Source organism: Miscanthus floridulus, chromosome 11 (assembly GCF_019320115.1).
Source record: "Miscanthus floridulus cultivar M001 chromosome 11, ASM1932011v1, whole genome shotgun sequence".
NCBI lineage: Eukaryota > Viridiplantae > Streptophyta > Magnoliopsida > Poales > Poaceae > Miscanthus > Miscanthus floridulus.
In genome coordinates, this window is record NC_089590.1 from 77,988,229 (window position 1) to 78,060,317 (window position 72,089).

The 72,089-nt window shown below is 42.8% G+C and overlaps 1 protein-coding gene and 1 pseudogene across 5 annotated transcripts; one reads left to right on the forward strand and one right to left on the reverse strand.

Annotated features, from left to right (window-relative positions):
* Positions 1 to 10,717: 10,717 nt before the first annotated feature.
* Positions 10,718 to 11,695, forward strand: LOC136491328 (heat stress transcription factor B-2a-like; annotated as a pseudogene).
* Positions 11,696 to 31,735: 20,040 nt separating this feature from the next.
* Positions 31,736 to 51,506, reverse strand: LOC136491291 (protein unc-13 homolog). 5 transcript variants are annotated; one of them, XM_066487555.1, is made up of 29 exons: positions 51,077 to 51,504; positions 50,903 to 50,967; positions 49,714 to 49,993; positions 49,444 to 49,507; positions 49,177 to 49,324; positions 48,565 to 48,732; positions 48,385 to 48,483; positions 48,055 to 48,261; positions 47,804 to 47,905; positions 45,586 to 45,813; positions 44,467 to 44,553; positions 43,615 to 43,701; positions 43,330 to 43,515; positions 43,096 to 43,248; positions 42,066 to 42,158; positions 40,669 to 40,740; positions 39,965 to 40,082; positions 38,614 to 38,786; positions 37,488 to 37,554; positions 34,544 to 34,702; positions 33,909 to 34,015; positions 33,733 to 33,810; positions 33,541 to 33,636; positions 33,294 to 33,389; positions 33,025 to 33,208; positions 32,559 to 32,772; positions 32,291 to 32,439; positions 32,042 to 32,190; positions 31,736 to 31,949 (listed from the first exon to the last, which is right to left on the reverse strand). In XM_066487555.1, the coding sequence occupies exons 1-26, from the start codon at positions 51,234 to 51,236 to the stop codon at positions 32,621 to 32,623; spliced, it is 3,429 nt and encodes a 1,142-aa protein (XP_066343652.1). In that variant the 5' UTR covers positions 51,237 to 51,504; the 3' UTR covers positions 31,736 to 31,949; positions 32,042 to 32,190; positions 32,291 to 32,439; positions 32,559 to 32,620. The 5 variants fall into 5 exon arrangements, with proteins under 5 accessions (XP_066343652.1, XP_066343651.1, XP_066343650.1 ...); XM_066487554.1 differs by having other exon boundaries at positions 32,291 to 32,453; XM_066487553.1 differs by having other exon boundaries at positions 32,291 to 32,772.
* Between the last annotated feature and the right edge of the window lie 20,583 nt (positions 51,507 to 72,089).

Genomic DNA, 72,089 nt, shown 5'->3' on the forward strand with positions numbered 1-72,089 from the left:
GTGCTGGCCCCTCTACTCCTTTTCCTCCCCGCGGGTGGGCCGGCCAGCAAGCCAACCTAGCCTACTCTAGCTTGTGGCCCACGCATGAGCCCCTGCCATGGGCCACCAGCAGGGAGAAGCAGCCCAACTGAAGCCTGCCCCTTTCCATCATTTTTCTGATTTTCAGAAATTCTTAGCCACATTTGGAAATTCGCCAAAAATTCATCTTAGCTCCTAAAATTATGAAACCAGCTCCATAATTTTTCTAAAATCAAGCCCTATGTCATGGACCCATCCTTGAGTATTTCTGACCCCTCCAAATGGTAAGCCATCACAATGCTTCGCTCACTCACGTTCGCGCAGCTCACAGACTAACTTTGGATTGCCACCGCGGGACCCTAGCACCTGACGGCCATGACATATGCCTAAGCCAAAGACTCGACGCTCGTAGCCAACCCTTGGCCACCTGTAGCCATGACCGACCAACCACGGCCCATCATAGCCCCACGAGACTGGCTAACTAAAGCCGTATCGAGCCATAGCGGGCCATTGTTGGCCAGATGCAAGCTGTGACTCCGTCTACTGCGAGCCGTTACCTCTGGATCTTTGAGTTATCGAACCTTAGTCGATGCCTTACCATGACGATGGAAAGCCCCGTCTATTATCTTCTTGTATATGCACATCTACCTTGTCGGACCCCAATCTCACGGCCAATCTGTTTATGCCTGTCTTACAGGACCCTTCATCTCCTAGCTATGGAATGTGCTACTCCACAGTCGTGTCGAGTCGTGTTGCCTTTTTGGTCGTGTTTGGATCTTATCGTGGTTGTTTGAGTTGTTGCCTGTGTGCCGTGCTTCGAGCCGGCTGAGGGATCGTACCTCATTCGGACATTACGATCGTGGGATTCGTCTCGCCATGGCCATGACACCGAGTGTAACTCGACCCCTCACTTTTTAGTTGACTTCATTGCACTATGAGTGTTAACTCCTACCTTCAGCCCTAGGACATGGTCATGATGGATTCAATATCAATGGCAATATCGATGCGGATGTTACCCGCACATTTTGAGCCCTTCGTGACCGAGTTCTGTGGGAGATAACCTAGGAGTAAACAATCGTGGAACGATGGATGCCAACTCATTGGCATAGCTTGTGGCCGCGAGTTCACCTCGCCATAACCATGGAGCTATGCCTCTCTTTCACTTTTAGTTGCTTCTTCGTGCTCAAGCCCTTGTATGCTTGTACCCCGTTTGACCATCACGTTTCTCTGATTCTCGCGGTGACAACCGCACTGCTTTGAATCCGAGAGATATCTCAGTGCTAGTGCACCCAGGTCGAGTACCCTACGAGTGGCTTACGCACTTGGTGTTCTTGAGTGTCACTCCTTCCGATGCCCCGTCTTTGTCGTAGCGTGTGCGTTAGAAGAAGTGGACCTTGCTCTTGGTTGTTCTTGCTCTTATTGCCCTGATAGCCTGCTCTATTCGATCCTGTCTTACCCGTGATGATTGGATCAAAGACCAGACTATTCCCTTTTGTTAGCGAAGCTATGGTCTATGTCGTACCTTGGACCCATGCGTGTTGACCCGATCGACCGTCTAAAACCATCTCCCCCGAAGATGTGTCTGGGAACATAACATGGACGTGCCTAGCTAACCTCGATGCTTTTGCCGTGTTGAACGACTGTCTCCTTGGCTCCCGACATTGATGTGTCGTGTGGATCGAGAGGACCCATCGTTGTCCAACCTCTTTGCGCTACCGCTTCCTACCATAGCGGGTGAGCCAAAGTACATTGGAGCCAAGTCACAATAGTGTTATTCATTGACTTGCAGGATAAGGCTATAAGAGCTGAACCCCGTCGTTCTTCCTCCATTGGGCCTGTCTTCCAATTCTCGTCATCTCCATGACGCCCAGAAGGAAAGACAACGAGCCGTGATGTTTGCTATGAATGAGCTCTGGCTTACACCGTTTATCGTAAAGCCATACTGGCTTGGCCATGGCATAAGCTTGTGCATAAGCAAACCATCACTTGTGTTTCTTGGCCCAAGGAAATTGGACAACCACCAAGAGGGCTAAGCTGTGAATCTTTTAGTGTGTCATTGGTGTTATTGGATCTTTTTGCGTCTTGTCGTCTTTTTGAGTGTTGTGTGTTCTCTAGCTTTACGTGTCACTTCGCGGAGTAGCTAGCGATCGGATCAAGAGAACGGGAATGACAACAAGGACTGTGGACTAGAGTCGACTCAGGAGGAGACAACCCCATTGATTAAACACCAATAGATGAAGAATTGTACCACTACTACCTCTACATTGCAGGTGTCATGGCAGCACCCTCTTTTTAGAGAATCCTGTTAGACATTGCATAATGTTAGAATTGCTAGCGCTTTATAATTATTCCTTTGCTAGTACTTTGATGCATGCTACTACTTGAGCCTTTATTACCTGATGCAACCCACTCTACCACGTCACCCTGCTTTGCGCATTTGCTCACTTATATATGCTTACTTGCCTGCTTACTTGCATATTACACCACTATACTTATTATTAACTCCACTTCGCATTATATCGGGGATATGATGCTGGTGGTGAACCCCTAGGAATGGTTTGGCTATGGGTGCCGGACTTGGTGGTGTGTGAGCGTGCTGCATGTGTCTTGGGTGCGTGGAGAGTGAGGGTTGTGTCGACTGAGCTGGAATCACGACGAGCCTAGGGCGAGTCTTGCCGTGTGGTGCTACCTGGGCACTTGGATATGGAATACCTATGGCAGGTAAATGGTATTTGGAGGTGGCCTTGGGTGTGAACCTGTGATGGGAGGAGCCTAGGGTGGAGGTGCTGTGGTGGCACATAAAACGGCAACCCTGATGAAGTCATTCTGGCTTAGTCACCCCTAAGGACTTACTAGTACTCAGATTCACTGGGAATCCTTTACATCCCACTCACCCTATATGGTGCAGGACGGTTGGACTACTTGGCAGAGCGATGCCACTATTGCTAGGTGAACGTGTGCAAGAAGGTACGGGGCGTGGAGTTCCCCACACCCTTCCAAGACTTCAAGAAGCCTTGTGGACCCGGCTCTTGACACCCAGAGGGCCCCGGCTCTGTCTACGACTCATAGTATCAGCCATCCCAGATTAGACTTGGGGTGTTCTAGGGCTGAGAGGTAGGGTGGCATCATTCTAGGCTAGCAAGCGACCAGAATTCTGCCTAGGAGAGCAAGACTCCGAGGATGGCTAATCTTGTGGGTATGTGAAACCTCTGCAGAGTGTTTGGTTGATCGATCGACATATATGCCGACTTGTCGGCTATGGACCTTTCCTGGGTTTCGTGCCTCTAGATAGCGAGATGAGTCCTTCTTTCCTCCCTCTAGGTTTGGGTATTTTTTGGCCATGAGCCAGGGGCTGTGGGCCATTGAGACAAGTGCCAAGAGGGAGTTGGCCTGTTGACCTGAGTGTGTGAGATGAGATGTGGTGATGGTGGTGTGGTTATGGTTGGGATGGGTTGGTGGATGGATATGGATGGATGTGGATGTGTGTGGCTGGAAATGTGTTAAAAACTAGATATTATTATTACATTACTACTGTTACTTATTTCTCATGCGCTAAGGATGCAAACCATAGCCAAATGTTAGGATCGCCAGATCCTCTTGTTTTATCTTTTCCACTAAAGCTCATCGGTGCTGACCATGGCATGCACACATCTGGTGGTGTGCAAATTTTCCTGCTTCTCAGAGATGCTGACTTTAGAAGGATTAGGAGGTCTCATGCCTATGCTCAAGTTTGGTTTGGAAATGGAATCTACGCTGCATTACGCCAACTCTGATGATGCCCATGAAGGAGGAGCCTTCACGCGATAGTCTTCCACTAGATTAATTCTGTAATAGGTGTGTTCCCCAGTGATGTAATATCTTGGATTCCTATAATCTTATGATGTATGACTATGATATCTACTGATATATGGTAATATGATGGAATCAATTCTTGGTTTTATCATATTATTATTCATTCTGTGGATTTTCCCTTCGAGGAAAATTGAGGATGTTTCAGTTATGAGCTACGCCTGTATTTTATAAAACTGATTCAGGATAAATCTTTCTCGGGAGAAGGCAACGAAGACCCATACTCACACCTACAAGAGTTTGAACAGACCTATGGATGCTTACATATTGCTGGCATGTCTGATAATACCTTAAGGTGGAAGTTATTTCTATTCTCTTTGATGGGAAGAGCTAAACAACGGTATAGTCTAACCGTAGGAAGTATGCAAGGAAATTGGGAAACACTATGCTCTAAATTTTGTTTATGTTTCTTTCCCATCTCTAAAGTGGTTAGCCTTTGAAAAGAGGTTCTAAATTTTAGACAACTAGAAGAAGAATCTCTTGGCATATCGTGGGATTGTTTTAATGACCTCATCATCACTGGTCCGGACCATGCCATTCAAGACCCTGTACTTCTTCAATATTTTTACATGGGTCTTAGCAAGGATTCTAGGGTATCCCTTGATGCAGCCTCTAGAGGAGCTTTCCTTCATTTGTCTACTAGTGAAGTAAGGGCTATGCTTGATAGAATTAGTGGAAAGACTCCCTGCACTAGCATTCCTAATAAACTCCCTAAGGAAGAGAAGGAATCCTCTCCAAAACAAGAAGAGGAAGTTTTGATAGCCAAATCACAACCACTCCAATCCCAAGTGTAGCTATTAATCTCGAACCACATATACCCCAAAATCCTAGAAAAGAAGGAATTCCACCTTTAGAAATCCCTATTGAGATTAAGGATGACCTCTTTGGTGATGATTTTAGGAGAGCATTAAATTCTCATAAGAGACCTTCAAGCGAATATAATTCAAATCCTCTCAAGAAGTGATCTCTTAGAAAGCGTCCTTATTCCCATGTGGGACATTGGGAAGAATTCAAGGATGGCATGTCTAGTGATGCCATAGAAGGAGAGATTAGCCATTTAGAAGCCACTCCTATCCTCTCCTCTTCTATGCCCATATTAGATGTCTTATTTGAACCCATCTCTCAACCCATCCTTGACCCTGATGATCCCTCTTATGCTCTTTCTCCTAAGTCTCATGATGACCCTAGAAATCCATTAAGACAACTGAAGTATAGGAATCATGAAGACCACAAGGATGACCAAGAAGAGCAACGACAATGGCTGGAATGTATTAAGAATTGGCTAGAATGTATTAAGAATTTAAATGCTAATGCTAAAGATTGGATGGACAAGGATGAAGCCTTATGGGTAGAATCCAAACTTGGTCTAGATTCAAACAGTGAGCTTAAATCAACCTCTTTTACAAACATGACACATCCAAGTTTAGAGGAGGCCTTAGATGAATCAACCCGAGAGCCATCAATCCATGGGAAATCTTGGACAATAAAATATCCAATGAATGTCATAGGTATGGAATGATGGAGACAATGTTTTTGCCTATGGACATCCATGAAGAATCACCCTTGGAGCTTGAAAAGCAAGATGATATCGATGAGCATGGAAGTTATTTAATAAACACCTCATCAAATCCATGCTCACATGAGAAATCTCCTAAATTAATTAGACTCTCTACTATCCCACACGAGATCTTCAACCCCCTCATACTTCCTGTTCATAAAATTTTTGAAAAGGTGATTGTAGATGCACATGTTTATCACAAATATTGCAAATCTCGTTGGCATGAATCTTGAGACAAGTACATAAAGATTGGTGTTGGAGGGGAAACCACTTCACCAATGAGAAGCGCAATTAGAAGGTTTCCCGAGGATGAGCTTTTGTCCTAAAGCAATCACTTTCGGAAGATAATATGAGTTTTCACCTTCTGCTGTGATACCCTTGTGAAATGAGCATATAATATAATTGTGAAAATATTCCTTCGGGTATTTTTGTCACAAACCATTCTAGGTTTGAAGCAAAAAGAATGAAGGATGACAACATAAGGTATGTTCAACCAATTATCATGCAACATTGAATCACATTCACACATGAGAGTTATATCCATCCAAACTTGATTCTACCATGCAAAATTCAAGTGTGGGAGATGAACTTCTCTAAAAAATCTTATACCATACTGCTAATTTTGGTTGTCTCTACCTTTAAGCCATGCTCAATTTGCTAAACAATAATCATGCTTGTTCATCTCTATTTGAATAAATCTCTACAATACTTTCATGCTACTTTTGTTTACTATAGTATGCATAGGTTTTGAAGTATTTTCATACACCTTTTAAATTAGGCATGTTGCTGAGTTTAAACTGTTTTCTTGAATTAAATTAGACACGATGTCTAGTTTGATTCTTGAACCAAAAGGTGTGTTGATTTTACTTCCAAAGGCTTTTAAATTAAGCGTGGTGCTTAGGTTAAAATGCCTTTCTAAATCAAATTGGACGTGGCATCTAGGTTGATTTTTGAGCCGATAAGTATGCTGTAGTAGACACTTGATATTTTGTTAGACTAACCCCTATAGGAAACTCTCAAATCCATTTGGGTAAGTCATGAGATGAATTTAAATCAAAGATGAAGCAAGGCACATGATGAACTCCAATAACGTTGCGCAAAGAAGACACAACTCATTAATGGTCATTTGCTTTGTCTTTAGCTACAAGTTATCTTTGCCTTGAGCCATGCTTGTACAAAACAGGATAAACAAAAACTATGCTAAAATAATTCTAACGCCATCTTTTCATTAGCATAGATGAAAACTACAAAATTCTAGACAAACGACCTATGTTTTAAAATTATATATATTTCTTTGGATATGTGTTGTCCACTAATCCTTTGCACACATAAAACAATGAGAGAGGAAAAAGATCTAAAAAGGTGTTAAAAAATCAAAGAGCAGAAAGATGGCATGACAAAAGGATAAGAAAGAAATGGTGCAATCTAGGAGACAAGAAGCCCATGAACAGCCCCAAGCTGCAAGGCTAGCCAAACAAGGAAAACTTCAAGCAAAATGGGAAGGACCATCACGAGTCATCTATCCTTCATGATATGGTGGCATCACACTCCAATGATAAATGTAATATCCAAAGGTAAATGGTCATTATTTAAAAAGTTTTCCCTTGATTCTGGTAGGCACATAAATAATAAACAAACATGTTTGAGTCACAACTTACTCGATCCAATTTGAGTAACTCAACATGTTTAGTTCTTCGAGCTTGTTCCTAGCACCATTTTCTTGATCTCGTAGCCTTAACCAAATGAGCTAAAAAATGCACATCCTATCTCTGGAAGCTGATAGTAATAATCATGTAAAGATTGATACATTATGCATAGATAGATAATCCTTCCATGGGTTAAGCAACTCAATCTTTTCTGCCAAATGAACTTAAATGCTACATTCATGCTCAACCTTATGATCTTACCACCTACGTTATAATTGAACAAATCACATAACATCAACTTCATCTTGTTCAATGTGCTTAAGGTTAGAGAAGAATAAGTCAAGTTTTGGTTTTGTTGGTGTTTTCCCATCAACAGAGCCTATGCACTTGATCTCTACCTTGTTTTATAGCAGGACACACTTCAAGCAAAGTGTGGGGAAATCGATTCCCCAATTTCTATAAGTGAAGGTCCTAGACCCGTCAAACCAAAATCAAAACTCAAAACCAAGACAAGTTTGGCGGAAGAAGGTGACATCACCATTAGAGGCATCATCACAAGAATCTTCATCTTCAGAACAAACCGAGGTATTAATGAACTTCACAAGGAGAAGTCTAGTTCGAAGGACTTACAACACCAAACCCTCACCGAAAGAGTTAGCTTGGGGGAGAAGCACCTCCGTGTATCTAGGTAAGTATTCTTATCCATATAAGTATTCTTTCCCTTTTTAGTTTTAGTTTCCTTTTAATAGTTAAGAAAATGATGAATGAAACAAAATAAAAAGTTATCTTTATAATAAATATATGTAGCTATAGTAAGAACGTGTGATCTAGTAAAATTAAAAACAAAATAAAAGGTGTGTCTAGTTTGCTTTAATTTATTTTTAAGAGTTGAATAAATAAAGAGGACTCAGAATAATCTCTTGAATGAAAATGTTGAATAGTTGCACTATTGTAATTCCTTTAAAGTACCTAGTTTTTAGCCTTGAATTCTCCTGAGTTTTGGATAATTTTTTTTGATATAAGGATTTGCTCTGAACTTGAAACTCGTGGGTAGCATATGCTTGATCTAAGTCTAGGTAATTGACGGATATGATATGAGAAGGTCTGAGCTGATGTTTATCTTATTCCAAGTGAGACTAAAGTTCTAGAAATTTATCTTTTGGAAAACACAAAAATGCTACATGATGAGTTCCTGTATGACAAAGCTTGAATTTGCACCAGAGCCATACATGTTATTTAGGCTAGAAAACTTCCACATATATTCTACTTGCTTTTGTATTGAGTTTTGTCAAGCTTTGTTGACCCTTATGAGAGGTTTGTCATGCTTTTAAAATCAAGATCACGTACACACCACCCACATATACACTACTCCTACACTAGGGGAAGGCGTAAAAATATGCCTTCCATCTAGATCCGCCAAAAAATGTTCTACTCCTACACTGGGGGTGAACACAAAAACATGTTTATTAGGTTTTCCATCCACTCAAAATAAATGCTCCAAATTCTTGTTGCTATCTCTCAAAAGTTTTGTTGTAGAAAAGAGACATGGGCTATGCCAAAGTTATTCATAAAAAAAGGAAAAAAGAAAAAAAAAGAGTTAAGAAAAAATGGACAAGTGTCCGAGATATTTAAAACAATGGGTACTTAGATGCCCGCCTGAAAAAGGGAGAGATGAATAAGATAGCCCCTGCTCTCTAGCAAGTGCTTCCAAGTTTCAAAAGAGAGATAAGTTTTCAAGGAGCAAAGTAGAATTAGGATTAGCCACTATATATATCCACCATATATTCCACACACATGCACATCTTGATTTTATTGTATGACTCAACTCTCTTTGGATCTATTGTTTGACTTTACAATATATGCATTGCAAGTATGCTCTAGCTTTCTCCCTACCTATGAACTTCACATAAGCCTTAGTGGTAGGAAGAGAAAAAGGCATAACATCTTTATTGCCTTGGTGAGGATCCACAAATACCATATATATTGAGAGACTTGAGAGTGTTATACAATGGAATCTCTAAGTTTTATTTTGAAAATTTATAAAAACTCCAAAACAATGGTTGAACAAAGAATTTGAGACATAGTGCTTGACTTGATTGTTCGGTCTTTCAATTGCTCAAGACCCAAGTGAAGGCTAAGAAGCCCCATGTTTGAAGGTAATATAGGTAATTTTGAAAGTCAGATCGGTTTATTCTAATCCGAAGAAGAATTCTTGTTTGAACGCATGTGTACTTTTGAGGCATGAAAACATTGTAGCAACTCCTGATCCATTGCTAAGTTTGGTTTTGCTCAGGGACTAGCAAAGGTTAAGTGTGGGGGAGCTTGTTGACGATCATTAACATCAATCATAAACCATCAACATAACTTATATAAATGTATAAAAAGGATTGCCAACATAGGTTTAGGGGTTTAAACTAACAAATTCTACAAGTTTTAGTGAATCTATGTTTTCAGTAGGGTTTATCCAGAAAACCGGCAAGGAGGACCTATTCGTCAAAGCAAATCATGTTTATCCGCAGTGAAACCGGCGTGGGAAGACTCTAGAAGACTCTAGAAGGCAAACCACCAAAGCGAAGGGCAGGTGGCTACCATATGGGACCGGCCGACCCCACCTACATGCCGCTCGGCCCCCTAGGCCCACCTGTCAGCTCCTCCTTAAAATGTCAGTTCTCCACCACCTCCTAGATTGCATCTACGTCGTTCTTTCAAGTCGGTTTGATCCGAGGGTCTAGAATTAAGGCTTTGGCCTATATATACTAGCCCCTACCCCTCCTTGAAGCTATCCTGAAACCCTAATTCATATTCTCCTCATTAGGATCAGAGCCAGCTATCAAGAGAAGATTAGTCCTTCATAGGATCTAGTCTTATAAATAGAAATAGTGAGATAGAGAGTGAGGAAAGAGTTTGGAGGAGGTGTCAGCCTATCGATACTCTCTCTATGGCTTGTACCTTGGTAGATCCAAGTTCTATCTAAGCTTGCCTCTAAGATTTCTCTAGTAATCAACTTCTAATTCTAGTCCGCACCTTAAGGAGAAGATGAGCAGGGGAGGGAGTGGCCTGGGAGCTAGGACATCGGCCGCCAGCCTACGGAGTGAGATGCGAAGGACAACAGGAGGAGTAGCAACTAGAAGTTTTTGCGACCGGGACTTAGACTACTCGAGTGAAAGAAATGGTGGCGAGAATGGAAAGAATGAGAGAGAATAGGAGGGACTTGCTTTTATACCTAGGTCAAATTTAATCCAATGGTTAAAACTGCTGCCAATCAATCCAACGATCGAGAATAATCAGGCCACCATCGTGCCAGCCCATTAACCATGTCATGCCCGTGCCAACACTGCAGGCTAGACATGCAGCCTAGACACGGCCCTAGATCGTGCCCATGTCAGCCCTGACACTATAGACACCGTGCTCGGGCTGTGCTAGTGTCGTGCTTTTTTTGGGTCGGGCCGCCCATTGTGCCTGGCCGATTTGGCCATATATAGTGTCAAGTAGCTCAGGAAAGACGGGAACCTTCTAGAACCCGCTGGATGCTTCTCTCGCCTAGGTCCAACCTAATCTCATCCCCAAATCCATCTTTCTAGATGCGTCTTCCTCTCTCTGTTCTCTCCGCACACTTTTCTCTCCTCTCCACACCGCACTCTCTTGCCTGATGGCGTTGCTGGCGGCGGGGACTCCGCCATTCCTGACGAAGACGTACGCCATGGTGGAGGACCCGACCACAGACGAGACAATCTCCTGGAACGACACCGGCACAGCGTTCGTGGTGTGGCGGCCTGCTGAGTTCGCACGTGACCTTCTCCCCAAGCACTTCAAGCACAACAACTTCTTCTCATTCGTCTGCTAGCTCAACACCTACATGAGTACCCAAGTCGTCCTCGTCCATTCCGCTCCTCTTCTGCCTAACCGTCCATTCTGTTCTGTTTGCACAGGGATTGAAGAAGGTAGTGGCGGACAGATCAGAGTTTGCCAATGACGGCTTTCGGAGAGGCGAGAAGCACCTTCTCAGTGGAATACAGAGGCGGAAGGGGATCAGTGCCATGGTGGCGGTACCGGTGATGGGCATACCGATGGGGATACCGATACCGATTTTGTCCCCATCTACGAGCTCTAGCGGGGAGCCGGTGGTCTCCTTGTCGCCGCCGTGTGGATCGACGTCTGGAGTTAGCGGTGCGGTGGCCAAGCTAGAGGAGGAGAATGCGTGGCTGCGGTGTGAGAATGTGAGGCTGGCATGGGAGCTAGCCCTCGCGCGGCGCCTCTATGACGGCGTGTGCCACCTCATGGCGCGGTATGACCAAGGCAGAGGTGGAGATGAGGATCTGCCTGACGGCGACGAGGGGCATGGTGGCGGCAGGGAAGGCCCCAGTGGGCGGAAGCCAATGCTGTTTGGCATCGTAATCAGGGCCAAGCGGATACGCGGCGTGGATGGGGACGATGCGGAGGACGGTGAAGACGGGAACGCCGAGGAAAATGGCGAGGAGCACAACGATGAAGAACACAACAAAGATGACAAGAGGCACGTGGTGCGGGAGCAGGGGAGACGTCGGATCTAGATGTGCTGACGCTGTCCATGCGGGCGGCCGTGGCGACAAGGACGAGTGGAGGGTCACGTGACCGCAAGAGCTAACCACCCACACCGGCGTCGCTAGGACTGAAATCACTAACACTCATGTATAGTACGGTAGTCTTGATTGTATCGAGTGATGGTGCAGGCTTAAATTGAAATATCTTTGTACTGCTACTAGCCAGAAATCAAAGTTCAGCGATGGTCCTTGTTTTATCATAGCCGTAGAGATACCAACACTTCCTATCAGATTATAGATTATCTATTCTATTTTTAGTAGTCAGCAGACTATTTACAAGTCCATCCGAACTTGTTCCCCCACAAATTCTCTCTCGCTATCCATTCCTGTTAGGTTAATAGATGGCTACTCAAATTTTCTTCGATGGTTTCTCATTGTGCTCGTTCGCACACCAACGCCCGCGCTCACCTATCCACTGCGACCGCCATCTCGAGCGACACCTCGCCGGCCCCGTTCCACCACGACTGTCATCATGAGCAGCACCTCGTTGGCCCTATTCCACCGTGACTGCCATCGTCCACAGGTCCGACGCGGTCGGATTAGGCCGCCACTGCCTCTCCACAGAGGTTAGAAAAGGCGCTAGGCGGTCTATAGGCGGTGACTTACTGCCTAGAGCCTAAACGTGCCTAAATGTTTTATACTATACATATACATATATTATCCTAAATAAAAGAAAAAACAAGAAACTGTAGACCTAAAGTTAGACAAAAGGCCCATAAAACAATCCAACCCACCTTATCTACCCCATCTTAACCATCCGCCTCCTCCCAATTGTACGTAGCCACACATGGACACAGCTGAGTCTAACTCTCGGACTCTACTTTCTCCTCGGCTCGTCCCTTCCGCCTCCGCCATCTCTCGCCTCTTCCCTTCCATCTCTGCCACCACTAGCTTCTACGCGTTCGCATCGACCATCTTCGTCATCGTGCGTCCACCTCACTGACCCATCCACTGCAACCACCATCACGAGCAGCACCTCGTTGGCCCTGTTCCACCATGATCGCCATCGTCCATAGGTCCGGCGAGGTCGGATTAGGCCGCCACTGCCTCTCTCCACAAAGGTTAGAAAAGGCACTAGGCGGTCTGTAGGCGGAGACTTACTGCCTAGAGCCCAAACGTGCCTAAGCGTTTTCTAGATGTTTTATACATATACATATATTATCCTAAGTAAAAGGAAAAACAAGAAACTATAGACCTAAAGTTAGACAAAAGGCCCATAAAACAATCCAACCCACCTTATCTACCCTATCCTAACCATCCTCCTCCTCCCAACTTTACGTAGCCATGCACGGACGCACCTGAGTCTAACTCTTAGACTCTACTTTCTCCTTGGCTCGTCCCTTCCGCCTCTACCATCGCTTGCCTCCTCCCTTCCATCTCTACCGCCACTAGCTTCTACGCATCTGCATCGACCATCTTTGTCGTCATGCGTCCACACCTGTTGTCTCTACCGCCGCAATGGTCGCACCTGCTGTCTCCGTCACCATGTGACCACTCCTACCGTCTCATTGGCGTCTGCAACACCAAACTTCGTTGCTCGACATCGAGCCCACCGTTTATGACTCCTCCACCGCCACCACACCATGCCACTCAGCATCCCTACCTTCATAGATCTACACATATGAACATGGGGTCAGCATGTTCGACCACCATGACCAATGGGTGTGGCCTAGTTCCTGCCTACCCTCTAGGCTTCACGGTACCCCATCAAGGGAAACTCCTCGCCTAGCAGAAAGAAAACAAAACATGAGCTTTGACTACATCCCTAATACCACCATCACTTTTGGTTCGAGGGGCTTAACAAATGCGTCAACTTCACCTTCACCAACAACTCAGCGAGGGGCTCTGCCATCAACCTCGGTGACATCAACGTCACCTTCGCCAACACATTGGCAAGGGACCCCTCCATCGCCTCGGCAACATCGATGTCACTTCACCAACACTTCGGCAAGGGGCTCCACCATCGACCTTGGCAACATTGGCTTCACCTTTGCCCATAACTCAGTGAGGGACTCTGCCTTCAACCTCGGTGAAAGGTCCTAGAGGCTAGAGGGGGTGAATAGCCTATAAAAAAATTCTACAACAACACTAAGCAATGTGGTTAGACAAATATGAGGCAAAGTAATTCTTACGCTTGGCTACTAAAAATGCAAGCCACCTATCACAATTCTAGTTGCTATAGTCTCTAAGTACACAATGCTAGGTCAATACCACTAAGTTAGTGAGCTCTCAAAGACTAACTAAAGAGCCTCACTAACCACTAGATAAGACATAAGCTAGCTCTCAAAACTAATTACACTAAAGAGCTTAGCTACACTAGGAATGTAAATACAAGAGAGGGGAAGATGTTTATACTACCATGGCAAGTGACAATCAATTAATCACAATGAATACCAATGAAATCCCGATGACAAGATGACACAATAATTTTTCACTGAGGTTCACTTGCTTGCTGGCAAGCTAGTCCCTGTTGTGGCGATTCACTCACTTATAGGTTCACGCGCTAATAGGCATCATAAGCCTAACCCGCAATCGGGTGCCGCACGACCAACACAAGATGAGGATCACACAAGCCATGAGCAATCCACTAGAGTACCTTTTGGCTCTCCGTCGGGGAAAGGTCAAGAACACCTCACAATCACTATGATCAAAGCCAGAGACAAGCACCTTCCTCCGCTCGATGATCCTCACTGCACCAAGCCGTCTAGGTGACGGCAACCACCAAGAGAAATAAGCGAATACCGCAGCGAAACACAATCACCAAGTGCCTCTACATGCAATCACTCAAGCAATGCACTTGGATTCACTCCTAATCTCACAATGATGATGAATCTATGATAGAGATGAGTGAGAGGGCTTTGACTAAGCTCACAAGGTTGCTATGTCAATGTAAATGGCCAAGAGGGTGAGCTAGATGGGGCTTAAATAGGAGCTCCCACGAAATAGAGTCGTTGGCTCTCTGTTAGCACTAAAATCGAGGTGATCGGACGTGCCGATCAGTTTGACCAAACGCAGCACCCTAGCGTTCGGTCCCGCATCCGCTGCCATGTGTCCCCTGTGTTCAACCACAGCCATGCAATCTCAATGGTCGGTAGCCCTTCTCCACGCGTTAAGTGATGATTGGACGCACGGCCAAGGAGACCGGACTCGCTGATCAGCGTTAGATCCCATGCCATGACTGAACACGTCGGTCCACGTAGCTTCCCAGTGTTAGGTCACTTCTAGTAAGCATCCAGAGATGAATTTTCTTGATCGGACGTGTAAGATCAATAGTGACCAAACGCACGACAGCGTCCGATCCTTTCTTCTCCTCTGCGCCAAGTTTTGCTCCGACGTCAGCATACGCCACCTGTGACCAGACATAGGACCTACATGTCCGATCACAAACATTGTGCAGTGTCCGGTCGTTAGCCTGATAGAGCCCGAGCATGCCAACTTCACTATAATTGACCGGACGTAGCTCCACCGAGTCCGATCACTATGTGACCAGCGTCCGGTCAGTGCAAAACAACACTTCCTCTTCACCAACTTTGCCACCCTTGATCAAATGTGCTGACCACCAAGTGTATCACCTTGTGCATGTGTGTTAGCATATTTTCACAAACATTTTCAAGGGTGTTAGCACTCACTATAATCTAAATGCATATGCAATGAGTTAGAACATCAAGTTGCACTTTGATAACCGCATTTCACGACGAGTTTCACCCCTCTTAATAGTATGGCTATCTATCCTAAATGTGATCACCCACTTGGTGTCTTGATCACCAAAACACAAAAGCTCCTATCAAGTTTTACCTTTACCTTGAGCTTTTTGTTTTTCGCTTTCATCTTTTCTAAGTCCGAGCTCTTGATCATCACCATGGTCACACCATCATCATGATCTTTACCATTTGCCCCACCACTTGGAAAGTACTTAACCTATCTCATATTCACTTAGAGCACATATATTAGTACCTAGGATTTCATCAATTCACAAAAACCAAACTAGAGCTTTCAATCTCCCCCTTTTTGGTAATTGATGACAACCCTTTCACAAAGATATGAATTAAAATTCAATTTAAATCCATGTTGCTTGCCCAAGCTTTTTATGTAAAGGATATGGACAAGTTTCATGAACCCCAATCGGTAGCATTAGCTCCCCCCTACATATGTTCTAAGAGTTTGGATTGAAGCTTGCACATATGCATGGATTTGAGTTGTGGGAGAGTAATGTCTATCAAATGATGCTAAGGTATAAGAGATGGATCTTTGAAGCGTGATACCAATCGGAGTGCACCAAATATACCATTCTTAGCACCATTGCAAGTTAGATGCCACTTGGAATTACTTGCAAAACACAAACACTAGATACCTCGTGAGATCAACATTATATGCAAGGTTTTAGTACCACTTGAAAAATAAAAACAAGGCATATCTAACTTACCCTATGCATGCTAGTTTCTCATTTCATCATTCAAGCCTACAACTAGCATACACCACATAAGCATGGATATTGAATTTAAAACTTATGCCATACAAGCAAACATGTGAAATGCACATTCAAATGCAACACACAAGTTTATGAGCTTGCTCCCCCTACTTGTGTGCTCAAATTTTTAATTTGATCCCCTTACTTTCATATTTCTCCTCTATGTCAAAGTTCTCCCCTTTTGTAATCTCTTTACTATCTTTGTGCATTAGTTCTCCCCCTTTGTCATCAATGACCACAAAGGTTCATTTTTAGATAGGTTAAGATTATCAATGCAATCAATAGGATGAGGATCATTTTCCTAAATTAGGTTCAATCTAGAACACTTGTCAAAGATATTTAACTCAGTTTGATCTAAGGACAAGCTTCTTCACACCTCCAAATAAGGGTTATCTTGTACCATGTTGAGTTAAACACTTATAGCATATTTTCTAGATCAAACACTTAGGTTCACAAGCCCACAAACATGTCATATGTTACTACTAGATCAAGTCAAGCATAGAAGCAATAGTGGTACCATACAAGCATCAAATTCATTTGATTTTCATGAATGAGTCGATAGAACATGAGGAATGACTATATGCACTAAACATGTCCTTAGCAAAGGATGTATGCATGACAATCAACTTTTATCTTAGAGTGCTTGAAGGAGAGGCATGCCATATAAGTGGGGGGTGCATCAACACATATTTGAGAAATCCAATATGTTCAACTCATTCCTTAGCTTGCAAAACCTTTTCTCATCTAGTGGCTTGGTGAATATGTCGGCAAGTTGATCTTCGGTGCCCACACTCTCAATGCAAATGTCCCCTTTTTGTTGATGATCTCTTATGAAATGGTGGCGGACATCAATGTGCTTTGTTCTTGCATGTTGAACCAGATTATTGGTTAGCTTTATTGCACTCTCATTGTCACAAAGCAATGGCACTTTCTTGAACTTGATTCCAAAGTCATTCAAGATGGCCTTTATCTAAAGTATTTGTGCACAACAACTACCAGTGGATATGTATTTGGCTTCGGTGGTTGATAATGTAACACTATTTTGCTTCTTTGATGACCATGAAACAAGTGATCTTTCCAAAAATTGATAAGTGTCCGAGGTGCTCTTTCTTTCAACCTTGCATCCCGCATAGTCGGAGTCCAAATATCCAACAAGTTCAAACTTTGCTCCTTTAGGATACCACAAACTAACATTTTGTGTATGCTTTAAGTACCTCAATATTCTCTTTGTTACCTTCAAATTACTTTCTCTTGGTGAGGCTTAAAATCCTTTACACATACACACACTAAACATGACATCCGGTCTTGATGCGGTCACATAGAGTAGGTTTCCAATCATAAAGCGATATATTTTTTGATCCACCATGTTGCCACTTGCATCACTATCCAAATTGTCATTTATTCCCATTGATGTACTAATTGGCTTTGCTTCATTCATACCAAACTTCTTGATCATGTCTTTGATGTATTTGCCTTGACTCACAAATGTACCATTCTTCAATTGCTTGATTTGAAGACCAAGGAAGTAATTCAACTCTCTAATGATGGACATCTCAAATTCATTAGTCATCATCTTTCCAAACTCTTCACAAAAATCTTGATTGGTTCATACAAATATGATGTCATTAACATAGATTTGCAACACAAACAAGTCCTTGCCAATCTTCTTAGTGAAAAGAGTGGTGTCAACCTTGCCCATAATGAGCCCTTTAGAGAGTAGGAAATCTCTCAACCTCTCATACCATGCTCTAGGTGCTTGCTTCAAGCCATACAATGTCTTCTTCAACTTGTACACATGGTTGGGCTTATTGTCATCTTCAAAACCGGGAGGTTGCTCAACATATACTTCTTCATTGATGTAGCCATTGAGAAATGCACTCTTGACATCCATTTGATAGAGCTTGATATTGTGGGCACAAGCATAGGCTAGCAAGATTCTAATTTCTTCCAACCTAGCAACCGGGGCATATGTTTCTCCAAAGTCAAGACCTTCAACTTGAGTATAACCTTGTGCTACCAATCGTGCTTTGTTCCTCACTACTATCCCATCTTGATCTTGCTTGTTCTAAAATACCCATTTGGTTCCAATCACATTATGTCCCTTTGGCCTCTCGACTAATTCTCATACTTGATTTCTAGTGAAGTTGTTCAATTATTCATGCATTGTATTCACCCAATCAACATCCAACAAAGCTTCATTTATCTTCTTTGGTTCAATGGATGACACAAATGAGAAATTCTCATAAAATGAAGCCAATCTTGATCTTGTTTGTACACCTCTAGAAATATCTCCAATTATAGTGTCTAATGGATGATCTCTTGCAATATGAGTTGGTTGGAGTATTAGAACTTGATTGCTTGCACTTGCTTGATCATTGGGTTGAGATGATGTACTAGCCACTTGATCTTGCACATTGTCATGAGAGCCACTTGAACTTGCTTGATTTGTATCAACTTGCACATTTGAGTTAGAGAGCACTTGCACATGATCATCTTCTTTATCAATCACTTGCCTAGGCCTTAATTCACCAACATCCATGTTCTTCATGGCATTTGAAAGTTGAATGCCTCTAACATCTTCTAAGTTCTCATTCTCATCTTGAGAACCCTTGGTTTCATCAAATTCCACATCATGAACTTCCTCAAGAGTTCTACTTTCTAAATTCTAAACTCTATAAGCTTTGCTTGTAGTGGAGTAACCTAGTAAGAATCCTTCATCACACTTCTTTTCAAACTTGCCCAATCTAGTGCCTTTCTTCAAGATATAGTATTTGCAACCAAAACCCAAAAATATGCAATGTTGGGCTTTCTACCATTCAAGCGCTCATAAGGTGTCTTCTCTTTCAATGGGTGACAATACAAGTGGTTGCTACAATAGCAAGCCGTGTTGATAGCTTTGTCCCAAAAGTTTCGACTCACATTGTACTCACTCAACATTGATCTTGCCATGTCAATCAAGGTTCTATTCTTCCTCTCAACATGGTCATTTGATTGTGGAGTGTACTTGGCCGAGAATTGATGTCTAATTCTAAATTTATCACATAACTCATTAATTCTAGTGTTCTTGAACTCACTACCATTGTTACTTCTAACTCTCTTGATGGTTGTTTCAAACTCATTGTGAATGCCCTTGGCAAATAATTTAAAAGTTGCAAACACATCACTCTTATCCACTACAAAGAATGCCCATGTGTATCTAGTGTAGTCATCCACTATCATAAACCATATTTGTTTCCACCGATGCTAGTGTATTGTGTTGTCCCAAACAAATTCATGTGCAATAACTCAAATGCTTTACTAGTGCTCATCATGCTTTTTTACGATGGGTGTTTCCAACTTGTTTGCCGGCTTGATAAGAGCTACAAAGTTTATCCTTCTCAAACACAACATCTTTCAAGCCTCTAACTAAGTCATGCTTAACCAATCTATTCAATTATTTCATTCCAACATGAACAAGCCTTCTATGCCACAACCAACCCATACTAGACTTAGTGAATAAGCATGTTGACAATTGAGCTTCACTAGCATTGAAATCAACTAAGTATAGATTCTCATATCTAAAGCCTTTGAAGATCAAGTTAGAGCCATCTACACTTATAATCTCTACATGATCTACTCTAAATATGCATTTGAATCCAAGATCACACAATTGAGCCACGGATAGCAAATTAAAGTTCAAGCTCTCTACTAGCAACACATTGGATATGCTCATGTCATTGGATATTGCAATCTTACCAAGCCCTTTGACCTTGCCTTTGCCATTGTCACTAAATATGATACTATCATAACCATCCTCCAGCTTTGTAATTGACCTACAAAAGAAGATCAAATCTTTTTAGGTACCCAAACTTGCTTGGGTTCTTGAAGGTTAGTGACCAAGCTCTTTGGCACCCAAATAGCTTTCTTCTTTGAGCCCATCTATGGTTTACCAATGAACCTAGCCTTTACACCATTTGCACCCTTGGTAAGCATATAGAAAGAATCAAGCTTAATAGAGGATACATTAGCATTTTTGCTCTTGTTCTTGCACTCATGCTCTTTATGACCAACTTGCTTGCACCTAGTGTAAAACCAACCATTGTTCTTCACAAAACTAGTCTTGTGAGGAGCAAAGGCCGCCTTGCCTTTCTTGGGGGTATAGCCCAATTCCTCTTTGTAAAGAGAAGCTCTTTGGCTACCCAAGCATAAAAGCAAGATATCCTCACCACCATAGGCTTTGCCTAAGGCACGAGTGAGCTCATTTACCTTCTTCTTGAGGGTCTCATTCTCAACCATAAGTGAGGCATCACAAGTGAAACCATCACTCATAGGTAAAGTAGAGGTGGATGTGCTAGATGAGCTACAAGAAGGGTTAGTGGGAGCAGCAATGATAGGCTTATAGAATGATTCATCAATTATATCACAAGTTAAGCCTACATCACATGTTACAACATGCTCTTTCAAATTTTGCTCATCAAGTAGAGAGGAATGAGCTTTTTCAAACTTCTTGTGAGCCTTGCCAAGCTTCTCATGGGCTTCCTCTAGCCTCTCATGAGATGCATTGAGCTTATCAAAGGCTTGCTTAAGGGCTTTTAGTTCCTTACGCAAGTCTTTGCATTACCTTCTCTTAATGTCAAAATGTTCCTTAGAATCATCTAATATGTCAAGTAGTGCATCCTTAGTTGGTTCATCATCATCACTTTCACTTTCATTGTCATTATCATGTTCCTCATCACATCCATCATCACAAGTTTGTACCTTAGTGGCCTTAGCCATGAAACATGATGGAGTGTCGAAGAGAGAAGGCTTCTCATTGAAGGAAATGCTTGCAAGAGCCTTCTTATTAGTGGTCTTGTCATCATCACTATCATCATCATCACTTGAGAAAGCATCACTATCCCAAGTGACTATATATGAACCACCTTTCCTCTTCTTCTTGTAGGTCATCTTGTCCTTCTTCTCTTTCTTTTCCTTCTTATCCTTTTTCTTGCTCTTCTTGTCATCATCATCATTATCGCTATTGTATGGGTATTGAGCAACAAGATGATCCTTGCTTCCACACTTGAAGCACCTTCTTGACTCTTCCTTGTTCTTGGATGAAGACTTCTTTCTTCTATCACGGTAGCCCTTCTTCACCATGAACTTGCCAAATCTCATCACAAAGAGAGCCATCTTCTCATCATTCATCTCATCAAAGCTCAAATCTTTATCTTCACTTGATGATTCTTGCTTTGCCTTGCACTTGGATGATGATGTGGCTTTGAATGCCGCACTCTTCTTCTTCTCATCTTTCTTCTCCTTCTTTTTTTCCTTCTCATTATCATCTCTATATGTGTCATCGGTCATCACATCTCCCAGCACTTGGCTTGGTGTCATGGTGTCCAAACCACTCCTCACTAGCAAGGTGACCAACATGCCAAATCTTGATGGTAAGCATCTCAAGAACTTATGGGAGAAGTTCTTGTCCTTCACTTCCTCACCAAGTGCTTTGAGATCATTGACAAGCACTTGGAGCCTATGGAACATCTATGGCACACTCTCACCATCCTTCATCTTGAAGCTTGCAAATTTTTCTTTCAGAATGTATGCTTTGGCTCCCTTCACCGCTTGAGTGCCCTCAAATGATTCCTCCAACTTCTTCCAAGCCTCATGAGCCATCTCAATGTTCTTGATTTGCTTAAATATTCTCTCATCAATAGCATCATGAATGGCACTAAGAGCAATGTTATTGTTTTGGAGAAGCACTTCTTTAGCGGTGGTGGGATTCTCTAGATTGGCTATCTCAATCTTAGTCTCCACCACCTTCCACACCTTTCTATTGATTGACTTGATATGAGTGGTCATCTTTGACTTCCAATATGGATAGTTTGTGACATCAAATTGGTGTGATTTCTTGGTGTTGTTGATTTAAGCCATTTTGACACTGAAGGTTGTTAAGCCTCAAATCAAGATGACCATGGCTCTGATACCACTTGAAAGGTCCTAATGGCTAGAGGGGGGTGAATAGCCTATAAAAATTTCTACAACAATACTAAGCAATATGGTTAGACAAATATGAGGCGAAGCAATTCTTGCGCTAGCCTACTAAAAATACAAGCCACCTACCATAATTCTAGTTGCTATAATCTCTAAGCACACAATGCTAGGTCACTACCACTAAGTTAGTGAGCTCTCAAAGACTAACTAAAGAGCCTCACTAACCACTAGACAAGACATAAGCTAGCTCTCAAAACTAATTACACTAAACAGCTTAGCTGCACTAGGAATGTAAATACAAGAGAGGGGAAGATGTTTATACTATCATGGCAAGTGATAATCAATCAATCACAATGAATACCAATGAAATCTCAGTGACAAGATGACACAATAATTTTTCACCGAGGTTCACTTGCTTGCCGGTAAGCTAGTCCCCATTGTGGCGATTTACTCACTTAGAGGTTCACGCGCTAATAGGCATCACAAGCCTAACCCACAATCAGGTGCTGCACGACTAACACAAGATAAGGATCACACAAGCCACGAGAAATCCACTAGAGTACCTTTTGGCTCTCCATTGGGGAAAGGTCAAGAACCCCTCATAATCACCACGATCGAAGCCGAAGACAAGCACCTTCCTCCGCTCGACGATCCTCACTACACCAAGCCGTTTAGCTAACAGCAACCACCAAGAGAAACAAGTAAATCCCACAGCAAAACACAATCACCAAGTGCCTCTAGATGCAATCACTCAAGCAATATACTTAGATTCACTTCCAATCTCACAATGATAATGAATATATGATGGAGATGAGTGGAAAGGCTTTAACTAAGCTCACAAGGTTGCTATGTCAATGCAAATGGCCAAGAGGGTGAGCTAGATGGGGCTTAAATAGGAGCCCCACGAAATATAGCCGTTGGCTCTCTATCAACACTAAAATTAGGGTGACCAGATGCGTCGGTCAGTTTGACCGGACGTAGTGCCCTAGCGTTTGGTAGCGCATCTGCTGCCACGCGTCCCTCGTGTTCAACCACAGCCGCACGATCTCAACGATCGGCAGCCCTTCTCTGCGCGTTAAGTGACGATCGGACGCATGGCCAAGGAGACTGAATGCGTCGATCAACATTAGATCCCACTCCATGACTGAACGTGCCGCTCCCCACGGCTTCCCAGCGTTAGGTCACTTCCAGTAACCATCCAGAGCTAGATTTTCTTGATCGAACGCGTCAGATCAACAACGACCGGACAAACGACAGCGTCCAATCCTTTCTTCTCCTCTGCGGGCCAAGTTTCGCGCCCGATGTCAGCATACGCCACCTATGCCGTATCACCTTGTGCACGTGTGTTAGCATATTTTCACAAACATTTTTAAGGGTGTTAGCACTCACTATAATCTAAATACATATGCAATGAGTTAGAACATCTAGTGGTAGTTTGATAACCGCATTTCATGACGAGTTTCACCCTTCTTAATAGTTCGGCTATCTATCCTAAATGTGATCACACCCACTTGGTGTCTTGATCACCAAAACACAAAAGCTCCTATCAAGTTTCACCTTTGCCTTGAGCACTTTGTTTTTCTCTTTCTTCTTTTCCAAGTTCGAGCTCTTGATCATCACCATGGTCACACCATCATCATGGTCTTCACTATTTGCTCCACCACTTGGAAAGTACTTAACCCATCTCATATTCATTAGAGCACATATGTTAGTACATTGGGTTTCGTCAATTCACCAAAACCAAACTAGAGCTTTCACTCAGCAACATCGACTTCACCTTCGCCAACCCTTTGGCGAGGGGCTTGCCATCGACCTTGGCCACATCAACTTCACCTTTGCCAACACTTTGGTGAGGGGCTCCTCCATTGACCATGGCAACATCGACTTCACCTTCACCAACACTTCGGTGAGGAGCTCCGTCTTCGACCTCGGTGACATCAACTTAACCTTTGCCAACACTTCGGTGAGAGGCTCACCATCAACCTCGATGACATCAAATTCACCTTCACCAACACTTCAGCGAGGGGCTCTGCCATCAACCTCGGCGACATTGACTTCACATTCACCAACATTTTGGCAAGGGGCTCTACCTTCGGCCTCAGTGACATCGACTTTACTTTCTCCAACACTTTGGCGAGGGGCTCCGCCATCGACCTTGATGACATCGGCACCACCTCCACCAACATGTCGATGACGAGCTCTGCCATTAACCTCAGTGACATTGACATTACTGCCTCACCATCTCGCTTGACATAAGAGGCTCGCTAGCCTTTTTTGAACATGACTTTGTTAGCGTCTCGACCTCATGTTTGGGTCGAGGGTCTACAGCCGCCTCCAGCATCATTGACAACATCATGTCACCATCTCGCTTGGTGCAAGGGGCTCACCGGTCTACTTCGACGGTGACTTCGTCAAATGCCTCGATAGCACTTCTTGCTCAAGGACTCACCGACCCCTTCAGCGCCATCCACATCATCACCGCCTTGCTCATCTACTTTGGCATCAATTATGGCTTTACTAGGCTACCTTTGGCCTAGGAGCTCACCGTCATCATCAGCATCGACTATAGCTTCGCTTAACAAAACTTTCTGCCTAGGGACCACAACCATTTTCAATGACTACTTCAACTTCACCTCACCATCACCCTTGGCTCAAGCAAAGAACATCCTCCAATGTTCATCATCAACACCTCCGTCAACTAGGCATGAGACCCTCACCTTCTCATAAACACCAGCCAAGAGGGGTTAAGGGGGTGCATTGGAGAACCAATTCAACCCCGTGGACATTTCTTGCTCGGTCCTCATGAATTTAAGGAAGCAAGCCATAATAACTATGATAACTACTTCATCTACGTCCACCTCAACAAATGTGTCATCATTGACCCTTGGTGACAACTCCTATGTCCATCTACGTCCAATGACCATGACATCTAGAATGGCTACTTCCATTACCATGACTGCTTCGGGCTACAGAGAGTTGCTCCTTGCCAAGGTGAAACCCTCACAGCAGCTGAGTCAAGCAGGAGCAAGATCGTCGACCTCCACAATCAAAAAGTCATCATCATCGTATCGTGGCCTTCGACCTTCACGCCAATACACTTCCTCCTCTGAGGACACCACTATCAAAGCCCTAGATACACTAGGGAATTGTACTCTTGAGCCTTTTCCTATTATTGTAGCACCTAGATTTTGTTGTACCTACCAAAGCCTAGTAGCTAAGGGGCTACTGTTGGGGGTAGGGGCCGTTGCGCCTACCCCCTTCCATGTAAAAGGCCCAAGATGTCCAAGGACCTCCATGTAATTTGCAAGCCAAAGGGATAGGGAGGAAGATTGCCTCCTTGCACCTCCCCTATAATTAGAGCCCAGGGGGCAAGGGCAAAAGTGATTCCCTCCATTCTCCAAACTCTAGTCCCTAGTTTCTCTCCTCATTTACTTTCTTGTGTGGGACTAGTTACCTGAGATAATAACCTTCACTAGACTAGTTACCCGAGGTAACCTTCACCTAGGTGAAGTTATAGGCGAGGGTCTAGATGTCAACAAAATGCTTCCAAGATGTCGTCTAAAACTCACTCAAATCATACCACCTCTACTTCATTAACAACAAACACAACTACAACTTTTATGACATCAGAGAGACTAATTGATTTGTGTAGCACCTCAAAAGAACCAGTCAGTGCTTCAAAACCTACTCTCACAAATCCCATATTACCATCTTTGCATATGTCGCAGTAGTTAAATCCCATTTTCATAGCAATGCATCTGGAATCTTGAATGAAATGCTCGATTGTATCTCTCTTTTCTTAAATATTTCAACCTTATTGACCTACCAACCTCTAAGGTACACATTCTTCCATGTCCTTTATACTCGAATGTTAGGTCGAACGTACCATCTCCAAGAGTTGTGTGCACCTCAGCTCCGTACCCAAAGTAGTGTGAAATCAATAGGTGTGCCTTTTGACTTACACCAACTTTGAACTTTTTTTATTCCATCGTGATAACTTTGTTTGCTTGCAATTAAATAATATGTATCAGTAAAAAGAAATCCTAAAAAATATCAAAATAATTGTTGTTGTGGGAAAACAATTATACATGTTGATAAACTCATTGAGTACTTTATCCAATTTCAATTAAATTCATAAAAGCACATGAACATTTGCAACATGAAAGGTAACTGTAGAAATGATACTACTATGCGATTATGATTTAATAGAACTATCTTCAGCGTGCTTTATTAATTAACCAAAGAAGTGACTCCTAAAGGTGGAATTTCATTATGATCTAATAGAGCTATCTTCATTGTGCTTTATTAATGACACAAAGAAGTGACTCCTAAAGGTGGAATTTCGCATAGTACCCCAATGACATTGACCAGGTGGACAACTTTTTAGCTAATAGCACTATCCAAATAGACACCACATCTAAATCATTCAGAAACTAACATAGTGATGGGACAACTAGGACAAAATTTGAGGGACACCTGCAGTCCATGCAATTGATTTCATTCGTAGCAGAATTTCAGTATAATTCCCCACAAAACACAAAGAGTTGCAAAATGTTGAGAACAATACCACCATTTCTTGATCAGACTTCATCGAATCCTGCTCCTGGACCAAATTGTCTGCAACCAAACAAAAACAGGGAAATCAGTAATAAGTCATAAATTAAGACATACTTCTCAAACCAAAGCAGAGGTAAAAGTAAAATAAAATCAGAACCTGCAGTGATCACTAAATGAAATATCATACACCATTTTCTCAAACTCCGACCACAGTTTTGAAAACAAAATAAGTGGGGCGTCAAAATTTTATGGACTTACTCATCAACACATTTGTATGTTTCTAACGACTTGCTCGTTCAGAGTTACTACTTTCATGTAGAGTTTGATTGCAATTTAAGGCCCCGTTCGGCTTACCCCATATTCGGCATGTTTTTTTAGCCGGAACAGTGTTTTTCTCTCACAATAATTCAGCCGGAACAGTGTTTTTCAGCCAGTTTCAGTCAAGATTCAGCAAGCCGAACGAGGCCTAAGTTACTACTTTCCTGTCTTATTTATTGTAGTATTATTTGAATCCAATCGCCCCTTGTAACTTATATTCTATTCTTCTATCTCATTGTTTATCTATGGTACCTCCAGATTCCTTGAAATTAATTCGGCTGGTATTAAAGCCGGCTGATAAGCCGACTGAAGCTGTTTTATTATGAGAGAAAAATACTGTAGATTTAGCTGATAAGTTCAAGCGAACAAACCATAACCCGGGAAGAGACAACTGTTGTCATTATAATATCATAAATATTTTAGCACATTGCACATGGCTTTCTCTAGTAACATATCATATCAATGTACCCAGAAGTACAAAACATATGCACAAAAGTTACTAAGTTGACGATTCTAAAAACTACGTTAACTTGTACCGGTTCTGAATTGCGCAGAGACAGACCAACCTAAAACAATCTTATGTTCCGCATGCTCCAGTTTTGTTGATAAATCATGTAACAGGCAGTTGAATTTGCTTGTGGGGGCTCGGTTGGCTGTATAAGCCAGCTTATTTGTTGGCTGGTTGAATTCGCCTGTGGGGGCTCGGCTGGTTGTATAAGCCAGGCAGTTCTGTTGATAAATCATGTAACAGGCAGTTGAATTAGGGGGTGTTCGGCTGGCTGTATAAGCCAGCTTATTTGTTGACTTATAAGCCACGGAACAGTATTTTTCTCTCTAAAAAAATCAGTCATATAAATCAGCAAAAGCGACTTGCAGAGCAGTCAATTGATCACACAATCTCCTTGCTCAGGAGATTTTCGAACATAATCCCCGCCAGAGTTTCGAATTTTCAGTCTGCTTCACGGATAAGCTTTGCATTTTCATTCACAGCTTGTTGAAGTTTTTCCTCTAAAAGGTCTATATGTTCTGTGGCTCCTTTGGTATGTTGAATTCTTATATAAAACCATATGCATTGGTAATAAGAAATTGTGACAAACACCAAAATAGTAGTTGATGTACAAAACAATGAGGATGCTTATAAATTCGTTATGTAATTGACTACTGATCCTCCTTGTGCTGCGGATAAAAAAAAAATCGAAGTCCAAGTCAAGTAATGGTTTGGACATGAGCGGGCAGCTAGATGCTGGGCTTGGGTTGGACATGGGCTGGGCCGCCCCTAGTCCAGATCCAAATTGAAATTAACTTTAATTAATTATCCTGGTGCTTTAAGATTCGTGCAACTTGGTTAAAGAGGACCACCGAAGCCAAACTGTAATTAAATAATATCGGAGGCAAGTTCCCATCTCTATAACCAATATGTGCTTTGAAACCATTTTGTTGATTCGTGACTAAGGTCTTTTGTATCCGTTGTAAGATATATTCTTCAAGTAAACACTGTTACAAATTAAACATATAAGGGAAGCATTTAGTTTTATATATTTCTTACTTTGATGCCAAGAGCTATTAAATATTATGGTAGGGTTCTTTCATCAACATGACTGGCCCTAAGCAAGGGGTCGACATTTGTGACCTTTGCTTTAATCTTATATGACATCAGGATCAAGGCAGGTGAACATTAAAAAGATGACCTACAGCTGATTGATGGTGTATCAATCATATGAGCCTGTTCGTTGGTCGGTTTTTGGGCAAATAAGCCCGGCGGGTACTGGCTTGTTGTGAGAGGAACACTGTTGGCTGGCTGATAAGGCCTGGCTGAAACCAACAAGCGAACATGCTGATAGTCCATGTAAGAACGTGGAATCGTCCATTCTCGATTCGCATCCCTCGAGATTGTCTTGAGCATGCAGTTGAGGCAACTATAGATGTTCTCGTATCGAAAGTGCAAAGCAGTTTCAATTTGTCCCCTGGTTGTTTAACCGGTGGGTTGATTAAGGACGTCATCGACAGTACGAGAGAACAGTTGGCTTATACATGATATGTCAGTGTCATCTCATTATGTGAACCTCACATGTAAATAATTTTTTATTATATATCTTCTCTCGTCCCTCTCTCATTCTTTATGAGTAGGCCCACAAACTACCTCATTTTCTGAGCGGGATAGGTGTTGAGATAAGAGAAAGTCTCTTCTCTTTTCCATCTTCTCTCTCTTCCATGTCTGAAAAATGCTGACATGGATTCCTATGAGCTAGCTAAAGTGGTACCGTTGGGGACGTTATAAGGAAATCCAACTTTTCGATAGTGCTGCGGCTTAAGGAGGTCTGTAATTAGGGCCCCGTTCGCTTGGCTAAATTTGACTGAAAAACACTGTTCCGGCTGAATTATTGTGAGAGAAAAATACTGTTCCGGTTGAAAAAAGAAACCGAACGAGTTGACTTTAAAGTCAGCCGAACGGGGCCTTAAAAGTAGGTGCGCTGCCATCCAATTCCGACCAACGTTGCTGTTCCTTTGAGGCAAAAACCCATGGACATGATACACATGAAATATAGACAGATTGGTCAACTTTGCCTCGTGGGACACTGGGCTTATAACTTTTCTTGTCTGTAACGTGTGGGCACTCTCTTTTTTTTTATCGGATGTGGGCAGACTCTTAACTAGTCTAGAGTCATTGTAAATTTCTAAGATGTTTTTTTTTTTCTTGTCTGTAATCCTATAGCCCTGGGCAAAAAATACCGAGAACCGAACTGAAAATACCGAAACCGAATTTTCCGGTGCCCTATTCGGTTCCTAATTCCCAGGAACCGAAATTACTAAGGTAAAATTGGTTCTTTACCTCGGGAAACCGAATTTACCGAATTACCTGAAATGTGTTGAGTTTGAGTGTTGTTATATTATTGATTGTACTATTGTAGACTATTATATTATTTATTTGTGGTACTCACTCCTATAGTCTCGTGGACTTTTATATGTATATTTATTTTTCACTATTATGCTCTAAGAAATCATGTCAAAATTAGCTTTTGAATCTGCTATTACATGTCTATGTGATCAATTCGGTACTGTTCGGTAAATACCGAAACCGAACCAAAAGTACCGAAACCAAATTTCCTCGGTACCGATTTTTGGAAAGAACCAATCGGTACCTATTTTTCAAAGAACCGAATTTCTACGGGAACCAGTTCGGTATTACCGAATGCCCAGGCTCAAACACTAGTATGTAAATTTCTTGTCTGTAACACTAGTATGTAAATTTCTAAGATGTTAGAGAACGAGTGTGTTGGAGATGTTCTATCATTGTGAATGAATTGAGGAGCCTAGAACACAAGATTGATGAAGATTTCTCCCACAAGTTCTTGAGATGTCCTCCCAAGAAGTTCAAGATCATTGTCACCATAATCTTAAGAGGAGGTTTGAAGGATCTCACTCCCACACAAGTGTTGGGAGAAATCATCACTCATGACACCTTTGATCATGAAGAATGAGTGATAAGGAAGAAGAAAAGAAAAGTGTAGTGTTCGAGGCAAAGTCTAGTAAGAGCAAACAGCTTGTTCGTTTCGTCGTAAACGATCGTGATTTATTTACTGCTAGCTAGTTTGATATGAGAGAAAAATAATATTCCAGCTTATAATCCACGATCGTATATGAACAAGCGAACAGGTTGAAGATTGCAAGAAATTGTAATTTCGGCAACCAAGGACTCACAAAAGCATGCATTAAAAGATCAGAAGTTAAAAGACTGTTCATCTACCGAGGCTGCCAAGTTCAACAAATATTTTTGCCGCTTCCTGTGTTTCAGTAAACCACAGTGAGTATCCGGAAGTACTACATTGCCAATCTAAACATTTACTGCAACGGATTGCCCATAGACAGAGTGAGCTCCCACGCTTCTGTAAAAATTTCGGGCCTATGTGCAACAGTTTTTCAGTTTTCGGTACTGTACCAACAGCTTCCACGAGCCAGTTTTTTTAGAAAAAGCTTCCACGAGCCGATAAAGCTCAGTAAACCACAATCAGTATCCACCTACATTGCCAACCTAAACATTTACAGCCTGTTTGTTTCATCGTAAACGATCTTGGATTATTTAATGCTAGCTCGTTTGACTGATCTGGTGTAAGAGAAAAATACTGTTTCAGCTTATAATCATACGATCGTATAAGCCCAGCTGAACAGGCTGTTAACGGCAACGGATTGTGCATAGTCAGAGTGAGCTCCTGCAAATATTTCAGGCCTCTTTGGCACAGCTTGTGTTGGCTTCAGCTTCTCCACTTTTTGGTACTGCAGCAACAGTTTCCACGAGGCGATACTGCTCGGCTTCTAGTTGTTTTGGGAGAAAATAGAGAAAAGTAACTTAATAAACAGTCATGCTACTTCCGGATTTTCCAATAGCGAAGTCTCGGATTTCCAAATATGTAGCACACTAGCACCATTGTACCAAAACCTCTAGAACTGCAAACCTGTACATCAGAGAGAATCTGATCAAGCTGGGGGCAAGGACCTGGTAAAATAAAGCCTCCTGTTCGGTACTTGCACCGGAACGGCAAGGGTATTTTCGAAACTAAAACCCTGCAAAATAGAAACGGCACATGATTGTTGTTACCCTTTTGCTTTGGCAAACCTCTTGGACATTTGGTAGTATTTGTGGGAGTGGGTGACCTTTGTGAATTATGATGCTCCTTTTTTTTTTTGTCAAAAACAAAATTTTAGCTCTTATGAGTACGATGGCAGTTTCTGGTACAACTCCATTGCTGCAAACACTTCAAGTTACCAACTGAAGTTTTTTTTTTGTGTGTGTGCGCTAATTACACATCTGTTGGTATGTCAAATGTTGCCAAGTTAAGGACCATGTAATGCTTGGATAGCGATCATGCGAAGGGATGTGATTTTGTAGCACATACTACCTCCATATGAAGCTTTGCAGGCATACTTCATGAATTCTACCAGGACCACCGTTAGAATGAGCACCATTGTGGCCCTTTGGAAAATTATACTGAACAATATGCAGCCTTCAAAATTTTACAAGAGGAGTCATCAATAACATTGAAAGTAACAACTGGTATTTAAAAAAAAAAGCAAAATAAGGAATGAGTGGTCTTACTTCCTCTTGCAGTTAATGAATATCTTTTAAAACTATGCCTTATCTTGAACGTGCAGAATTCCTTTGATAGTACAGCTCACTGGTGAAAGGATTCATAGCCTAGTGATTGTGACTCCTGAGTAGCCCCTCCAACGACTGGGTTTGACTTCCTGTGGGAGCAAATTTCAGGGCTGATTTAAAATACCTCCCTCACTGACAACCCACGAAATAATGGCGAAGCGCCGGCCTATCCGTGGTTATGGTGCCTACCTGGTGGTTGTCAAACTGCCGGGGAGCCTAACCAGGTGGTTGTCAGGGTTAGGGTGCAGCGCTATAGGGTCTGCACTGTCAGGGTTGGGGGGCGGGGTCTGAGGTTTGTTCTTCCAAACAATGCCATGGGGTGGTCTTCCCCCTGCTGACTGAGTACAGCTCACTCAAAAAAAGGAGGGGTTCATTCAATTGCCAGGTGAATGATGTAAAGTAAATCCAAATACAGTGCTTATTGCGCGTGCAGGTGCTATGGGATTTTGATTTCTACCTGCTGTTGTATGTAAAGGAAAAACTACAAACCAAGCAGCGTTTCCTTAGCAAGACCCATCCTTACTGCCAAGTAGCTTCTTGCAGTTTCTTCTTCATAATTCTAAAGCTTTGTTGCCCTGTCTCAGACCAATTGAATGAGGTACCTCTTTTCATCATGTCTGAAAAGATAGGTACTTTAGATGACACATCCTTCACAGGAACATCATCATAATCTGCAAAATAAAGGAATGTTTGACATTTTATGAACCAAACTGAGAGAATTTTAATTATGCAGAACACATCATACAAAGAGGTAAACTGCAAAAACAACTTTTTGCATATTTATTCCATATAAACATATAAACTTAGTACTGTATCATTGTTAAAGTGCTTTCATATCAATTGAATGAATAACAGAGCAACAACTTTTGTACTATGTAAAACATTCAAGTTAAAGCCATAACAAATCATGTTCTTTGTCTCACCTGAAGACCTTGGAAGATGGTACTGAATTCTCAAGAATGTAGAGGCAATTTTATCCTTCTTATGACACAAAACTCGAAGAAGTGTATTGGCATCATGTACATGTCTTCTTCGAGCATTTGTAGCTTCAGGATTGTGAGGTGTTTGGTCACTTGCATTTATCAGCATATCAATAATTGTGTCAGCCTGGAAACCAGTAGGTGGGGATCTAATCAAGTTGGTTACTGCAGAAGTTTTCTTCAGTAAAACTATAGTAAAAAGAATACCAGACCTTCAGCATATATAGGTCCAATATCTGCTGAGTTTGTCTAGCCTCCTTTTCAACTATATCCATTGGTAAACCTTGACCCTCTGCTATAAAGAGATCCTAGAAGAAAATTTTAATGACAGGACAAGTAAATCATGTGATAATTTCAGCAAGATGCCAACTTATTGAACCGATAAGCTGTATGTATCGTGAGATTGCTTCATTTTTCACTCATGGTAAGTATAATGCATTCCTTTAGCCTTCTTCATACCTTGAGAATAGCAAGATCTTGTTGCATCAAGTCCACATCTGTCTCAAAAAATGCACGGGATGGGCCTCCATCCAGTAGGACCCAAATGAGTCCATCCTAATTGAGATTAGACATTAGGCAGCCTTTTACTTTAGACATATAAGCAATCTAAGAATAGATTGATAAACAGGATAGACAGCGAGATATTTATACCATGCAAGCTTGAAATATTCTGAGCACAACTTGGTCTCTTAACACATCAACAATTAAATCACATACCTGATCAAGAACCTGCAGCATATATCCAGTTCAACAGTTAATAAAGCTAAGAGAGGACCTAAACTGAACAAAGTGCAGGCAACTAGGTATCTCAAGTGCGGTTTCCCTACTTGATCAATTGTAGGGATAAATATCTGCATGCGTGCTCCTTTGACGCTGTCTCGGTACAAGGAGAAAATAAATGAGTCACGCATATCCCAAAATACAGCCCTTGTTCCTGCAAGGTTGTACTTTAAGCTCATCACTCATGTAGTCAGGAAACATAGGAACAGAAATATAATAGTTTTTTTTTTCTCGAACATGAAAAATATTTGATAGTTGTTATTTTTCCTTATACATTTAACATGAAAATTATTTGGTAGTTGTTTACACCATCTATCTAAAAATGGACCTTCTCTAAACAGAGGTTAATCTCACTGTATCAGTTCAAGAAAATGCAGGTCAGCTGATAGTTACAAGAGCATGTAATATACAGATTTTGCACTGTAGATAATCTTTTATTCGCTGTGATGTATTCATGCATAAGGCACACCGCAACCACATTACATATTCATTTACAGCAAATGGATGATAAATCTAGCAGTAAACTCTAGCAGACCCTGTAGAGCCAAACATAAACAAAACAATTTTCTAATGGTATACCAGTACAAGGAAATCTAAGTCTAAAAACTATTGCCCTGATTGCAAAGGGCAAATAAAAGTGCAGATTGTGAATCAGAAACTAATTAGAAGATTAATAGCTCACCAATGAAGTTCAAGATCGTATTAGTTGTGTTCACAGCAGTCATTCGCACATCATCAAATATTGTAAACAACTCATCAACCGATTCATCAGATGATGTCAAATTTTCTGAAAGAGCTCTTCCACTAGCCATAGAAGACAAATAATCCAACAATCTGACAGCTGCAGAAGTACAGGAACAAAGAGAATTGTCATTTGTGCATTACCATCTACAGCATTCAGCTTGCCAAACTTCACATGCAAAATCAACTCACAACTTTTGTGCACACTCTGTTACAAAGGCATAAACTGGCCTCAAAGTTTCTCAAAAGAGATGAGCCTATATGAAGTTCTTGAATGCGGTTGTTTAACCAATCACACACTTGCGCCAATTTTGTTCATTAATATAATACTTGATTCCCCACCAACTATATGATTGCAAAAAAAAAACAAATGTGTCGACACTGGCATAAAAAAAAAAGGAATCCCCAAATGGATGTGGCATTTGGCAAATCACACAACCAAAAGTCCAAAAATGAAACAACCAAACCGTACCAAAGCAACCCACTCCATTTGAGTCGCTGACACATACAGATCCAAGCAATTCATCTCAGATATTTATCAGAGAAACTTTGAGAACGGCATACAATTTCCATTGAAGGATGCAGACTTAGTAATACGGGCGACGCGGGGCCGACACACCTAGGGTTTCCCGCTGCCGCCCTACAACCTGTGCCTCGGCGCCCTCTCCACCTCTCTCCAACATCTCCTCTTGCTTCTCTCAGCCAGTCGTCCCCCAACCGCCTACTTCCGGCGCGGTCCAGCTCCCCGCCCTCGGAGGGCCCTTCTCTGCCCACAGTTGTGACCTCTCCTCCAACTGCCGCCATCGTGGATGACGGGATCATTGGGGCCCCATGCAGATCCATATCTGGGGACGATCCCTTCTCCACCACTCCCATTGGTACTCGAGCACAGAGCCCCCATCCTAGTCGCCGCTGGTCACACATCCTTACTTGCCAGCTCCGCCACCTACCGTGGTCGAGGTTGCCAGGGCGGTAGCCTCCCTCTCCACCATGGTCACGGACTCACGGATACTAGCCGTTCGCGCATTCATCCTGCAGTGGTGACCTCTCCCCTGCACCGGTAAGGTCAACAGCAACAGGCCATTCTAAGATTCGGCTAGAGATTGCCATGGAGGTCGTCTTCCGCTCAATGCCGCACAAGAAAGCAGGTCGCTTTCGGTCGCCGAAGTCGAAGTCCACCAGGATTTGATTGCCTTCTTGGATGTGGCCATGGGTGACGTAGCTCCATGCCCTGCTAAGGAGGTTCCCATTGATCACTGCACTCTGCAACATGCAGTAACCTCTACATCCACACTCGTCTCCAGCGCCCTCAACTCCATAGCGTCGCCCAAAAAGGCCGATGGTGGTCAGTTGAGATTGGGGCTGCTGTGCGGGGACAGTTCTACCTCCTCATTGCTAGACTTCCAGTTGGGTTTCTTTGGGTTGCATGGGGTGGCAGCGACATGCCCTGCCACGGCTGTTGCCTCTGGTCGCCATCACCCAAGGTGGTCATTCGTTGTATTGCTCTCGACATTCAACGGCATGGGCAAGATACCACCCGGACCATCTTGGGGGCTTCTTACCCCTTTGCCACCGTCGCCGGTCGTGGTGGTTAGAGCCTGAATTAAGGACAAACACAACTTTCCCTCAAGAAAAAAAGGACAAACACAACTCCAGGCAAGAGCAACAGGTCGCTTTGTCTTTCGGTCGTGAGCGTTGGTTCGGCTGTACAAGATGTCAATAAGTGCTTGAAGTTGACTGGATGTCGCTATAGTACTTGTATGACTGCCAAGTTTCATGGATGCACCATCAACTCCAACCTAGATGGTTTGAAGGATCTGCCCCCAGGGCATGCTGTTGTCGGGATGTTTGGAGGTCTAGGTTGTAGGTTTAGATTGTTTTGTGAGGGTTTGGTCGTAGGTCATGCTTCATGACATGAACAGTCATTCATGTGTGTCGTAGGTCTTTGGTCATTTTTGTATCGTGTTATGTAATACTCCCTCCATTCTGGTTTACCAGGCGTACAAGCGTTTTTTAAAATCAGCCACAACAGCAGGCGGGCAGCAGTACCAAGCGTAGTCATTACTCCGGAAGCATGCTGCATGCATGCAGCTGAACCGTCGCTGCACTAGCTAGTAGTACTCTGCTCCTCACGTCCCGTGCTCTTTGTGAATAAAAAATGATTTAGCGGCCGGCGGCGCCATGCTAATCGCAGCACAGCAAAGCACGTCAGTTAATACACGCGTGTATCTCCATAACCTTCTTGGTATCTGGTATATGGCTTTGTACGCCTGGTAAACTGGAATGGAGGGAGTAGCCTTCTAAGCCTAGTTGCCCTGGGACGGTTAGCCGGGCCCAAGGATCGGGTCACTGTAAACTTCTTTTCTTAATGAAACACATGCTCAGCCACGTTCTAAAAGAAAAAACTTTGAGAACGTCACCTTTTGCTGTTTGTAATTGGAACAGGCTTACCAAGTTCAAGTCGAGTGTGAATAAAGTCACAGCATAAGAACCAGCTTGACAAGAATGAGGTATACCGAGTCAAAAGAAGGTCAAAGGGGATCAATATCAATAACGCTTGTTCCAGCAAGTGGGCCAATATAAAAACAAACTTTCTATAATACTCCCTTTGTCCTAAACTTATCTTACTTTGAACAAGTTTTCAGAAAAAAAAAAAACTATTCACAAAAGTTCATAAATACACTATCAAAACGTATTTCATCAAGAATTCAATGTAACTAATTTGATGTTTGGGATGTAAGTGTATTTTTCTATACGCTTTGTCAAAGTTAAATAAGTTGGGACAAAGCCAAAACGAACTATAATTTGGAACAGAGGGAGTTGCAAAATGTTCAACATAACATCACAGGAAGGCAAAGGAGTAATCAATGTACTCAGGAGAATACCTGACAAGACAGAGACCCAGGATTGTTTGATACCTTCTTCTATGGCATCAAGTTGATCCCTGATGAACTGCAGCATTTAGGAAAAAGAAGGGTCACTGGGTCAGGTCGAAACAGGAATTACAAGGTAGAAGCACCACAGCCAAGTTGTTGTATGGTGGGAATAGTTTACTCTAAAATAAAACCTACAATCATGTATGTGTCAGATATAAAAGGAATTCGATGGAGCAAGATGGCCCTCCCTATGAAGTGCCAGCTACTAATATAGATATAACGGCATTGACTAAATAGCAACACAACTGATTTCTACGAAAGGTTTTTCAGGACCACTGTCCTGAACTCTTAGCATGTGTTCGAAGAGGAAGCGCATCTGTGGTGTTTAGCTGGAGCAAGGGAGCTTGCACGGCTCCCTGTAGCAAACGGTTAGGCCCATCACCATTGTTAGTAGTTGGTCGTGTTTTATTTTCACAGGTGCGAATGTAACTAAAAGTTAAGGGGTGTGTGGATGGTGTGCGTGTTGTTAAAAAAAAAAAACCCTCAACCGGGGGGTTAAGACTGCCCCCGCAGCATTACAAATAAGAAGAAGGACCTTCTCACCCGACCGAGAAAACCCCCGAACCCCCACCCCCACCCTTACATGGTGGCTTTCCGTCGCCCAAGTGAGAATTGGGCCGGTGCCCCCCCCCCCCCCCAGTGCTTTGGTTATGGGGACGGACGAGGGGATTTTTTTAACCTCAGCCTGAAATTCGCTCCCACGGGGAGTCGAACTCAGGACCCGAGGAGTGCCGCTGGGTCACCTAACCGTTTGAGCTAGGGGCCCTTTGGCTGTGTGCGTGTTGTATTTTACAACTCTTCTTCTTAATGCAATGATACGCAGCTCTCTTGCGTATTCGAGAAAAAAAAATCTTAGCATGTGTTGGTGATTCAAAATCTACTAAAATAATATATTCATCCATGGACCATGAATATATTGGCAAACTGATTATGGACTTGTTACACAACCTTAACTACATTAGCATCAAAGCATCTACAATAAGCAGACCACAGAAGTGCAGAGTATCCGAAAAAGGCCTAGACAATTAAACTCATGTGAAAATGAATGGAGAAAGGTAATCAATCGAAAACTCACTTGAAGAGTGTTGAGTTTCACACATAATTTGGGCACTGTCAAATTGTTCAACTTCATAGCCACCTTTTCTTCAGGAACCATAGGCTCAATAAGTTTCCTCTTTGCAAATGGATTCATTGATTCTGCATAACGTGTCAAGACTGGAGCACTAGGAAGAAGGGTAGATCCAGACACTGCAACAGGAAAACAACATAAATACAGTTATTTCCTGGTTCTTCTGAAAAGGCATTATTTGTAAGATAAGAATAACTGAATAAGGTCACCCCATGGGAAAAGTATACTAAAAGGCCTATGCTACTTAAAAGGTATGCAAAAGGGCATCCCACTTATTCTGGCAACAACAACAACAACAACAAAGCCTATCAGTCCCAAGCAAGTTGGGGTAGGTTAAAGTTGAAACCCACTAAGAGCCCCTAGTCACGGTTGGCATCCCACTTATTCTGGCGGCCCAAAAAAATGCAGCAACCAACAAAGCATTTGAAATATGCAAATTTAGCATTGTAGAAACAGAACCATCAATGCCTATGTTGATGTTTCTGATCTCGATAATGGATAACCTATCAAGGAATGATGCTAACTTTAAGGTCCAGGTTCACTACTATCAATTTTCAACATGAAAATGAGAGTGCATGAAGCACCAAAATATTTGCAAGCTGTAAAACAGACGTGTTATTAGTCAAGAAAAAAGGGAAATATTTGCATAACGAGATGTTCTGAAGAAAACTGAGGAGCAAAAGAGCAGAATGTAAGTGAGAGAAGTTATGCAGCGTAAGATTGTAGATTGATTATTGGGTTACATGATACATGTACATATATATAGGTAGAGATAAGGGCGGCTTATGGAAACAGAACCGACCCTCCGGTATCTCTACCATATACAACTCAATCTACACCCTTGCTGGACAAGGAATCCAACGCAGGGCAGCTACAAGGGCTGGCCGCAAGGCCCAGGCCCAGATCAGCCATATACAGCTGTCCAACAGTAAGTATTTACAGAAGAGTTTGCAATAGCAATAGTTAATACATGTTGATAGATAAGTAATCCCGGTGTTCATCACCATCAAGAGCATTAGTAGTTGCTACTGACATATATAGGTCAGCTCCTTGTTCTTTTGATTGATAGGCAAGATGGTCAGCAACAGTAGACAGCATAGGAGTAGTTGAATAGTTGGTAGATGATCTAGCTACAGTAGATAGAAAAGGCACCATGCCTGGCAGGTATGCAACTGCCCCTTTTGTATGTGTATATATATGTATGCAAGTGTACAATTCAGAGTAGCTTAACAGACTGTGTAACAAAAACAATTACCCAAGATAGTACATCAATATCTATCCAAAACCTGACACATACCTTGTTGATTTTCCATGTGAAGCAAATAGACTTCAAGACTGCTAGTGATTCCGATGAGTAGACTTCGCAAGTGGACGATTTCCAGGGGCAGGCTCGCATTAAAGAACTGATCAACAGTCTGCACATAAAATGGTGAAATATAAGAACCCAAAGAAAGATCAGAGTGATAGTTAAAATATGCATATACTCCCCCCTGGTTCTAAATGTAGGTCATTTTAGGTTTGTCCTAAGTAAAACATTTTTAGCTTTGACCACCAATAGCTAAAAATCTAACTAGATTTAAAGCATAAGGTTGATGCTTATAGATTGATCATAAAAAGTAATTTCATAATATGTAATTATCTCTGTGTGAATTATTACACTTTTATAAAAAATTCTAATCAAAATTTAATCTCATAGATGGTGTCAATGTCCCGAAATGACTTACATTTGGAATTAGAGGGAATATTAAGCACCCTAATGAACAATGATTCAACAAAGACTGGTTCAAAAGGTAATCAATATTAACAGAAAACTTCTGCCTTCAAGATGGAAGCTCAGATATTCTGCTTGCACTTAGGATCAAATAGGACTACAAGTAATAAAAATGCAAAATGATTATGGTGAAGTTTGAACCATATTAATGCTAAAAAATGGTTTCCGTTTATCTCTTGAGAGTAAGGAGCATATTGTGCAGAAACTTCTGAGTCAATTAAAAAACTGACCTCCTCCACGATCCGGAATACTTCAACCACAGATCTTGCTTGTTTCTCGTGAGCTGATAAAGGTGTCCAATCCTATACCCACAGATGATCAAGAAAAGAGAGCTTATAATCAATTGCACCGGACAATTGGACAGTTAGGACTTAGGAGAGCCAGCGATGCCGTTCAAAGTTTCTAAAGTTAGCTAGGCACATCCAACATAGTGAAGTCAAAAGTGACAAAGTACAGGTAATCAGGTACCAGTTGCTAACTGTTTCCTAGTCAGACGATATGGCACTCGTGAAGCTTAAGTAGGTGGTTTGATTGTGGATTTTCTGGAATTGAATAATGTAATCTCTCATCAACTGCACGTCTGCACTATTCACAAAATGCGCTCACACACACATTAAAGTTACCAGCTAACTGGTGTTCCATGTGTTGGTCCCTTGCTGCCCTGCACAGGTAAGCAACAAGCTTACCAGCACACTCACTCACTTGGCTAGAGGTAGAAGAAGGGGTTGAGCTCAGGAACACACACACAGCACAAGCACTAGCCCTGGCCCAAGCTTTGCTTCTGGTTTGTGGCAACTGAACTAACTTTTTCATTGCATTGGATGTAGTATATATACAACTCATGTACCAACTATAAGGTACACATGAGTATGGCTGAGTACAGCCCCAACTTCTCCTAGTACTACCAGTACAAAGCTTAGATCAGCCCACTACCACGACATGGCTGATGTATTAGCTACCAACTAATGTACTAGAGGTGGCCTATTGCCACACTGCTACAGCAACTAGGACAGCAGAGATTGACTGATTGCCAAATCTGCTGTGCAGCAAATCAAGAGAGAGAGATCAGCAGCAGATTATGTCTCACACCATGGTCCGGTTGGCAAGTAACAGTAGGTCACATAAAACATCATTGTGGCAGGCTGGTAGTTGTTATGCTACCACACACATGCAATTTAGATTCCGACCTGACTGCAATTATAAATTTCACACCCTAAACTGTATTATATGATTCCTCAATATACCGCACGAACATTGTGGTGAGTATGTGACTGGTTTTAGCAAATTATAGTACCTGATACAGATTACAACAGTGCCATTTTTATACACAAAAAGGCAGAAAGCTCCCTTATCTTCTCTACAAACACATGTGCAGGGACATCACATATGAATATCACTAAATGCAAAAACATATGCACAATTAACTATTCGCTCCATTTCACAACATAAATCCACAATGGTTATGCACATAGACCAAGGAGACACCAAATCTAATGAAAAGTGGATGAGAAATGACAACATTGTTAAGTACTCCCTGTTCAATAGAATGCTACTACTACTCAACCTTTTACAGATCATTAACTAATAAAGAAGTAAAGTAGCAGTGAACTTCTGCGGAATAACAAACCTCTATCTCAATAGTACGTTTTGTCCACTCCAAGACATTCTCGTGTTGAGCATGCAGCCATTGGAGAATAAGGGGTGAAGAAAAGCGACCTACCTGTTGGATTCGGGTGTCATTTATTTAGATGTAAACATGTTCTGGAAATGTCAAGTGACATAAAGATATTCCAACAGGCCTTGTTATAAAGACCCCCAAAAAAGGAGCAAGGGCATATTATCTAAAAAATGCTTGATGTTATTCATGGAGATTTGTCCTAGTAATGAAAAGAAACTGATGAGATGTTAAGAAAATTTTCAAATTGCAAGGTCTTTGGGCAACTAAAAGCATCCAGTATTTAGACACAAATGGCAGCCCAAAAGAAAACCACGAAGCAAAATTGCAAGTAAAGTGGCAAGGACCTATCCCAGAAAGGTGATATATTGCAGAAACATCAAACCATCTAAGACAAGGACATCAATCAGGACACACAGACAGCTTAACAGCAGAAAATGGTGTCACTAAAAAAAGCAATAAAAAGGATCAACTAATAGTTTGCTGGTAGTCAAAGTGCCAAACCACTCGATTCTAGAATTCCGAGTAACTTATGTACCAAAGGTTATATAGTACTCCCTCCATTCCAAATTGTAAGTCGTTCTGGCTTTTCTAGGTACATAGTTTTTGCTAGGCACTTAGATATACATTATGTCTAGATACATAACAAAAAATATGTACGTAGAAAAGCCAGAACAACTTACAATTTGGAATGGAGGGAGTACCTAGTGCAATATCAAATCATGGAACAGAAAATATAAGATGTCTCATTCCATAGGAAACCATGATGAAGGTGAAAAGGACAGTATTTTTTTCTCGAGCTAATAGGAAAAGATTATTTTACCATTGATAAATAAACAAAACCAAAGCGCTGCATGAGTCAATTTAATAGATAAAGGACATTTCTTTTTTTTTCTCGAATGCGCAGGAGAGCTGCGCATAAAGGACATTTCCAAACATTGAAGTACTTATCATGAATATTAAGAACATTGTGATGTCTTACCATGTATGGCTTTAAATAGTTGGAGAATGAAGACCCAACAGCTTGCCCGTACACTGTGTAAAGTTTCTGAGCTATAAAGAGCTCAAAATTATTCGATGCTGCCAGTATCCCTTTTGAGTTTTCCAAATGATCTGTCCTTTCGAAGAAAAGTTCCTAGTAGCAAATAGCAACACTAAACGTAAATGCAAGATCCCCTAGTAAAGATACCATAGCTGTACAAGGAGTTGAACTAACCAATTGTTTTCCATACAGCATGTGTAAGAAAATTAGAGCTACTCTTTGAGCTTCAGGATAGTACTTGTGAAGTATTGGACTGAAGTCAGTGCACTCTTTCTCTGCCACTGCCTTTAGCTCATTTGCAAGAATTGTCAATGGATGCTTAAATTCACAATCTGAACGGCCATCTGATGAAATTAGGGCCTAATGGAGCATAATAAAGTATCAAGAAGACGTTACGCTGTTTATTATTTAGTTATCAAATCGAAGTTTTAAAGTTAGACCCATTGATTGTTAGCTCACTTGCTTATATGCAGCATGGATGGATCTGACAATGAGTAAATGGATCAACTTCGACTCTGGTGTACTCCCTACTGGGCTCTCAATGAACTGAAAATGACCCAAAACAGATCAAAGCGCTTCAAAGGTAAAAAAAAACTCTTGAAACATCAGTATTCAATGAACCGTAATACATCATCGAATGGGCGAATAAGAGGTCAGTATCAAACACAAAGGAAGAATAAACTGATACCAAGAATATGATAGAAGGATTGAGGGACAAAAAGGAAGACGTGTGTATCAAATACTAACAATGGTAAAAAAACAATGATACTTACAATGAGAAACAACAATTTAGATTATGGAATATGTCAAAAAACACTACACATGACATTCTGATCCAAGTGAAGTTTTTATTATTTTCTAACTTCTCATGTTCTGCAAATAATTATTAGTACAAAATCAGAAGAAATTGTGTGATATTATATCCATACTCGTTGAATAAAATATTTAAGGGAAGATCTAGTATTGATACATTACAGTAAAGAATTCCAAATTCCAATGCAAAGTCGCAAACTAAAGAACAAAACTAGAGCTGTCCTAGAGAATTTTAGTTTCTGAAAAGTTCCTAGCTTAGGGGCAACATGTAGCTTCAATATAGTTTACACTCAAGGTCTTTCTGGCTACTTGATTTTGATGAAACACAATCATTTCTGATCGAATAGAATGTTTTATAACCATAATGATGTTTCCTCTAACGCATAGTGTCATCTTAATGGTAAAAGGGTTGAAGCCTAATGGAGAGGAGTTAGCCCCAAAATTCTAGTGTTCACTTCAGACATACTGGTACCAGAGCAAAAGCATTAGAAATCTAACCCTTATTTCTTCAAAATCGTCCTCAGTGGAGTTTGTCACCAACAGCAAGACCAACTTCAGTGTGGCCTCAAAGATCGAGTAGTTATTCTGTTGCAGGAAGTCAAGTCAAGAAAAAAAAAACTTTATGGTAGTACTGTGGCCTTCTATGAAATATAACAAGACATAATACAATACTGATTTACATAGGTTAAGTACCATCAATGGAATTAATTAAGAAGAAACACCAAGCCCTTCTTTCTAAATTGACATAAATTTTCGTTCTTACAGTTTCTTACCTATCAAGACTGTCACACTATGACACTAATTATATTCAGATCATGCAGGTCGCATTACCATACTTTTACTTTTGGTTAATTCATCACTTGCATGGACAAACCTCATACAACATATGGTCATCATGCAAACAATAAAGGATGGCCTACCTACATCAGCAACAGGCTTCTGAGTTCTGAACTTATGCTTCCATGGTAATAAGAAATTAGGTGACTGTCTATTATCCATGGAATTTTATTTGTGCTTACATTCTTCGTCCACAATGAACTTACAGAAAGAGTACGGGTGAATATTTTGTCAAATTATGTGACAGAAAAATTAAAAGTTTAAGCCGTTAGATAAGCTAATTAGGTAATGGGCAACCGTAACGATAAGGAATAATGTAATCAGATCAAAAGGAAAAAAATCTCGACCCCTAGGGGTAAGACCTCCACAGAGGCATTGACAAAAAGGTAGAAGATTCTCTTCTGCAGGGTCGAGAAAAGGCTATGAACCCCGGCTACTCAGGATGTGCCACTAACGGCGAGAACGCGCCTGCAGCCGCGTATCATGCTACAACCGTTAATGGACCACATATTTCACTGAAAATAGCACAAGGAGTGGTCTTTTTTGAGAGAACAGGGATTTGAACTCCCGACCTGTAGGTTGCACTTCTGCTTCCCTACCACTGCGCTAGGCGCACATTTTCGATGTAATCAGATCACATAACAGAGATAAAATTTGTTAACAAATTTCCTTAATCAGCATGCTAAAACAGGAGGGCACATCCAGAAATTAGTCAATGATGTACCGGAAGAATCCGTCTGCTGAAAAACATACAGTTGCAAACAAGGGACATCAACTAACCTTACTAAAGTATGCATGATAATTGTCTAGCTGTCTGCGGCACCAAACATTTATTTTGAGTAGGGCACTGTCAACCAAACTTAGAACCCTGTTGCCACCACAGGCATCCACAGAACAAATGAAGCTGTTTGTATATAACTCTATTTCTTTAACATCGTGGTGCACTTGAAGTTTCTGTATCTGAAGGCTTGCATGTTTCAGTAGAAGAATCTCCCCAGTTTGAGAAAACTGAATGGAAAGAAAACAATTATATGAGTATGCCATGGGTACAAACAAGGTAACACTAATAAAACGGTCAGGTATCAATAAGGTTGCTTCAATTAATGGACAAAAGAAGTTTTCCCTGCCTCTAAGCAGAGTAAAGGCAAATCAATTTATTATGGAGAAAATCTTGTTCTGGACAGATCGCTGGCTGGATGGTCATACTTTGGATGAAATTGCTCCCAATCTGTTCAACACGGTCCCTAAAAGATTGACCAAAAGAAGGACTGTTGCTCAAGCGCTCCAAAATAATCGCTGGGTGGGTGACATCAAGGGAGCGCGTACAGTTCAGGTCATGTATGAGTACCTTCAGATCTGGGATATTGTGGAGAATGTTGTCTTGCAGCAAGATACTCCAGATCAATACAAATGGAAGTTAAGTCAATCGGGGTCCTATAACAGTAAATCGGCATATGCTGCCTTCTTTGAGGGTTCTGTCAGAATTGGGCCTTGGAGGAGGATTTGGAAAAGCTAGGCTCCTCCTACAACAACAACAACAACAACAACAACAACAACAACAAAGCCTTTAAGTCCCAAACAAGTTGGGGTAGGCTAGAGTTGAAACCCAGCAGAAACAATCAAGGTTCAGGCACATGAATAGCTGTCTTCCAAGCACTCCTATCTAAGGCTAAGTCTTTGGGTATATTCCATCCTTTCAAGTCTCCTTTTATTGCCTCTACCCAAGTCAACTTCGGTCTTCCTCTGCCTCTCTTCACGTTACTATCCTAGCCTAGGATTCCACTACGCACCGGTGCCTCTGGAGGTCTCCGTTGGACATGTCCAAACCATCTCAACCGGTGTTGGACAAGCTTCTCTTCAATTGGTGCTACCCCTAATCTATCACGTATATCATCGTTCCGAACTCGATCCCTTCTTGTATGACCGCAAATCCAACGCAACATACGCATTTCCGCGACACTTATCTGTTGAACATGTCGTCTTTTCATAGGCCAACATTATGCACCATACAACATAGCAGGTCTAATCGCCGTCCTATAAAACTTGCCTTTTAGCTTCTGTGGTACCCTTTTGTCACATAGGAAAAAGCTGGCAAATTCTTCATTTGGTTAGTGTTTCACAACAAGTGTTGGACCGCTGATCGCCTGGCTAAGCGAGGTTTGCCTCATCCGGCGGCTTGCCCCCTTTGTGACCAAGCTCCGGAGACAATCCACCACTCACTGGTTGGCTGTGTGTTCTCCTGCCAGGTTTGGGTGCTGATCTTCCAACGCCTGGGTCTGATACACCTAGCTCCTGAATCTCCCGAGACCCGTTTCTTTGGATGGTGGAGGAAAACATTCTTGGCTGTACCAAAAGAGATGCGTAAGGGCCTTAATTCTCTGATAATCCTGGTCGCTTGGGAGATTTGGAAACACAGGAATGATTGTGTGTTTGAAAAGGTCAGGCCAAACACTCAGGAGGTTATTTGGGCTATAAACACTGAGGGCCGCCTATGGTGCATGGCTGGGGCTTCCAAGCTCCAAGACCTAGTGCTCTCTGTTTGGTCACCTCTTCCCGATTCTGGCGCAGCCTGAGTATAATGGCTGCTGATGTGTTGGTGTGTGTTTTGTCAACCTGAGTATAATGGCTGCTGATGTGTTGGTGTGTGTTTTGTAACTGGGTAGGGGCTACCCAAACCCTTTTTTTTTCTTCTTCTTCTACCTTAATGAAATGACGTGCAGCTCTCCTGCGTAGTTCGAGAAAAAAAAGACAATTGATTCACCAGAGCAGTTCCTTCTATTCAATAGAAAGCATCGTTGTATCACAATGTCCATCCATTCTAAATGTCAACAAGTTAGCTCCTATTGCCTACAAACATACTAGGTGCTCTTGCAACAAAGGAAATGCAGAGACATGATGGATGAGCCACAAATTCATAATTCGCTAGTTCATGCTATCAATAAGGGGCAACGGATGCTATCCGAAAAGGAGAAAGGGCAAACTATAGCAGTAAATAGACCTTCTTGAAAAGCACCCAAGCATAGAAGATGTGGTGCAACTTCTCAGTAACGCCCAATATAGGCCAGGTCAGCTTTGCTGTTTCCAGTATCTCATCAGCCTCCTGGTAGTAAAATTAGATAGCACATTCAGGAACTCAGGATGGAACACTGCTGTCCACGAACAAATCAGCTATGTGGTAGCAGGGTGTGATCTTTTTTAAGCAGACCAGAGAGGATATAATGATATATAGTGAGTAAAGAAAAAACAAACCTCTACAAGTTGCCCATCTTCAAGAATATCAAACACACTGCAAAGTAACTTCTCATATAGCCTAAAATTAAAATGATAGTTATGGGTCCAATGGTAGGTCTCATCTTTAATGTCAAACTTCTTTGTCAGCGCACAAAGTTTTGAGTTGTATCTTTCGATGATAGTCAAGACCTCGACACGGCCCTCAGGAACACTTACAACCCAGTCCTGGAATAGTTAACGATGCATATATACAATGAAATCAATACTGTGAATCAGTCCGTTGCGAAGAGAAAGATGAAACAGTTGTTTATTTTTGAGATAGATACTAGTATCATTGCTAGTACTTGCCTCTGTACTTTTTAGCTTAGAGAGAACTATCCGTAATGTCTTGCTCATATCATACTCAAGAGATGCTGAGAAGAGAAGTAATTCTTCAAGAACATTCGCCTGGATAGCAGAATCAGAGACAATAGTAAGACAGACACCCATACTGGCATACTGCAGATGGAAACGATTATAAGAGCTTGCCTGTCTTTTCTGCCATTGTCCACGCAATCTTTCGGTTGGAAAATCAAGTTTGCCAACAGAACTTAAGAGCTGTAGTGATATACGGGGCACATCAAGTGTTTCTTTCGCTGTCTTCAAACTAATGTGTCTTAAAGCTCGTTTAGTCAGTGCGTCCATAGATTCTGAAATCTGGAAGAATTTTGCCTAATGAGTCCTCTCTAGAATATTTCCTAGCCTAGTAGTGAAGATATTGCTCAAGAAGTAAATTCAAAATGACCGTTGAATAAAAAGGAGGCAAAAAAACTTCTAATCTCTAGAGTCTTGAGGACAACATAGAAAAAGTTATTTTAAAATTTTTTAAAGGGACTGATGAAAGAGAGTAGAAACTAGAAAGGTTCCTCTGATATATTAGCTAAGAACTTTGCTTCCTAAGATCATAACAGACTCTTGTACTCAGCAATAAAATGAAATGAGGGAACCAAAAATCGTTAATATCTGGCATTCATGTGAACATTGAAGAATATTGGCAAGCTAGGCATCATTGCCATCTATTTTAGACAAACAGACAGTGAATACCCGAATTTGTTTCTTAAACTAACATGAAAAATGACCAATTTGTGAACAAGACCTTGCCTCCATTTGTACTCGGATCAAATCAAGAATGTGGGCATAGCCATCTTCCACCTGAGGTGATGGATTTGATCCTTCAGTCTTAGTTCTTCGACCCTTCAAGAACTTGTGCTTCTTTTCTCTTTTTTCTTCAGAGAAGTGTACTTTTCCTCTGTTGGAATTGTATTGTTAAGGAAGATGAGTTAGAATTGTAAATGTATACTTCAAATATGAAGACACACCATGCAGTTAACGCAAACAACCAGGTAGACACGTTTTGTAGAAAATTACCTGACAAATAGAGAAGCAAGAAGGACCTCATAAGCTGTTTCTCTTATATCATCATCAGACAGTTCTTGAGTTAAAAAATAAAGAACAGAATTAGCTCTAGAAAACAAATTAGGTTATCCCCACACGATTCGTCTTCTTAAAACAGGGTAGAAACTAGAAAACATAACAAGTAATCTATATGTTATCATATATTCCTATATCTATGATTCTGGGTATCAATATCCAAAGAATAAGAGAATAATAACAAATGAAGCATGTACAACTTTCTACCTGTGGTTAGCCTAGGCAAACCTAGAGAAAGAATATCCACTTTCTTTACTTGCTGAGGAGAAATATCTGCCAAATTATCGTCATTCATGTCATATCCTATTCCTGAGGCATTAATAGCATCTCTGAAGAAATCTCTTGGTTCAGTTGGTTGTCCTGCTGAACTTGAGTTGTCTTGTACAGGTGCCTGTGGCCCAATGCTAGGTGCCGCTTCCTTTGGAGGGGAATCAGATGGTTGTGGCCTCAAAAGAAGAAAATAAGAGTTCCCTGATGGCGACCCAATCTGAACGCAATTAATTATGTTCAGATAAATCTCTACACTTATTATAATACTCCACAGAAAATGTATGTAACAATAGAGCACTCGGTTGTTCGTCGATACCAGAAGATGAAACTCGTTATGCCAAATTATGCACATTTAACTATGGAGGACGAATGGAACACTCAATCGAATCAGTGATCTTCACTTTAACACTAGGCTTTTAAAATCCAAAGAATGGAAGCAATTGAGAAACAGTAGAATTGAGGAGATTTAAGCATTAAGTAGGTAATGGTAAGATACGACTACATAGCCATTTCATTACAACTTCTGAGTACAACTCAGGATCCAATGGTTTGTTCGAGAAAGAAAGTATCCAATGGTTGGATCATTAGATGGAAGGCTCATAAATGTATCGGATGGTTTAGATGCATTGTTGTACTTGAGTTGTACTAAAGCAGTCACATTAGAAGTGTTTCCCATACATAAAATTGACAGATATCCTAATTAAATTGCAATACTGAAATCTGTAATGATCTCGATGGTTTTAAAGATCAAGCACTATCAACTCTGATTAAGAAAATACTGGAGAAGCATGCTGCTTACAGTTGACGAAATTCATGCATGGTGGCATATTAGCATAAGAGCCGTGCAGCCTTTTTGTAATGAATTCTCAACTCCCTATTGCAGTAATTATATTGAATTCAATTGCATAACTACAAGACAGCTAATCAGTTGCAGAATTTTAGAATTCCAAATTTTATATAAAACTACAAAAATCCAACAATATATAGCCCCAATCCTACCAACCGTTCACAGACACTTGACGTCAAAGAAGACGACTTATTTCGGGATCAATCATAACAATCCAACAAGCAACAATGAGCTCAAGCCGAAATGGCAAGGAAATTCATTGATGAGATCGCCTCATACCATGATAGGGTACCTCCTCTCGTCGAAGTACCTCCTCGTGGCTTCCGAAGCATTAAATTGGGTGCCTGAAATGATCAGAACTCGAACCATCAGGTGAATAAACTCGCCGTCGCCGATCAAACACACATGACCAAGGTTCGCGAGCGGGCACGGAAGGGGTTCTGCCTGCCTTACCGGAGGCGACGCACTCGAGCGCGTAGTCGGCGCTGACGGCGTCGAGGTCGACGCGGGAGAGATCGAGGGCGCGGCCGCCCCCGCCGCCGGCGGAGAGGAGGAAGCCGAGGAGCCTGCGCCGGTCGCGGCGGTACACCTCCAGCATCGACGCCGCGTCCATGGCCCACCGCGCGAAGGTGCTCGTCGAGGTCGAGGGTTTGGGCGCGGGACTAGGACTCCTGGCTGGCTCTCAGGGGAGGCGGAGAGGGTGAGGATTGAGGAGACAGGCCCTGCGACTGTGACTGTGACTGTGACTGCGACTGCGAGTGCGGGGTGCGCGCAAATCAGCCGAGGGACGGGGACAGGGGCTTTGGTGCGGTGAACAAAGAGACGGGAAGAAGCAGACCGCGTCGGGGCCCACGACGGCAAAACTGGACGATGCGTACCCGGCATGGTCCGCCTTCCTCCTTTCGAAATTCGTTTTCCTCCGGCGGCGCTCAAATTTCGCTGTCAACTTTGACAGGGTAGGATTGGCGAACGGCGAGTGCGCACGAGCAGCAGGCGTGGCGCGAGTGCGCGACGCGCGGTCCGGGATGTTCCCGACTTCGAGGTGCGACCGTGCGAGAGGGGCAGAGGGTGATTTGAGTCGTCCCAGTCCGGCAGTCCCACCCTGGCCATTTTTGGGCATTGAAAGTTGCTGGATCAGCCACCACCGTGGCACTTGGCACGACAATACCAAAACATTTACATTCCGTCTCGAGTTTTAAAATTTTTGGGTCTGTTTGGTTCCTTGAAATTTGCTGTCTTTGCCACAATGTAGAGACTAGTGATATAGGACACTCTGATAAATTAAAAGCATCTAATAAGCCAATCGTGCAAGCGGTAGAGGGAAGAGAGAGAGGAAGAGGGATCAGAGAGAACAAATAGTATTTCTTTATTTTTTATGGTATTTTTTTGCTATGGACTATTGTATAGATGACTCCCATAATAGTTCAAGCGTGTAGAGAATATTTTAGTCTTTATGGATTACTCCCTATATCCCGTAAAAAGAGTCGCTATGGGACTCATGTTGGTCGAACTTTCTTAAGTTTGACTACATTGATATAAAATATTACTAACATTTGTATCTCAAAATACAAAATAAGTTTATTATTGAAATATATCCAAAGATCTATCTAATAATACTAATTATGTGACATAAATATTAATATTTTCTTATATATTGAGTTAAAGTTAAATGTATTTGACTTTTCGGGAAGCGAGAGTGACATTTTTTTATGGGACAGATGAAGTACTCTACTGCTGCATTTTGATTACTCTGAGGCCATGCCCAATGCGCCGGCATGGGTAGGCTCTTACACTGAATGAAGGAAACAAGCAAAAGGTGGCTTCACAGTCAATCAGGGCTTCCCAACACACAAGCATATGCAATCATTAGATCCATCGAAAAAGTAATGTTCCATGTGTGCAAAAGTCAATTGAGCCCTCGTTTAGTTTCCCCAAACTCCCAACTTTGGCACTATGAAAAAGAAGATTCCTCATCACATCAAACTTGCAGTATATATATGGAGTACTAAATGTAGATGAAATCAAAAACTAATTGCACAGTTTGGTTGAACTTTGCGAGATAAATCTTTTGAGCCTAATTAGTTAATGTTTGGATAATAATTCACAAATAAAACGAAAGTGCTACAGTGTTTGCCATCACATCAAACACCGTGCAAATGCAAAGTTCCGGCCAAACTAAACGGTGCCTGAAATCACCACCCCATAGATTGGATTCCTCACTTGATGTGACATTGTTTTTTAAAGCTAAAAGGCTATAGGTGTTGCAGATTTTTTTCCCTTCCCTCTACTCCAAGCATCCACTCCTTAGCCATAACTAGTATAATGCACGTGCTAATGCCACGGCTTTAAGTCATGAAATACGCATGAAAATAACTGATTGTATTTGAGCGTGTATACAATCCCCCAACGGTCGATGGAGTTGTCCCGTATGTTGTCTGCGCTCCCCCAACGTGTTAGCATCTGGATACGGTGGTGCTATTGCCATAACATAGGACAAGGGCCATAAAAAAATAAGTTGTAATGCCTATAACTCGATAAGTAGACACATTCTAAATAGCGTATTCTTACCTGCCGAAGATCCTGGTTGATCCGGTGGTATTGAAAGTGCACTTGATTCAGCCTTTCGCCGCGCACGATACTCACGTTTTGTTTCCTATTTCTCTCCTCACTTTCCTCATTGGTTTGTTGAGCCCTTATCGTAGCGCGGTACTCACGTTGTTTCCTGTTCCTTTCCTCCCTCTTGCATTCTTCTTCAGTGCAAGCTGTTTTGACATGGTGGTGGTGTATATATACATGGTGTTGTTTGTATCTATGTTGTGGTAATATGTGTTTATGCATGTACCTGGGGTATGGATGTTTGTTATATGGCTGAACGCAGTGCGTCCGTGCGTCGACGTTCCCATTTTCAAGTCAGGGGCTATCTCAGTGGAATGGGCTTATAATCATAGATAAGCACTGGTGAAACAAAAATGAAAACTCTGAGTTAGGCAACTAAGATGAATTTGAGAAGTAGCAAAACTACAGGGAATGGGCTTGTTATCAGTTTACAGCTGACACAATATCACACAAAGTGCAGTGTGATCATGAACCTGACGACTGGATTGCTCCTATTCAGGCTGGATGGAGGTTGACTTCCTTCCTTAGAGTAGAAACCTGATTGCCTTCGAGCTTTTTCTGGTAACACTGCCTGGGAACTATCTTGCAAACCTAAATTTGAAATTGACATTCATTCAGAAATGGTATTGGCATATTGACAAATAACTTGCATTGTGCTTTCTTAGCAGGTAGTAACAAAAAACTTTGTCATAAGAAAGATCAAATTATTACAAACATTGGTGGCTAGGTGGCTTTGAGTAAAGAAGAAGTGGGTGCAATACTGCTAAACTACGCTGGTACTACAACATATGGCTGTTCAATTCAGTCATTTTGAGATGTTTAATAGCAAAATTAAACTGTTGTCGTGGGCTAAATTCTACAACTTGAGGGGAAAAAAGAAATGGACTTGTCATATATAGAACATCGAAATGGTAACGTGTGCAGCCCTGTGATAGACTCCAGAACTAAACCACAGCTAATATCGACATTCAGAACAAAAGGAATCAGCGACAATGCCACGCATGTGCAGTCGTCGTCTGCTTGCCAACGCACCTGATAGCGATGATGATGATGATCAACGCGCGTGTCAGGGAGCAGCACCTACGGGCCAGGGCAGAGCGCGACGCGACGGTGATGATCCACATCACGACGATGTTGTGCCCAAGAACCACCAGTGCGGTGCCAAAGATGCAAAGCCAGACAGAGGCCGAAGAGTACCTGCATTGAAGCAGTCAACTGGATTAAGAATCCAGATGGCAGACCGCAGACGTCATGACAATCTATTGGTCTCTAGTACAAGCAATTGACAACAGGATAAAATTTGGAAAGAATGGTGTAGGAAGAGTTCCTCGGGTCGCAATTCGATGCTAGTGAATTGCAGAGAGATCAAACAAGGCTACAGGCTACCGATGTTCACTGCAACTCTGAAATGTACGAACAGTGAGATGATGAAAATCAACAGTTGCTGAACTGCACTTTGGCAACCTGAAAACAGAGCTGAGTTGTGGAGATGCTACTGATACTCTACTGCTCATTAGCCAACACAAGAACGCAACAGAAACAGACAATTATCAAGTCAAAAGGAATTGTTAGTTTGCTGCTGCTACCAAATAACATGAAACGACTTCTCTTGACTAAATCAAGTCGAGCAAAAGAAAATTCGATCCAAGCAAATACAGCATGGTAGCCAAAATGAAAACGAGCAACTCAATGCTCCTGTGCTGCATGCCTGACAAAATCGAATTGTGTCCAAAGGAACTCACTTCTTTGTAGGAGTAGCGTGTGGATAGGAGTAGCGCGTGGACTCCCTTGGGACTTGTAGGAGTCACGCGTGCGTAGGGAGAGCGAGGAGCCAAATCCGGATGCCTGTTCGTCGCCGGACACCACCGGGTGGAAGGGCGATGATGTTCGTCCACTCGACGACCACAGCCGCGACTGCGAGCACGAGCACGATGGGGACGGTGCACCGGCTCCAATGCACGACGGCGAGCGCGCGGCCGCCGCCTGATCTCCACCGGCTGCCGCTGATGGAGTGAGGCAGGGAGCGCAGCGACGATGCCTGGCGAGCGGGCGGAGAGGGCGGCGGGAGGCAGACGTCGCGTCACATAGCAGAGGGCGGCAGGGAGTGCAGCGACGGTGCCTGGCGATGTCGCTGATCTCGTGCGGATGTCGCGCGCGCGGATTGGTTTCCTTACGCGAGGCACACGGTAGGGGCGCAGTGCGGGGATCACACGAGCGAGGCAGGCGTTGAAGCCTGTGTTGAAGCCTGCAATTTTCCATGGCCACATGACCATGGTGAAGTCTCACAGCAGATATATGTCGTTGGTTTGAGGTTTTTCTGGGTGCAAATTCCTGAATGAACGGAACGGAGGTTATCTCTAGGAGAGGTAAATTCTTAGGTAGATCGAGCATAATTTTAATTGATTCCTGAAAGCATCTAGGCTCCTAGTTAGGTTTCGGTGATCAATGACAATACGAGATTACTGTGACTAACATGTGTTTTGTAGATGTAATTAAGTTAGGTCATAGTAATGGTAATTGATTGGGCAATCATGGTTGTCATGCCCCTACGATAAAAATCGTTTCGGTTTTCAAACGATGGACGACAAGGTTAAGTATGAACTAGTTCTAAGTGTCATTTGGTGTTGAAGAGACACTTAGAGTAGTTTAGGACTTTGTTTTTCCTTTGGTCATACTATTAAAGGAGTATGGACGGGTAGCTTGACCTAGATGAGTCTAGTGGGTTAGGTGTGATGCATACTTATCAAATCTAACACTAGGTAGCTTCTAAAAACCCTTAGATCAATTGGAGCAAACTTCATTCACATATGATTGCGAATTGGAAGTAAATGGAGGGTCAAATGTTGACCGGACGCTGGTTCCGATGTGACCGGACGCTGGCGCAGAGTTCAGTCAGTTCATTTGATCAAGGTGAAGTCGTCTGAACGCGACCGGACACTAAGAGGTGAGTGACCGGACGCTGGGTGTCAGCGTCTGATCGACTCCAGTAAGGATCCAGAGAGGAAAAATTCTGATCGGACGCGTCTGGTCAGTGCTGACCGGACGCTAAGCAGCAAAGTGACCGGACGCTGAGTTCCAGCGTTCGACCAACATCAATAAGGTTCCAGATGGCAGTTTTGTGACCAGACACTGGTCAGCGTCCGATCACAACTTAACTACTCGACTATGGGGAGAACTGACCGGAGTGTCCGGTCATCTTGACCGGAGCATCCAGTCACCCCACAGTGGCACATAGTGGTTCATTTTAAATGAGGGTGTATAAATACTTCCTCTATTCACTTGAGGGATTACTTTTGCTCATTCCAACAACTAAGAAACACCCTTGAGAGTGCCAAGAAGAGCAAGGTCCTAGTGAGGTGATTGAGATTTAAGAATCCAAGAGAGATGCCTCATTAGTGAAAGCAAGAGTAGCAAAGTGTGCATCCACCCTTCTCATTAGGCTTGTCGTGGTCAAGTGAGAGTTCGTGCTTGTTACTCTTGGTGATCGCCATCACCTAGATAGCTTGGTGGTGATTGAGAGCTTGGTGATCATCCGGTGGAGCCTGTGGATAACCTAACTCAAGTTGTGAGCGGTTGTGGGTGATTTACCACAATGGAGTGTCAAAGAATCAACCCGTAGAGAGCACTTGATCATTGCGCGGATTAAGGGGGAGCTACATCCTTACGCGGGTGCTCCAATGAGGACTAGTGGGGAGTGACGACTCTCCGATAACTCGGCAAAACATCGTCGCGTTTCTCCTTCTCTCTTTACTTTAAGCATTTACTTTGAGCAATCCAATTCTTGTCTTTATATTCATAGAATTGTCATGCTAGAGTAGGATTGGAACATAGGTTACTAAACTTTTGTGCGGTAGAACAGTAGAAACACTTTCTAGGTACAAGGGGTGAAGTGGGCTAACCGTAGGGTTTAATTATTGCAAAAAAATTAGAATTAGTCCAATTCACCCCCCCCTCTTAGGCATCTTGAACCTTTCAGTCCCTTACAGTAGAGATGCATTCTCTATGAATTGCTTCATGTTTGCGTCAGATAAGGCCAACGACCTTTCTGCATACCACTTTAAGGGCCCATTTGGTAGAGCTCCGGCTTCATCCAAAACAGCTCCAAATATGGCTTTACCTGTGGAGCAGCTTCATTCGTGCTAAAACCGTTTTTGGACCATTTGGCAAAATAACTTCTCTTTATTGTTGGAATGTGTGAAATACCCATAATACCCTTTCTCTTTTCTTTTTTTCCTTTTCCTTTCTCTCTTTATTTCCATTCTCTCTCCACCTTATCTCTTCTCCCCACCGTGTCCTCATCTTCTCTCTTAGCTACAGGCGCTCGTCCGTCTGCTCCGCATCCTCATCTTCCTTGAGCTCTAGGCCTTGTAGGCTCGCACATGGCATGGAAGTGCGTCGTCTCAGCCATAGGCCGTTGCCGCACCTCTGTGCTGCCCTTGCCGGCCATCGCGTCTCCTCTAGCCACCACCGCCTCGCCTCGCGCTCCGACGAGCTTGCCCGACCACCTACACCTCGCCGGCACTCCAGCTTGGCTTCTCCGCTGCCTCTACCTCGCCCGGGCTCCGGCGTGTCTGCTCAGTCTGTCTTCGCCTTGCCCATGCTCGGAGGAAGGGCAGTTTGGGGAGGGCCCACATGCCTGGACGGAGGAGCCAGAGGAAGCCAGTATTTTTAGCTCTGGCTCTCTCTCATGCCTTCTCTCAGCGTGTTTTCCGGGGCTTCTTCAAAGGAGAGGAGCGGTGAACACCCATTTGGTTGGCTCCGAGGTGAAGCGGCTCCCGGAGCGGTTCCGAGAGCACTACCAAACGGCCCCTAAGACTATGCAAGCCTACTACTCTCCGTGACTTGAACACTTAACGTAGACGTGGAGGCTGGGACAATAATCTGTGGTGGTGCGTTGGAAAAGTTATCATACTGTCTTGCATAGGTGCTCGTGGCAAAAAAAATTATTTTTAACACTTTTTGTAAACTAATTTTAAATCTAACACAGTTTAATTTTTTTTTCAAAACTAACACTTTTGGACGCGCCTATTTCACTGGCGCGGTGAAACACCTATGCCGCGCCATGCATGGTGGTGCGGCGAGAGGGTTGACGTGGTGACGATAGAGGCGTCGACTGGTGACGTGGTAGGGTCTGCCGCGCCTCCGATCTTGGCACGGCTCTGCCACGCCCTGATCGGTGGCGCGGTAGAGCTAGGTAAATACCGCCACGCCCACCCGTGCCTAGTCGCCTGCCCACCGTCGCGCCTTGCCACCATGCTTGCCCACCGCGCCGGCCTTGCCACGCACACCGACGCGCCACTCCCGCCGCGCCCGCCGTGCCTGGCCGCCTGCCCACCGTCGCATCTGCCCGCTCATGTGCCTGCCACCGCGCCTACCCACCGCGCCTACCACCGGCCGTGGCCACACGCCGCCCACCGCGCCAGCCTCGCCACGCACGCCGGCGCACTACTCTCTCCATGCCGGCCGCACCACCCTCTCCGGCCGCCCGCCGTGCCCTCGGCCACGCATGTTGACTGCCCACCGTGCCACGGACGCCCGCCACCGCCCTCACTGTCGTGCCCGCGCCTCCCGGCCCGGTCTAGCGTGCAATTAAAATGCAATATTAATATCAATCTAGAAAACAAAGTTCAGATGAGGTAGAATTTATATTATTCCCTTACCTCATCTAAACTTTGTTCTGTGTTAATCTTGCTGTCGCAGGTTATACCGTGTAAATTTGCTAAACATTTCGGAGACAAAATAGAAGGAAGTATTACTCTTGAATCACTTGGCGGTTATACTTTTGATGTTCAAGTTGCAAAGAATATGGGTAGAATAGTTCTTCAATCTGGGTGGAAGTCATTTGTTAGTGCCCATGACTTGAAAAAGATCGACTTCTTGGTATTCAAGTATGATGGGATGTATCGAATGAAGTTTCTAATATTTGATCCTAGTGGTTGCGATAAAGTACCACCATGTTTTGTCATGAAAAATGCTATTAGTGGTCCGGAAGAGAGAAGAACCCATTGACATTTTCAAGCAGCTATGTTAATCTTCCCATGAGAACACCAGAAACTAAAAAGAAAGCATTGAAGCAAAGGGACAGGAGTAGGATCAGTATCAGTTCATCAAGATCCCTACCCAACTCATCAGGTTGAGTCACAATGTCATCAAACCTAGTAGCATCTATGTATATCTACAAGATTATGACATCATTGTTTTGTTTGGTCATAGGAGGAATGACATCTTCAGAGGGCGTTGAAGCACATTCTGTTCCGAGTTACATGCTCCCACGAGACACTAGCCTTGATAGTATGCAAAAGAAGAAACTGAAAGAGAGACTCCTAGCTATTTGTTCTGAAATCCCTATCTATGTGTGTGTCGTGAAGAAGTCAAACATTTCTAGAAGATCTCAAGCTATGGCGAGTTAGGTTTTCTCTTTTTTTTGGTTCCAGATTGATATTAATATTGCATTTCAGTTGCACGCCCTCCAGCAAGCAGGTTGTTTAGCTTCCTAGACTCCTTAAAGAAATTTACAAACTAAATTCGATGGAAAACTTTAACTATTTTGACTTTCGAACACTGAAACCCTATCCCTCTATAACCAGAAATTCTCTAGAAATACTCTGATGTATGTCTTCCATTGAAGAGCAGAGTGTTGATTCTTCAGTGTCATGGCAAGAGTTGGGAAGTGATTTGCCGCATTCAGGTTTCAAAAGCTCAACGCAAAGTTAAAAGCTTTCCAAAGGATGGCCACGGTTTGCACATGACAATAATTTGTAGCTGGGAGATATCTACCTCTTTGAGCCACTGAAGACCAAGAAGTACAGGATGAATGTGTGTATCATTCGCAAAGAGTAAGATTTGGGAAGTGCTTTCTGCTGCTGTTTTCGACTTGTGCTTTTGGGTTTGATAAGAGTCGCTTATGGTCATGTGTATCAGCCGTTGGTGCCAACTTTTGTAGTAGTGATATTAAAGCTTTTATGCTTGGCAAGGGTACAACTTACTGTGTTTTGTTAGATAAAGAAACAAAGTGGTACAGCTTACTCTGTGAGTGCTGAACAATATAATCTATGGTCTATCCATCCCCTGATTAGTTGACTGCGCCGTGTGGTATATCTGTCGAGTGCGCCGTGTGGGCTGCACGGACGATCATGCGCTAGGCAACGATAATGCTCTTATGAGCAGTGGGCGCGGCGCAAGCACGGCGGCGGGCTTGCGTGGCGGGTGCGTGCGGGCAGGCAGGTGGGCAGGGCATGGCGCGGCGCGGCGGGACTAGGCCACGGGCCTCTAGCCGGCTCTACCGCGCCACTGATCAGGGCGCGTCAGTGCCGCGCCAAGATCTGTGGCGCAACAGACCCTGCCACATCACCGGTCAGCGGCCCGATCGTCGCCACATCATCCATCTCGCCGCGCCACCATACATGGCGCGACACAGGCGTTTCACTGCGCCATAGTAATAGGCGCGGCTAAAAATATTAGTTTTGAAGATAGAAAATTAAACAGTGTTAGATTTAAATTTAGTTTAAAAACATATTAAAAATAAAAAAATCCTCGTTGACTCGTTAGAAGAGGCATTGGTTTGGACCGGAAAAGACACGAAGCACGTAGAAACATCTGTGACATTTGATTGATGGATTTAGAAAATTAATGGCTTTAGAGCAACGTTTGGAGAGAAGTAATGCTGGGCTCAAGATGTAAAAAAGTACTTGTGGCTTAGGCTATGAAAATTGGAGGCTCTGTCCATCTAGATTCTAGAGCTACCGTGTGGAGTACTTCTTGTTAAGACCAACATTTTTGGTAATCAGCATTGGTCGTGCTCTAACAGTGTTAGAGCATGTTTGATGCATATATATAACTAATAGTTAGTAACACTTTTGTCCTTTAACATTCACCTATCCATCTACCAGGTATCAGGGTACATGATAGACAAAATTATCAATGCATCAACATTTTAGCTTCTTGATCCAAACAACAACCATCTAGTAGGTAGTCAGTTATAGTTATTTGACTAATACTCCCTCCATTTCAAATTAGAAGACTATCTTGTCAGATATATTGATTTTTTACTATGTATCTATAAATATCTAAGTACATAATAAAAACTATATATTAAAAAAATAAAACGTCTTATAATTTGAAATTTTGAAATAGAGGGAGTATTAGCTGTAAACTGTTAGCCAGCTTACTTTTAGCGTAGTCAGCTGTAACACCCCCGGTGTTACACCCTAAATCATTTACTAAAACATGTCATGAGCATCATTTTTATGTGTTACTACATGTGATAAAAGTGTGAAGATCAATTTCTTGTAACCTAAAATGACTAATAAAAATGTTAAACGAAAGTTGATTCAATAGCTTATGTATATCAAGTAGGGTTTAAAACTATTTTTTACTGAACAAAAATGCTATAGAATATATATGTGGCGCTTAAATAAAGATTGGAATATGAACTTTGTAGATGATAATGAAATACTTGCTGTAGAAAAATATCATTGCTATCCAACATTTCTAATAGCCTAGAAATACAAATTGGAATCAGGTTCAGCTGAAAAGACAGAATATTTTTAAGCATGTTAACAGTTAGACAATGCCATGTTTGACAATTTATTTTGCAAAATCGGGTTAAGAAAATGTGTTATGTTTTAGCTCGGATTGGTAGCCTCATATGCCATCTTGTGCATGGTGAAGATGGTTTAGGTCCAGAAGCAACCGTTTAGTTTTTATAGGCGCTTTAAAATTTGAGTACGACACGGTTTCGGGCTGGTAGGCCACGTGAGCGCGATCACCACGCTCGGGCGCTCGGCGTCGCCACGCTGGTTGTCCCGCGCGCACGCGCGCCGCCGCACGTGGCCGGCCATGGCTGCTGTTGGCCTGGTTGTGGTATGGCCGCCGCTGGCTCCTGGCGTGCGGAGCCGTTGCTACTGCTTGCGCAACCAGGTGGTGCTGCCGTCGGCCCCACCCCGCTGCCGCACTGCCGACCTGCCCCGCGCCACGACGCAGCCGCTGCCGGTGCCGTCGCCTCGCCATCATATCCGTGCCTCCCTATGCATCTCTGCGCCGCTGCTGGCCCAGTGTGATGCCGGCTTTGTCGCACGCACGTGGCCAGGCTCACCGTCGCCTTGTCATTGATGGCACTACGGCACGCATGCCACGTGGGTCACGAACGCGCGTGCATGTCTGCTAGTGCCTGGACGTGGGTCTCCATGGTTGCGCCAACCAAATTCAGCCAAGGCGCGCACACGCCGAGCCACCGACCGTACCCTACCGCTCTCTCTCTGATTCTCATCTCTCCACCATCGTTGGGCCGTGCCCACGTGTGAGCCAGAGAGCGGTCACCTCTACTCAATTCCACCCGTCTACACCTTCGCCCTCCCGTCTTCTCGCTGCCCGACCCTACCCAGCCATGAAGAAGGCACTGCCAAGCTCCAATTTTGGAGTTTCCTCGCCGTCGTGCCGATAAGGCCATGTCTGGCTGTGGATATGGGTAACCCTCCTACCATCCCTCCCGAGCCAATTTACTTGCACCACTAGCTTCACCTTGCCTCCCTCACCACCTTACGCACGCCAGTGGAACCGCTACCGCCTCGCCGTCGTTGCTGACGTGACCGTGTTGCCGCACGGCTCGCCCGCACATGGCTAGCCCTCTTTCGTCATCCTCCGTCCCAACAGTCACCTCGACCTGGTCCATGGTAGCCTCCTAATGATCACGCGCTAACCAATTAGGCCTATAGCTACCCTAGTTCATCGAAACAGTAGCGTTGTCGTCGCGGATGGCCACGCACCGCTGTAGCCTTCTCCAGCCAGTTGTGTCACCCCGCACTGCCGCTTAGCGTAGCCGCTCGGTTCAGAGATTATGACCGGCCCGTTAGGTGGTCTGTTGCAGGTCCCTAGTGGACAGCGCAGCCGCGTTGTGTCACCGAGGGTGTGCACGGGAGAATTTTAGGAAGGCCAGGGGGTTAAGCGAGAAGGTTTAAGAGAGGGGAAAATAGTGTTAGCACTTAGTTGTAATTCGGGAGAAGTTTGAGGTCTCTTTTGCTAAATCGCCAGTGCGGGCCGTCTCCACGTGGGCCGGCCTCATGTCGGCTGCACCTGTGAGCCAATGTGCGCGCGCTGTGTCGCATGGGCCATGCGTGTGGGCCACGAGAGAGATTTCATTTTTCTTTTCCTAAGGAATTAGAAATAGTTTTCTAATTTAATTTTTGAGTTGATCTTTGGTAAATCATATAAAATCATGTAGGTATCCAAAAATTATGAAACAAGTTTTGTTAGGTTTCTAAAATTGTGCTCTATCTGTTAGTGTATTTAGTTTATATATATACATGTTGATACTAGAAGCTATTAAATTATTTGAGAGTGCTCAATATTATTAAGTTAAATATTGTTGGAATTTTTGTGATAAATTGGTGATAGCTTTAGTCCTGAAATTTTTATGGTAGCTCATTTTTTAGGTGCTTAGTGTCTAGTGGAAGACGAGCGCCTCTGAAAGCGTGTTATTTTGGACGGTTCTACCACAGGTGGTATCAGAGCCAATAATGAGTCCACAAGCTTAAAAACTCTTTTTAAAACCTAAAATTTGACCAACAAAAGCTTTACGAAAAATAGGATGCGATAAATTACATAAATAAGTTTAAGCCCAAGTAATATGGTCTATCTAGGATAGTGGCACATATTTTATCTAATCAATCTTCAGCAGGTACACTAACTTACGCTGCGTAAAAATCGTTTAGCGTACAGGAAGTGAGTGTGCGCTGTGCCAAAAATTATGTATGAATGTCGCTATATTCTGTCTTGAGCGAACGAATTGGTCGATCCATGCATCATGAAAAGAGAATCTTGCTTAAACTAAACTCTCCCACACGTATAATTTTTGGATAGTAAATTGATAAGATAATAAATAAAGAGAAATGATTTAACTCATAAGAAAAAGTTCTTGTTTGTAACCATTTATTGGGCCTTATCATCTCTCTAGCCTTTTGTTCTAAGTATGGAGGCCTGATCCCTAACGGTGGGTTCCTATCTATTTATAGATAAACTTGAGGTCTGGTGGTGGGAGCACCAGTGCTGGGATAGCTCGTGGTCTTGGTGAAGACTAGGGCGAAAATGGTCATGGCGATGATCATGCCAATGGCAACGAGGAGACCCACGAGGCCCCACTCCTTGGTCCTCCTCTGCCACCACCATCGCCTCCGATGATCCATGCTGAGATGATGGCTGAGATGTTGGTTGCTCATCGCGAGTCTACCCATGCCTTGGAGATGCTGGCACAGGCTATTGGTGGCTTCGCTCGTGAAGGTCCCGGTGGCAATGGCGGAAATGGGGGGGTGCCCGTGGTCCCGAGAGGCCCTGTTCCTATTAGGACTTTTTGGGGACACACCCGCCCATGTTTACGCCGACTGCTGAGCCTCTATACATGGAGCATTGGCTTTGTATTTTGGAGCAGAAGTTTCAGCTGCTCAATGTGACTGATGAGCAAAAGGTGCGCTTTGCCGCACAATAGCTTCTAGGATCTGCCAGTGCTTGGTGGGACACTTTCAACGCCATGTAGCCTATGGACCACCATGTGACTTGGTGGGAGTTTACCACTGTTTTTTGTCAGTACTATATTTCTACTGGTCTACTGAACAGGAAGTTGTCCGAGTTTCTAGAGTTCAAGCAAGGAAATATGACTGCGATGGAGTATATGAACAAGTTCAACTATCTTGCATAGTATGCTAGGACTCATGCGGATACTGATAAGAAGATAGACCGTTTCAATCGTGGTCTCTCTTGCATCTTGCAAGAAAAGCTGTATATAGAGGGCTATCAGACCTTTGGTGCTTTGATGAATGCTGTAATTGCTATGGAGGGACTTCAGCGTGACACTCAGGCTGAGTGGAAGTGTAAGAGGGTGATCACTGGGTCTTCTAGTCACCCATAGTCTCAGAAGGTATAGGTTATGAGGAGGGTGTCCTATCACTCTTCGGGTGGACAGTCATCTTATCGGACTCAGCAGACTCACTAGGCATCTCCCACTCACTATCGTGCACCTACTCAACAGGTCCAGTAGCCTTAGGGATAGTAGGTTCTATCTTGTCAGGGATAGAGGAACAAGCTGGGTGCTTGCTTCAAGTGTGGCAAGGAAGGCTACTATGCTTGTGAGTGCCCCTAGAACCAGCTTACTCAGCCTTCAGCCAACTCTCATCTGGTCAAGAGGACTATCATCGAGAAGAAGGTGTCCATGAGCCGCTTAGGACATGTTAACTTCACTGAGGCTGAGGAGATCCCACAAGGAGAGCCTATGATGGCTGGTATATTCACCATTGAATCTCACCTAGCATATGTATTATTTTATTCTGGTGCATCACATTTATTCATGAGCATGTGGTTTGCACAAAGGTATAATATATCTATTATGGCTATTCATATTGCCTATAGAATCAGAATCCTAGGTGCGCAGTTGTGCGTTAAAACTTAGACGAACATAGTGAGACTAGTACTAGCAACTCATTCTTATCGTCTCCAGTTCATGGTGTTGCTGGGGCAAGGCATAGATGCAATTCTGTGAATGAACTGGTTTAGAAACTATGAGGTAGTCTTGAACCTTAGGCAGAGAGTTGTTGAGTTGAAGCTTCCTTCTTCTGAGGATAGAATATCTCTCCTTATGTCTTTAGTTTTCACCCTACCAGTTATTGCTCATACTGAAGCCTCTCATGACCTTGCCTCTATTTCTATGGTCTATGAGTTTTTGGATGTCTTTCCCGAAGATCTACCTAGGTTACCACCGAACTGGGATGTGGAGTTTGCCACTTAGTTAGAACCTGGTATTGCTCCTATTTCATGGCGTCCTTACCGCATGGCTCCAAAGGAATTGGCTGAGATGAAGAAATAGTTAGAGAAATTGTTGGAGAAGTGATTCATCCGTCCTAGCTCTTTATCATACGGTTGTCCCACTGTTTTTGTGAAGAAGAAGGACGACACTCTTCAGATGTGTGTGGATTATCACCCTCTCAACACGGTAACCATTAAGAATAAGTATCATTTACCTCGTATTGATACCTTGTTTGATCAGTTGGCTGGTGCAAAAGTGTTTTCGAAGATTGATCTTCATTCTAGATATCACCGAATTAAAAATCCGACCGCAAGATATATCAAAAATAACTTTCTCTACTAGGTATGAGCTCTATGAATACCTAGTCATATCTTTTGGTCTCACCAATGCTCCTGCATTCTTCATGTATCTCATGAATTCTGTCTTCATGCCGGAGTTAGATAAGTTTGTAGTCATGTTTATTGATGACATATTAATATATTCTAAGAACAATGAAGAGCACGAACAACATCTTCGTATAGTCCTAACCCGATTGCGGGAACACAAGTTGTATGCCAAATTTAGCAAGTGTGATTTTTTGTTGGATCGAGTGCAGTTTTTGAGACATGTCCTAACACCTGAAGGCATCTCTGTGGATCCTGGCAAGGTGTAGGATGTGTTAAATTGGAAATCTCCAAAGTTAGTGTATCATATTCATCAGTTCCTTGGTCTTGCTAGTTATTATTGGCGCTTCATCCCTGAGTTTTCTAAAGTAGCTCAACCAATGACCAAGTTGCTCCAGAAGGATATCAAGTTTGTATGGAGTCCGGCTTATGAAGAAGCTTTCCAAGTGAAAGTGCATCTAGCCCTTTAGTGGGTTTTGGATGATTGAATGACAACGTGATTAAAGGACTAACCCATTTGCTAAGTGTGGACAGGTAATAGGTTATCTCACAGGTACTTAGTGAAAGCCAAAATGATGTGTTGTTGTATAAACAATCTAGTTCAAGCACAAGACAACAATACAAATGGAATTCATGTGAAGGCTTATTTATTGTGGGATTTCCATATACTATGTGAAAGCAAGCTCGTGATTATTAGTTAATGAGACATGAGGGATTGCATATGGAATGGTCTCATATTTGAAGCTTGCTAAATTAAAATGAAAAAGATAACAATACATATGAATGGATGATTCAACAACAAATGTGACTTGATGGCTTGAGATGGTGAAGATAGCAAGGAAAGGCTTTGAGGTACTAAGCAAGGGTGAAGGGCAAGCGACGGCTTGGCGGCCGAAGAACCTAGCTAGGGTGAAGAAGAAAGTACTTGCATTTAGTTGAGGTACTAATCAAGCTAAAGATGGTCATATTGATGTGAAGAATCAAATCTATAATGAAGTATTTGATGGAAGTGACTTGATACATTTGGGATTATTCAAATTTGATAAATGGAATCAAGTCACATGCTCAAGATGGCTATGCTCAAGTGAAAAGATCAACATCAACTTATTAGCACCCGTACTTGATGAAGATTGGAAGGGACGGCATCAATTCAAAAGAAATCAACTCAAGTGGTATAAATTCATTTTTCCTTTGATCTTGAGTTTAATAGGTATGCCGTACTATTAAGATGGATGCATCATATTGATAGATAATGATTCATAAGTGCTCAAGCCAACCCATGTGAGTTTTGAGTGTTTGAGTGACAAAAGAGCTAACTGATTTGTTGCTGCTCTGGCAATACCAGACGTGTCCGGTATTCACACCGAACGTGTCCGGTATTTGTCCAGTAGCTGTAAAATTGTTGTTCTTGGGTTGGTTCGTCGGGAGTTCCAACGTTGGTCGGGAGTTCCGATGGTCGGGAGTCCCGGCATGGGTCGGGAGTTCTGACGTCTCGCACTTCAACTGACTTGGAGGGTTCACTGTCCTGGTCATACCAGACGTGGATGATCAGAAGCCAACGGCTAGTTTTCAAAAGCCTTGAGGGTCGGGAGTTCCAACGTGAGTCGGGAGTTTCGATGGTCGGGAGTTCCGACATGCGTCGGGAGTTCCGACACCTAACTAACTTTAACTCAGTTACATGTTTTTCAAAATTGCTGAGGGTCGGGGGTTCTGACTTGAGTTGGGAGTTCCGATGGTCAGAAGTTCTAACATTCTTCGGGAGTTCCAATGCCTCACAACATCACTGTAACTTAGTTACCGTTGGCGCAGTGTGAGTCATACCGGACGTGTTCGGTATGCGTACCGGACATGTCCGGTATTGCAACGGCTATAAAACGGCTAGTTTTCCAAGGGGGCTATAAATACCCCCAAGCCTCCACCTTTGGAGGCTGCTGATTCTGCTAAGATAAACACATGTTTTTTAGCCTTGCCAACTCTCCTAAACCCTCTCTTAGTGAGTGTGTGATCCAAATTGCAAAATCAATTTGTGGGTTAAGAGAAAATTTGAAAAAGAGAGCAAGCCACCACTTGAGCACTTGTGCATATTGTCAATCTCGTGATTCACATTTGTTACTCTTGGACTCTTCGGTCCTAGATGGCTAGGCGTCGTCGGAGAGCAACCGAGAGATTGTGGTTGCTTCGGAAAGTTTGTAATGGTCAATTCCGCCGCCTCGGAATCATCTAGTGGAAGGAGGAAAAGGAGTTGAAAAAGACTCCGACTAGAGTGACCTTCGTGGTACCCTCTAGGGCTGACCTTTGCTGGGTCGCCCGTAGCCCCCTCAACGGAGAGTAGGACTCGAACGAGTCCGAACTTCGATAAAACAAATATCGTGTCTTAATTCACATTTCATTTGATATTTGTGTTGCTTTAGCTATTCTGCAGGTTCTCTGTGTATTTTACTATCTCTAATAGTTTCCTACAGTTTGGATTGAAGATAAAAATCAAAAGGAGCAAGTTAGGGGCTGTTCCACTGAAGTCGTGAATACCGGACACGTCCGGTATTAACCCCTGCACCAAACTAAATTGAATTGTATTCTAACTCTTTGGTTGCAGGCGTTTGGCTCCTAGATTCATTTAGTATCTTTTATATACTCTGTGGCTAACTTATGAGGGGTGGTACTCTTTATTTGGAGTTTCCGTTTTTGGAAACTCACTTTACTAATCGTTTCTGCTTTTAAAGGTGTTAATTTTTAGAAACGTCTATTCACCCCCCTCTAGGTGGCATCCTAGGTCCTTTCAATTGGTATCAGAGCGAGGTTCTCACCTAAAGCTTCACCGCCATGAGAAAAGGATGTCGACGCCTATCGAGATGGAGCCAGTGCTCCTCCAAAATGATGGTTCAAACTTTTTAACTTGGTCAATACATGTACTCAATGCTTTTAGAGATATTAGTCCTCTTGTTGAGCATATTGTAGATGCAAGCATACCTCTTTCTATAGTTGATTGGAGCAACTATAAAAATTTGTCAAAAGAGGAAGAGATATGCGTGCAACTCAATGCTCAAGCTATTAATATTATTTTGAGTACATTGAGTGTAGAGGTTCAAGATGAGGCAATCTTCAATGGACAACCACCTCCGGAGAGTGCTCATCTCATTTGAACTAGACTTTTTGATTTATATGGAAAATCCAAATGTGATGATGCATTTGAGATCGAGTCAATGGAAAGTATGTCCATTATGTCTTCATGCAGCGAAGAAGCCTCACAAGACCTCAAGAGTGCCGAGCTAGAGCAAGAAGTGCAAGCAGCACATGACTTGCTGTCTGTCTACATGTACCGGACGTGTCCGGTATGCCTACTAGATGTGTCTGGTATGGCTGAGGCAGCAGACCAGCAAGCAGCTGTTTGCAATGATGCTCAAGCCAAGCCTGGGCAAAATACCCGATACCCATTATCCGTACCCGAATTACCCGAACCCGGACCCGAATTACCCGAACCCGAGGTACCCGATCCCAAATTCGGATAGCGATTTTGATTACCCGAAATTAGTTTGGGTAATTCGGGTAATATCCCCCGGTACCCAAACTACCCGAACTACCCAAAGATTTATTTTGTCTTTGTATTCATCATGTGTTGTTAGCTGAACCATTTAACTTATCACTTTATTAGAATATAATTCTCTCTATTTGAATGAGTGACTGTAATATATTATTCTCTACAAATTGCTATTGAAATTCTATACAAATTGCTGCTGAAATTATGTATAGATCGCTACTGAAATTTAGTGTAGTTTATTGTTTTCTGTAAATTTGGGTATATCGGGTAATACCCGAACCCGAACCCGAATTATCGGGTACCCGAATTTGCGGGTAGTGTTTTTTCGGGGGTAATATCGGGTAGCAATTTTTATTACCTGAATTTTGAATTACCCGAATTACCCGACCCAAAAAAAATCGGTAACCCGAACGCCTAGGCTTAGCTCAAGCTCAGTGGCAACCAAGTGATGAGTCAATCTCAGTATCTCATTATACTCATCACTTGTGTCTCATGGCCAAGAAAAGCAAGAAGAAGAGTAACAAGAAAGATCAAGAAAAGGAGAAGGCGCAAGTGGATGATCAAGAAGAGAGTGATGTTGAAGTTGAACACAACTACAACCTTGATCATCTCAACCATAAAGACAAGTTCATCGTCATGAAGATAGTTGAAAAGAATGATGAGCTTGAAGAAGAGATAGAGAAGCAAGAGCAATCGCTTCAAAATCAAGAAAAGTTTCTCATCTCCAAATTGCAAGAGCTAAAGGCAATAAATGAGAGGTATGAAAAATTGTCAATTGAGTATGCTTTAGTTACTAACTCCTCTTCTAGTGTTTCACAACTAGAGAAGGAAAACTTTGAGCTCAAGGCAAGGTTAGATGAACTATCAAGCAAATATAATGTGCTACAAGCAAATTATATTCATCTAAAGTGCTCTCATGAGGAAGTAGTAGAATCAAGCTTCATGCTTGAGGTGGCTCATGAGGTTGTGATTACATCGGTAAAATTTTCTCAACCTCTCACACATCCACTCACTAGTACACCATCTCAATTAAATATTTCTTGTACTAATGAATGTGCTCCTCAAGCAAGCCAATCTTCGATTGAGCTAAATCTTATAGAAAACATAGAGCTCAAAGAAGAAGTACAAAGATTAAAGAAAGATGTGATTCGGTTGAAGGGTAAGGAGAAAGCACAACCTTCTCAAGATAACCGTGATAACATGGTGAAGAAGCTTGAGAAGGGTTCAAACCTTGCTTCCTCCAAAGCCCAACAAAAGAATCACATCTCAAGTAAGGCCAACACAACCAAGAGCAAGAAACATGGAAAAAGGATGTGCTATGGTTGTGGATTGTATGGACATGAGTGGGCTATGTGTCCACACAAGAGTTGGGCCAACAAGGTTGGAGCCGCCAATCAAAAGGCTTCTACCAAGGAGGCCAAGCAAATGAAGAGTCATGGACAAAGTGCTTGTCTCATGAGCAAGAAATTGGGGCATCCTACCAAGAAATGCTCAATGTACAAAGAAGCAAGAAAGGAAGCCCAAGTTGCAACTAGAAGATGCTATGGGTGCAATGAGATGGGCCACAAGGTTGATAGATGTCCATACAAGCAAAGCAAGTATAGAGCACACAAAGGCCGCATATGCTATGCTTGTAGAAGAAAGGGGCATCTAAGCTATGAATGCCCAAACGGTAAAACTCCTAAGCCAAACACATTTGTTTATAATGATATGCTTAGGAAGACCACAAATGGAGTTAGCACTAGTAAGGTGATGTGTTCACCACTAACTAATGCTAAAGCCATTTGGGTGCCTAAGCACTTGTTGACTAACTCAAAAGGACCCAACAAGAGTTGGGTACCAAAGTGTGCTTAGGTTAATGATGTAGGTACTTGGTGATGGGATGAAGGTTTCGGGGTGGTTGAGCAAGCAATTTGATAATATTCACTCAATCTATCAACCAATTCTTATCATAATCCCTTATATGGTTGACCCAAAGATAATTCAATAAACATATTATATATTTCATCCTCACCATTGGTTACAAGTTCCTAAACCTTGTAGGATAGCCACTTTGTTCGTTTCGTGTTCTATAGTTCACAAATAGGTACATTTGTGAAATAATGAAAGTGGCTAATAAGATTCAATTAAAAGGAATTCTAC

Coding starts and splice junctions, on each gene's coding strand:
- LOC136491291 (XM_066487555.1), bottom strand. CDS start 51,236: ATGGACGCGGCGTCGATGCTGGAGGTGTACCGCCGCGACCGGCGCAGG. Junction 49,994..50,902: donor AGAGGAGGTACCCTATCATG/GTATGAGGCGAT, acceptor AATTGCGTTCAG/ATTGGGTCGCCATCAGGGAA. Junction 33,209..33,293: donor TGGACCTATATATGCTGAAG/GTCTGGTATTCT, acceptor ACTGGTTTCCAG/GCTGACACAATTATTGATAT.